The 60,948-nt window shown below is 43.3% G+C and overlaps 3 protein-coding genes across 3 annotated transcripts in view; 1 reads left to right on the plus strand and 2 right to left on the minus strand.

Annotated features, from left to right (window-relative positions):
* LOC131566307 (mycocerosic acid synthase-like) overlaps positions 1–6,379 on the minus strand; it is a 15,050-nt gene extending 8,671 nt beyond the window's left edge. The window contains exons 1-5 of the mRNA XM_058817555.1: positions 6,265–6,379; positions 5,403–5,556; positions 4,286–4,446; positions 1,321–1,524; positions 1,036–1,217 (exon numbers count right to left, since the gene is read on the minus strand). Of these exons, the coding sequence (XP_058673538.1) occupies positions 1,036–1,217; positions 1,321–1,524; positions 4,286–4,446; positions 5,403–5,556; positions 6,265–6,379 (816 nt within the window). The remainder of the gene's footprint in view (positions 1–1,035; positions 1,218–1,320; positions 1,525–4,285; positions 4,447–5,402; positions 5,557–6,264) is intronic.
* Positions 6,380–19,996: 13,617 nt separating this feature from the next.
* LOC131562489 (patched domain-containing protein 3-like) lies at positions 19,997–26,808 on the plus strand. Its single transcript, XM_058812261.1, has 4 exons — positions 19,997–20,728; positions 20,955–21,076; positions 21,529–21,674; positions 23,657–26,808. The coding sequence occupies exons 1-4, from the start codon at positions 19,997–19,999 to the stop codon at positions 25,255–25,257; spliced, it is 2,601 nt and encodes an 866-aa protein (XP_058668244.1). The 3' UTR covers positions 25,258–26,808.
* A 21,780-nt stretch (positions 26,809–48,588) lies between these two features.
* Positions 48,589–60,423, minus strand: LOC131565874 (mycocerosic acid synthase-like). Its single transcript, XM_058816960.1, has 6 exons — positions 60,309–60,423; positions 59,447–59,600; positions 58,332–58,492; positions 55,284–55,487; positions 54,999–55,180; positions 48,589–54,718 (listed from the first exon to the last, which is right to left on the minus strand). The coding sequence occupies exons 1-6, from the start codon at positions 60,421–60,423 to the stop codon at positions 49,163–49,165; spliced, it is 6,372 nt and encodes a 2,123-aa protein (XP_058672943.1). The 3' UTR covers positions 48,589–49,162.
* Positions 60,424–60,948: the final 525 nt, after the last annotated feature.

The raw sequence follows: 60,948 nt of genomic DNA on the forward strand, positions 1-60,948 counted from the left end.
AGAGAAGAACTGTCTGAAATTCAACAAGGGCAAGTGCAGGGTCCTGTACCAGGGGAGGAATAACCCCCTGCACCAGGACAGGTTGGGGGTCAACCTGCTGGAAAGCAGCACTGTGGAGAAGGATCTGGGGGTTCTGAAGGACAACAAGTTGTCCATGAGCCAGCAGTGGGGGTCCAAGGAGGCTGATGGGATCCTGGGCTGTATTAGAAAAAGCATTGCCAACAGTTGAGGGAGGTGATCCTGCCCCTCTGCTCAGCCCTGGTGAGCCCAAAACAGGAATACTGTGTCCGGTTCTGGGTTCCTCAGTACAAGAAAGACATGGAGCTAATGGAGTGGGTCCAGAGGAGAGCTATGAAGATGATGAAGGAGCTGGAGCACCTCTCTTATGAGGAAAGACTGAGGGAGCTGGGCCTGTTCAGCCTTGAGAAGAGGAGACTGGGAAGGGGCCTCATCAGTGTCTGTAAGTATCTTAAGAGGTGTCAAGAAGGTGGAACCAGGCCCTTGGTGGTGCCAAGTAACAGGACAAGAGGCAATGGGCTGAAACTGAAGCACAGGAAGTTCCACCTGAAAATGAGGAAGGAATTTTTCACTGTTCAAGTGACCAAGCAAAAGAACAGGTTGCTCAGAGAGGGATTGGATTCTCCCTCATTGGAGACAGAATGTGTCAAGAATCATCAGGACACAATACTGTACAACTTGATCTAAGACGACCCAGCTTGAGCAAGGAGTTTGGACCAGAAAATTCACTGTGGCCCCTTCCAACCTGAGTGATTCTGTGCTAATCACATGCTTTTTCTGTAGAGAAGAGAACAAAACAACACAACAAAGACAAGAACAACCAGAATATTATGCTAACTTTTAAATGTGAGTTCCTTTCCCTACGTTAGGGAAAGTTAATAAATTCAAAATAAATGCTTCATTATTCTTAAACTTAGATTGGAAAAACTTCTCTGGAATAGACATTATTAGAGCTGAAGACACAAAATTCAGACAAGCAACCAGTCTTAATTCAGGCTGCTTCACAAAAAATCTTACCTTTTTCAGCGGTTTGAGGAAAACAACACCACAGCCTTCTCCCCTTCCATAGCCATCTGCTTTTTTGGAGAAGGGTTTGCTTATGCCCTCTGGAGAGATCATTTTGGCTTTAGTGAGAGATACAAAGGTGCGGGGGTGAATGATGCAGTTCACCCCACCACAGATTGCTGCCTCACAATCTCCTGGAGTCAAACAGAAACATATTCATGTTGAGATGGCCCTGGTGATAGACAGAAATGGTAGGAATTCTGATTTTGTTGTCCAGCACCTCTTCAGTCCCATTACCTGATTTAATGGCTCGCAAGGCATAGTGCAGAGCAAAAAGAAAAGACGAACACGCAGTGTCGACAGTCAGAGATGGTCCAGTCAGATTAAATGTGAAAGAGACCCTGTTGGCAGCAATGCTCATTGCTGTTCCAGTACCATCATAATGATTTATTTCATCCACAGCTCTGCTGGCCATGATTTCATAGTCTCGATTCATGAGACCTGGAAAACATCAGATACATGTCAAGTTAACCCAAGACAACAATAGGCATGTACAGCTCAAAACCTGGTGGTGTGATTTCGTTTTCAGTGTTAAGATGAAACCATATGGCATCAGGGCTCCTGTCATGAAGCTTTGCTCCAACACAAGTCAAAGGGAGAAGTCACCGCAATTTCCCCTAGATTCAGCATACACAAACCTAGCTAACACTGGAAATTCCTACCTCTCCAAGAAATGACAGGAAATTCCTACCTGCCCAGGAAATGCCCTTTCTGATAGCTCAGCTCACTCTATCATGCAGCTAAGATCTCTGGAGTCTGCTTAGACATCTGTATCCTGCTTTGAGACTGAGATACACTTTTGAGACTCAGATTGTTTTAGTTTAGCTATGACAAGATTTATCAACAAGTTACAAAGATGGTAGTTCAGACATAAATGTACAAGACATTAGCTTCATTTCCTCACATGTACCAAGTTAAAGGTCACAGCACAAACTACATCCAATACTTTGTATTTATCTTTTTTTTCACACTTGCAACCAATAAGAAATAGTAAAGAAGAGCAGGGCCTGTGAGACCAGTTGTGTCCTCTTTCTGAGAATGCAACGTTTGAAATATGGTGGATCCCCAAGTCCATGAGCACATGTGGAAAGCGCAGTAGCTCTATTCAGAGAGGAAGGAATAGTGCCCTCAATGGAAGAAGAACATCTCTCTGACTAAAGTAATCTAAAACATTTCCCCTATAGGTGCATCAAGCAAACTCCCTCAGAAAACTCCTTTTTAAAGAGACACAGATTACACCAGCAATAATGTGCCGATACTCTACTATTATCCTTTAAATATCTTTCAACAGCATCTGGTATCATCTTGTCTGTAACTTTTTGGGAGTAACAAAGGCAGTCAGACAAGTGCACCCTGGTACCATTCTAATGTTCACAGGAGGATTTCTGCTGCTTTAAAAGGATAGTAATCCCCAGAACACCTCAACCAAAATTATACTGGAAAACAGCATATTGGGGGGAAAGTGTAGGCCTGTGTAGAAGCCCAGAAGATAAGGAGCTAATGTGTACGTGTCAAACACCGATTGCCAGATAGCCAGGGAGCCATCCAAGGATTGTCAGTAATAACCAAGAATTGTTTAAAAAACCACAATGAGATGGGACCATGTGGAGGTAGGGCAGCATTTCTCTGGGATAAACATCCTTGTTCTGCTCCACAGAGGCACAATCACAGAATCAACTAGGTTGGAAAAGACCACTGAAATCAAGTCCACTGCATGGTGAAACACCACCATGCCGAAAAGACTATGGTACTAAAAGACACATCCAGTCTTTTCTCAAACACTTCCAGGGACACTGACTCCACCACCTCCAGGGACACTGACTCCACCACCTCCCTGGGCAGCTGATTCCTGTATCAAATCACCCCTTTCTGTGAAGAATTTCTCCATAATGTCCACTCTACACCTTCCCTGGCACAGCCTGAGGCCATATCCTCTCATCCTGTCTCCAGCTGCCTGTGAAAGAGGTTGATCCCCATATCACTACACCCTCCTTTCAAGCATTTGTAGACAGCAATAAAATCACCCCTGAGCCTCCTCTTCTCAGGCTATACACCACCAGCTCCCTCAGCTGTTCCTCACAGGACTTGTGCTCCACACACTTCCCCAGCTCTGATGCCTTTCTCTGGACTTACTCCAGCACCTCAATCTCCTTCCTGAATTGAGGGGCCCAGAAGTGGACACAGAACTCAACCATGTAGCCTCACCAGTGCCATACACAGTTGGAAGAATCACTGCCCTGCTCCTGTGGTGACACTATTGCTGACACAGGCCAGGATGCCACTGGCCTTCTTTGCCACCTGGGCACACACTGGCTCATGTTCAGCTGCTGACCACCAGCACCACCAGGTCCTTTTCTGCTGGGCGCTTTCCTACCACTCTACCCCCATCAACAAACAATGGGCAGCACCAGGACAGAAGCAGGAATGAAATATTGACCCAAGGTAAGTCTGGGGAGGATGAAGACTACCCAAGAACCAAGACCTACAAAAAGGTCTGAAAGAAGGAATTGGACATGATAATTTGTATAGAAAGAGAGCAACCCGTCCTCAGGGCAGGGAAACATATCTATAAAAAGGTACCCCCAACAAATCTGGGGGGTCCTCCAAGACCCTGGACATCTCATTTGCCAGACCACCAGTGGAACAAGGACCGGCAATCTCTTTTTCTTTTTCTCTCTTTCATTCTCTCTTCTCTTTCTCTCTCCCTTTCTTTAACTCATCTCCTCCTTTCCCCCTTTTCTTCCACCCTACACCATTATCCCCAACGCACTGCCATGCGCTGATGTAGCAAGTCAGGGACTAACATTCCAATTTCCATGCCAAGTATGTAACGTAGTAAGAAAACATCTCCTGCAGAGAAAGAAATTACTCATCTTGGGTGTTCCCTTCCCCTTAAGGGTGGAACATCACAGCCTGGCTTGGGAGTATCTTTTCTAAGAAGGCTGCAGATGCAGTTTCCTGCTTCCCTTCAGTGCCTGAACATAGGAAGAAGAGCACCAAAAAGAGATACAGGAATTGTACCATGAACTTCTAGAGTAGCCTGGTAATTCTTACCAAAAGTAACCACTAGTGCCATAGCACAGTAGCTTTAGATCTCCAGTCTAGATCCAGTGCTAGATAACATATTGAAAGGTTATGAAGGATTGCTCCAATCCTTGTGAGCTTCAAACACACTTTCTTTGACATGAAATTTTCATCTTACCAATAAAAACACCTGTTTTGGTGCCACTGATAGATTCCACAGGGACTCCTGCATCCTCCAGGGCTTTGTATGTGCACTCCATCAGTAATTTCTGTTGTGGATCCATGCGTTCTGCTTCCATATTATTAATCCCAAACAGGTGGTTGTCAAATGAATTAAATCTGAAATACACCGACCAGAATAAAATATGACAGATGTATAGAACATCCATTTACTTCTAGACCCACAGTAAACATCTTTTGCAACTTCATGAAAAGCTGAGCAGTAACTGGTGTTTTGGCCACAGTTCCCATTTATGAAATTCAGAAGAAAATGTTTATAAGCCAAAGATGCTTCATTTTATCAAAGCTTCTGCATTTCAGAGTTAAGAGCCCACTCCTACCCATTTCTATTCTCGTGGTTATTGCACTGCTACCAACTGGACTCCTCAAACTATGAAATGTGCAGAATGAGACTCCCTCTGCAGTAATGTGGTCAGAGCTTCAACAAGTTATAAACAAAATGAGAATCTCTCCTCACTGCAAAGAATCCCCCACAAAACCTGGTTTTCTAGGTTTGTTTTCTTGGGGTTTTTTTCAGATTATTTTCAGCAAATACAGACCAATGCTCTAAATTTAAAACCAAAAAGTAGAGGATCAGCTCAGGTCTGTTTTCAACAGATACCCACGCTTCTCTAAAAATACATTCATAAATACTTTGTGTGTATTTATATTTAAAAGCATCTTCAAAACAGGCCCATGCTTACAAAAGACCAAGTCCAACTTTAATCTTGGATCCCAAGATCAGATTTATACGGTCTTCTATAATTTCTTGATTTCAGAGCAGGATTCAATATCTAACATGGGACTAAGCATTAAAGTAATTCTGGATCCTATGGTTCAACCCTGCCAAGTATAAATTTCAGGAGACAATAAGATTTCTTCTGTGCATGTCAGCTTCTCCTTTGAATGAAGCTCTACACCCTGAGGATTTTAGGTGAATGTGGGATTCAAATAAAAGACACTTATTTTAACCTTACTGTAATTTGCTATTCTTCCCCCTATCACAGCCCCTAAGCAGCTGTGCCCATAGTCTAAGTACTACAAAAGTCAGTGGTGCAGCAGGATAACAGACTCACTCATCCAGAAGAGCAGCTCGTGTTGTACATATTTTTCCTGGCTTGTTACCATCTGCATCATACCACTCTTTGGTATTAAACCTCTCGGGGGGGATTTCTACAGTGCAGTTTTTGCCTTCCACCAGGACCTTCCAGAAATTGTCAATTCCATCTCCTGTTGTACAAAGTTTTTAAAACAGATTAAATGATGTGCTGCCCCTCCCCATGCAGACTCAGAAATGCACAATCAGCAACAAGGACCTCCCACCTGTAAATCTAGGCTGCTCAAGCAGGCTTGCCACAGAAAGAAGTGATCATTCTTTAGTGAGAGGAAAATGAAAAAGTATGACTGATCCCCTCACTGCTTGTCTAAAAGCAAAGGAACCCCACAAAATCCTTGACCACCTTCTCTCTGCCATCTCAGTGCGTCTACTCCACCTACTGTAATAAAGCAAGAAGCTTTCTTTTAGGAAAACCCCATCTGTTCATATTACAGGCATGGCTAAGATAAGAATGTCCAGCCCTTCATCTGCCCTGTTTCTATGGATGCAGAGTTCTGTAACACTACACAATCACCCAGCCAGTGAACACACAGAAAGTTCAAATCATCCCAGACCTATCCAGCTCATTTGTATGAGTTTCATGTGCACCTCAATGCCCTGCCCACAGCCAGCACTTCAGCTTCTTTTGTCTGTCTGTCTGTCAGCAGACAAATTTAAACTAATCCGTTTCCACCACAGCACCACCTTTCAAAAAGATCCCACAAGCAACAAAGCAACAATCCAACTAAGGGGCAAACCAACAACTGTTGGTTTCCTCCATTTCAACATTAATAAAACTCTCTGATTTCAAACAGCCTGCTTTGCTTTTACCCCAAAGTTACCTCCAGGAAAGTTGCATGCTATTCCAACAATAGCAACTTCATCTGCAGTCTCGATCTCCATCTCCGGGGCTGCACAAGACAGAAGCACTGTCAGTCCAGTCCAGCAATTATGCATTTACCATTGAATAAATATTAGGTTAAAGCATGAACTTCTGACAAACACACAAACTTGTTTAAAACTTACTTAATCTGGAATGATCTACTGCTGGTGGTGGCGACAAATAACACTGCCCGCAAGAGCTCTTACTACGTTATTCCTCTTGTCTCTACTTCCAGAGGGAATTCCCCACTTAATTCCCCAAACTCTCTCATGCACACACACTTCCTCTTTACTGTTTAACCTCTACTAACAAATGGTGAATCTTTTCAACAAATTAGATGGCAAAGACAAGCATTCTCTTTGGGGTCAAATTAAATACCCCAGGATAGAATTGACAGATGATTTCTTTTTCCTTGATTCTGAGAAAGGAACTTGTCAGAAGAGAATCAATTCAATTGACCTAATTAGAACTCACTAGGAAGCCCTGCTCTAATCCCTACCGTCCTCTTGGACTTCCTTCTACCCACAAAGAGGAGAAGACTCCTCTGGATGGTTTTGTGGGGGATTCTTGGCAGTGGGGAGAGCTTTCCATGCCAGGGATAGCACAGCACGTCTCAAAGAGCTTTTCTCAGTCACTGACTGACAGTAGTGAAGCAGAGATTAGGCTGTTTCACAGCCCCACACATTACTCAGAGTTAATATTTCTTGGGGGTTTGCTTTGAAAGGTGAAATTAGGAATAACTGCTCAGATTCCTACTTTGAAAAATTTACTTCTAGGTTCCATTAGCTACAACAGAAGAAGTTAAAAAGCCGCCGAGCAAAAATAAGTAGATGAGAATCTGATTTTCTCTGAGTAAATTCTTTTTTACTAATAATGTAAATTCAAAATTGACACAAGCATTTTTTCCTTTGCATTGTTTCCAAATTGTCTATGAATTTTATGATTCTATGATTTCATATTTTAAGGTGACTGCTAAACTAAAGCTGAAAATCCCAATTAAATACTTCTATCACAAAGGTACTTTTAAGCATTTTTCCTAAGTTAGCATTTAAATAGTAAATAATGGAAAATTAAGGACCCTTCAAGCACAACATAGAACATATCTTTGGCATCTCTAGAGCTATCCTGTGATCTATGTAACTCTTACCTTGTATCATCCCAGTGGGGTGAAGATATAAGCTGAGTCTGTGGAAGTCATTTATGTAGGTTTCTTATTGAAATACACAGCCTATGTCATGGGGAAAATGCAAATGTGATTAATCAGTGACCTGACTAAAGTTCAAAACCACTTCCTTGTAGTTGTAAATTTCTTGAAGTCAGCAAGGACAAGAGTATTTTCCATCATCTTTCAGTTAGCAAATAATAAACTGAAGTTATGTTTTAACAAACCATAGATTCATAGGATTGTTTGCATTGTAAGGGACCTTAAAGATGCCCTACATTCAGGCCCCCTGCCAAGGGCAGTGCATATTACACTGGAATAGGTTGATCAACACCCCATACAGCTTGACCTTTTTTACTTCCAGGGACGGAGTATCAACAAATTCTCTGGGCAACCTGTAAAGAATTTCTTCCTAATACTATTCTCTTTCAGTTTAAAGCCATTCCTCCTTATCCTATCACCACATGACCTTCTAAAAAGTCCCTCTCCATCTTTCTTATAGGGGCCTATAGGTACTGGCAGGCTGCTATATGATCTTCCTAGGGCTTTCTTTCTACAGGCTGAATAACCCCAGCTCTCTGAGTCTGTCTACATAGGTGAGGTGCTCCAACCCTCTGATCATCATGAAATAGCCCAGTAATTTTTTACGATCTTAGGAATATGATTTAAATACTGTGTCTTTAAAGTAACAATTCAATTTGATTTGCTCTTAATATCAATAAATATGAACAAGTGTTTAAACCTCCATCTATTTGTTTGAAGCATTGTGAAAAGAAACTTACCCAGTTCTGCCTCAGAAGGCTTTAGAATTTTTAGGATTTGGCTAAACTTTTCTGAGTTACTAATTAGTGAACTAAAGAATCTTAACAAAACACAAGCAAATGTTATATGAGAAATTATTGAATCCCCCTTCCTAAACCAGGAGGGAAATCCATGGACTGCAAATAGAACATAAATAAAGTACAGAAAAGACTTCCACCAGCCCTCAAGGCAATGTGCTGTTGAATTTCCTGTCATATGTCCTAAGAGAATATTTTAACTTTTCCTCACCACTTCTATTTTTGGTAATTCATGTGGTGACTGTAACACATTCTGCAATACACATGCTTTCCAGTTGTGGGTGCAGAATGTGATGAGGGTAATTTGCTCACTAAAATTCAAAGGAAAAAAATCTACTTAGGATAATACAGCTAAGTTTGAAAGGGAATTTATTTACTTTTTAATGACACTGATAATAAAGCCACAGTTTCTATTTGGTGTCAAGATTAAATTACAACAGTGTAATCTGTCTCCTGGAAAACAGAGCATAGTCTTTATGTAAAAATATGTTTGCATGAGAACCTTTTCAATGAAAATGTTTTGTATGTTAATTTTGTATCATAAAAGCTAATTTTCATAACGTATAGAATTATCCAGCTGAGTAAGAATACTGCCTATAAAACTCTTCTAACTATATGTGAGTGCCATCAAGAAGAAAACACACATCCTCAATAAATCCATTCCTATTTATTCCAGGGTATAAAATTAATCAATTGTACTACAAGAGCTGAGACCCCTCTTGAAACTTGGCTGATCGACTCACACTAATACATGTATCTGTTGAGGATACCTCTCTATGGAATATAAAAATTAGGCCTGCTGTAAAATTCCATAACTATTTCAAAACCTGTTGAACCAATACCTAAGAGATACAGTATTGTGATATCCCTCACACTCACTACCTATAAAAAAATCCACTGATTCCTAGGAATCATTAGTCAGTGCCCTTTTCATGGGTTAAGGGCACTGACTAATGAGAAATGCCTTAAAGGTTACAATTGAATTTACATTTTGAACTATTGGATACTATTTCTGTATGATTACTCATGTTATTTCTTCAGCTCTTTCTATCTTTTCTCTTATCTTCTTCTTATCCTTATTAATCAATGGCGGAGACACCCCATAAACTGAAGAAGGTAGCAGGAAAAGAACCATTTATTACACTGAGTCATGGAGTAGACGTCAGAGACTGAAAACGTTCATGCCTCAAACATTAATATAAAGTCTTCCTCATTATAGCAAAACTATACAAAGAAGCCATTGAAGCCCACCCCTCCCTAAAAACTGCCTGACTGGAACTGTGGACTGAAAAACAGTGCTGAGATTAGACAAAGGGAAACCCATTCATCACTCATCTGAGACCCAGGGAGAAGTAAACAAGGAAAAAAAGTCAAACCCTGCAGCAGCACTGAGATTCTTCCCTGGCTGGGTTTGGGGTGGGGGAGATTACAGCCCACAGAAGCCAGTTTTACACAGATTCCCCCCTGAATCATGGGGAAAGGAAGTTTGGGGGTAATCTCTGGTCAGAGGCAACAAACCATTCTGTGGAACCCCCAACCCCACAGGCCACATCCAAAGGATCTTCAAGTGAGAGGCAGCTGAGGGGGTGCCTTAATCCCTCAGACACCCCAAAGTTGTCCCCAGGGTGATGCACCAAATCCAGAGACTGCTGTAAGTGACAATGGCAAACCCTCCCCCCCTCTCCCACCCCATCCCTCAGGGAGACAGCTGGGTTTTCCTACCTAGCCTGAGGGTATATTAACCCATTGGATTCTATGCTTTTTGGGGGCACCTTCATCACCAAGACGACCAGCTGGAGAGGATCAATGGAACATTGTTGTGATCACGGATAGTGATATCTTCTTTATTCTGTCTCTGTCACTCTCTTTCTTACCCCCCTCTTTTCTATTTCTTTCTTTCTCTTTCTCTCTCACATTACTATCAAATAAAACCCTTTACTACTGATTTTAGCATATGGTCTCATGTTATGTATAGGTCAAACCTTACAAAGGGAAGGCCTTGTAAAATCACAGCTCAGGCGTGTTACTTTGGCTAAGCAGAAAAGGACTGTGGGAAAGTGACACAGCTGAATACAAGTAGAAACACAAGTTATGTACCCATTGCATGTTCACATCGTGGTGTATGGTTGTTAGTTGAATTATGTTTGATATGATTAAAAACCATGTAGCTGATGACCGGCTAACTGCTTAAAAAGCCCTTGGAATAAAGGGCTCTCCTTTGCACCTGCCTGGGGACCCTGCATCACTACAGACCCTCACCTCACAGTCTTGTTAGCATCTTAATTTGGGCAGAGGCATTGCTAATAATTTTAATAAGTGAATCTCAACACCCTCTAAGACCAAGGGGAAGCCTTACTTTCTCCAGCCTTCTCTCACCTCCCAGTTCTGGGACTCCTGAGGCCATTCCCAGCAGTAAAGTCTGAGGAAAAGAAGGCTTTCAGAAATTCTGCCTTCTCTGTGTCTTCCATTACCAGAACATCCTTCTAATTCAGCAGCGAGCCAACATTCTCCCCAATCTCCCTTTTAATGCTGCTGTACTTGTAGTAGCCCTTCTCTTCTAAAGCCCTATCCCATGGCTTTCCTTTAAGTAGGTCTTTCAAGAGGCCACAGTTAGCTCTTCAATAGTTTAGGAATCTAGTCCTTCCTAAGGCTTTGCTTCCTCCATGCAGGATCCTGAGTTCCAGCATCTCATGGTTACTACAGCCAAGGCTGCCCCCAAACTTCACATCTTCAACCACAACAAACTTCACATCAACAAACCTTGTGGTTTGTTAGTACTAGGTCCAGCAACATGTCCCAGATCTGCCCCTTCCCTGCCTCATGCCCACTCCCAAATGACCCAGAAGAGGAGAGTGAGAAACACAAAGACTTAATACTCTGCAAGCATTGCTCAGCAATGACCAACCCCAGATGGTCACAAGTCTACTACAGCCTGACAGTGACCAGCACAGCACAGAGATCTGCCACAGAGCATTAGGACTTCTGAACAGAAGCAAGAGGGGTAAGTAAAAGGCTGCATACAGCTTTGGGAGAAATAGCCAAGGGGAAAGTCTTGCTGCCCCCCGTTGGTATGTGCAGCTCAGCAGTCACCCTGAGGGGAGTGGGCAAGGGGTCTCAGGCAAGAGATGCAGCAGTTCTGCAAGTCTGACTTTTGGCACTGCTTGTAAACATCTTCTTCTTATGGCTCAGACCTCATCTGATACCAGTATTTTTCTATATAGTACACTGCATAAAAGAAATGAGCCTGTGGCTTCCCACAGTGTCAGAAGTTCAATGGCTATTTTCCCTCCCAGGCTGGGGGGGGGCGGGGGGGGGAGCTGCTTCTGGAGAAAGGTGCAGTTATGGGTGTGACAGAAACTGGACTGAGGACAAGGACTGCCTCTGCTGTGTTCCAAAACCACTACAAAACCACATTATGATGCCTTGGTGATCTGGGTGTGCCCCATGTAAATACAGTTTCTATTTTGAAGGTAAAATACAAACATTCATAATATTTAGTGTTATAAGGTTAAAGTGGAGAATATATTAAACTTATAACTGACTATTACCTTAATTACACAGGCTTTATAAGGAAGACATAAATAAAACAGCTCCTGATAACATATGGACTTATGTTTCCTTATTATATTGAAATATTGAGCACAATAAACCACTACTGATTGATGATGAAAGCTGTATAAACAGTTCAGAGTCAAATTAAATGGTACTTCTTTACAACTTAGTTCATAAAAAAATTAACCTACAAAGGATCCCCATCTAATCTTTGCCAACTGCATACTTATCTGCATAATCTAAAAAAACAGCAACAAAAAAAAACAAAAGAAAATCAAAAATACCCCTTAGAACCTCCAAAATCACTGAGAAGATTCCATTCACAGACAGATATCATATTGCTCCAGGTGAAAGCATGAAGAACACAAGACAGACTTGACCCACTGTGTCCCTAAGGGAGAATTACCTCACTTGCCCCTCAGCAGGGCACTCCCCACCAGGGTTATGCTCCCTTGCATGACAAGAACTATCTCTGAGGGTAATCACAGAACTGAGAAAGGCAGGTAATTACACCTGTTCAGGGAGACTTTAGGATGGGAATGGCAATATACTGCTGTAAACACGTTCTCCACAGAGCTGGCATGCCTACCTGCCTGTTGAGGTTCTGTTCCATGCCAACTCTCCTCCTAAGTCAGGCAGAAAGAGTTTGTTGCTTTTCAGCAGCCTTGGAAACTATTTTCCTTGCCTCCATATCCCTGTTCTCACACTTTCAGAGAAAGTCTGCTGACCTGTAGTGTGGCCAGGCTGGAGCACTGCTACGAAGAAAGCCCCACTCTTGCAGCCCCATAAACAGTGGTCCAAAATGAGTCTTGGAGCAGCAGTGGGCTGTGACCAGTGGCCTCCATCTGAGTGGGGCCTCTCAGAGCCTGCCAACTCTGAGCTTTGCTGTACTTGGAGGATGACTGAATGATTTAATGAATCCTGGACCAAAAGCCCCACTCCTCAAGGCTCAACCCTTCACACACTGAGGAGGTGCAAAAGCATCCAAAGGGGGGATTTTTCACAGGTACCTTGCACTGACCTTTATGTCTGTGGGCATACACACGTACACACATGCTATAGCAAATCTGGGAGAAATGCTGCTCTCTTAGATATTTAAGTACCTGAGGTATCTAAGTTAGGTCTGCAAGTAAGTTTAAGTTATAAGCTACATTTGATGCTGTTTAGCGTTATTCCCTGCTAAATTTTTAAGGTTAAGTTATAAGTTAAGAACTGTTAAGTTTGATTGCTGTTAAGCTTTTAGGTTGTATTTCTTTTTATCCTTGCCCTTTCTATCCTTTGTCACACACACATAAGCACATAGATATACACATATTTCTCACTTCACTTCTGTTTTGATTGATGGTATTTTGTTGGGTTTTTTTTCCTCAGCATGACTTAATTGTCTTGTAAGTAGTAGGGTGAGCCTTGAACAATGAACTTCATTGTGCTGTTTCTTATTAATAAATCTGGCTTTTACTGATACTCTTGCCAGTGGTTTTTCAAGTGATCTCAAACTCTCATTTGGAAAAAGCAGTGAAGAGAGCTGGATGTTGGACCAATGCAGGTGTTCACTGCACTCCCACTCCAAGTGGACACAAAGAGTGTTTGAAGAATGTCCTGGGAAAAGAAGGAAGGAAAATCACTCTTAGTTAGAGGATAATTCTTACCCAAGATAGGTAAATAGAAAGGAAGGCCACTGGTGTTACATTTGTGTTTTACAATTAGTAATCTGAGAGCATTGCTAACAGAACAGGAGTGATTTCCCTGAACCATATTCCGGGTGACTAGCAAGGACAAATAAAGGGTGAAGAAAAGTGAAGTTACCAGGGAAAGACCAAGGTAGGATCAGGATGAACTCTGGTTCATTTTTGAGAAGTAATATTGACTGTGGCTATCAAAACTCAGGGATCAGAAAGATCTTTCTCTAAGGACGTGAAGTCTCCATCTGACATGTCAGTATTCTAGGCAAAGCAGAAATTCCCTGGAAGGTTCTGCTATACTGTATGTAAAGCAAGTTACCAAGATAGCAACACCACTGCAAACATTCTGGCGCACAAAATGAAAAGGACACATTAATAAAAATATACAGGCACAGAGAGAGCCAGGCATGGAGACTTCCATGTTTGCACCAGCAACCAAAGAAGATATTACCCTGACATGCACACCCAAAATAAATCAACATATGCCAGAAGAGACTGGAATAACTTGACGTGGAGATAACTTCTTAATATCCTGTTGGCACAGAAATACTGTGGAGCAGAAGATCAATGTTTAGTTGTGTGTTTGCCAGAAAATTTCCTGACAAGGAAGTATAAAATTTGCTTCCAGTAAATGATATGGGAAGAGATTTGAAAGGTCATCCCCTCCTCAGATAACAGGATACTCACATTAGCCCCTGAGATATCTTTATTGTGTCAGGGACCAAAGACGTTTCTAAAGCCTGCCATATTTGGTGCACTGTTGTGCATGTCAACAAGATAACATAGAAGAAGAACTGTTTATTGTTATCTGGTAGGACCCTAACCTTCAGAAATTAAACTATATATCAGACACCTGGTGCAATTCATCCTGTGAAAGGGGAATAATACACAATAAAGCCATTGTTGGCATGTTATGACCTCATCTCATGTGCTGGCCCCACATGAGATGATGTTGAAAATGGCTACTTCTGAGGAAGAGATAAAAAGTGTGATCCTAGGGTGGAAGGGAGAGGATGACATGATGCATGCCATTGTCATCTAGGGGATGCCCTGAAAGTGCACAGCCTTCCTAGCCCTCCCTCTCAGAAGCCATGCTCCATCTCCTTCTGCTGCTCAGTGGCTTTTCCAGAATCCAGGGGTTGGTATGTATTAATTGCTAACATGACTAATAAAATTAATTTCATTTGCAATTCTGAATGTGTCGTGAGTTTTTTGTGCATGGGTATCCTCCCGAACCTGTAACAGCATCTCTGAGCTCTAATAAATCAAAGTTCAGTTCATGATCAGTATTCTCTGATTTACATATTCAAGATAATACAATAATGTTTAAAATAAAAGCTACTAAAAAATTTCAAGTAGACATTGCCTGATCAAAGCAGGAGTAAAAGAGAGGCACTGTAGTTTTACTCTGTGGTTTTTCTCCATAAATATTGTGCTTACAGTTCCTGAAGATCTCTGACACTTGACTGATCATTTTATGAGCATATATGCATACATGTATGCAAATAAAAGCAGACTACAAAGATAACATACTCCCTAGTAAAAACAACTGGTCAAAGAGGCAAACAATTTGCAGTTGTCATGGAAGTAAGTTGGGAAATCATTCATGTGCATTAAAGAAAGTAAAATGTTATGGACCCTTTATAAGCATGTACAAGTTCAAAAGTTGATTAGGTGCTTTGGTAGTGTCTAGTGTCATGTTACATCATATCATCACCTTCCATGGTATTATGCAGTCTTCTTGGGAAACCTCATGATTATGAAATCACTGTGGAAATAGGAAATTTTCTTTGAGTCATCTGGGAAATAAATATTCCTCAAAATTCAAGTAATAAAATATGGCAGCATACCTTGCCTTTCTAGTATCCTGCACTGATAAGCTGAAATTCTGTTCATCCTGATAATGTTCAATTGAAACAGACAGTTTCTATCCACAGTATCACCCAGAGAGTTAAAACACTTAGGCACCTTCACTCTTCCCAAAAACAAAAATGAAAAATCAAATGAATGCAATCTCATCATGCAGCAGAGGAGCCACTCATCCTGCCTGCACCCAGCACATGGCAATTTCACAGTGCCACTGTGTGCTCCCAAAGCAAAGGAAAAGCAGATCCTCAACACCAATAAACATCAGTTAGTTCTGGGTCCTGGTGCCAGAAGAACTTCTGGGGTTTCTTTGCAATCTTATATTCTAGAGCCACCCTAGAGGAAACCAGGAATTCACCCCCCATTCTGCTCCCTCCATCACCCAGCCACCCCCATCATTCCTTTGTGGGTATTTTCCTGTAGGCCAAGGAAAGTGTGATCCTTTCTGGCACGCTGTCTGGTGAGGGCACAGAGGGCACACATCTGCCACTGGCAGCCCCCAGTTTGACAATGAAACTGCTCCCTTTGGACACAGGGCTTTGAGGCACTGCATTTCCCACATCATCTGTGGTCAGGCAAGCTCAGAGCCACAGGCTGTCACTGCCTAGCACAGGTACCAAAGGCCTATAGTTTCAGCCACACGTGCAAACACAGGAGCAGCTAAGCAGCCCTCAGAGTACTCCTGCCTCATCGAAATGCATGGAAAGGATAGGATAGGATGGATAGGATAGGATAGGATAGGATAGGATAGGATAGGATAGGATAGGATAGGATAGGATAGGATAGGATGGATAGGATAGGATAGGATAGGATAGGATAGGATAGGATAGGATAGGATAGGATAGGATAGGATAGGAGACAAATTCTCTGTCTTTGGCAGGTGCTATGGTGGGCACTGTAAAATTCAGTTAGTGAAATTTCCTTCAAAAATGTCACAGTCACGCCTGATGCTGCATTATGATGGAAGAAATGGGATAAAAGTCTTCTTGATGACAGCAATTTTTTTTTTATTCCAGTGTTCAGTGTATCTCACACAATTAGCAAAATACTTTCCAGTGGCAGCCTGGATGCATTAGGAAATGTCCCTCTGTTCTGGCATTTCAGAAGTAAGGCAGAAACAAGCCACCTGAGAATTTGGTAATGCAAGTGTCCTTGTCCTGGGAAAAGACAGGGACTAAGTGTCACAAATTGTATCATGAAAAATTCCAGCAAGATACTGTTATAGGCAAAAACTGTTTACTCCTTCATGGAATTTCCATGAATTAATACATTTGCCAATATAAAATCTATTAAATACAAACTCTGGTATCAAGGGAAACTGAAAAAACTCCAAGCAACCCTGAGGAAAAAACCCTGCTTCCCTTTAGACACCTCTTCCTCCCGCTACCCTTTTTGGTCCTCACCCCAGGCCATGCTCAGCCCCTTTGCTGAGGCAGTAGCCAGTGCAGGAGACTGAGGCCAGCACACACCAGGACACAGCTCCTCAGAGCTGCATGTCTCAGCTCCTGGTCCCTTTGCTCCAGCCCCTGCCCAGGTATCCTCTCCCTCCTTCTGTTCCAGTGAGGACCTCTCCCCTTCTCCTCCCACCCTGGACTTGTTTCTCCTTTTGCTTGGTGTTTACCACCCTCACTGGCTTATGTGGTCTTGAAGTGGAAAATGTACCTGTGTTAGGTACAGTCTAAGATCACCTAGAGATGAGGCCACTGGGATATTAGAAATTAATTGATTGTATTGCTGAGTCCCCACAAACCTTGCAAAGATGTGAGTACAATCTGCTTAAATGTGAGGCACCAGTTATCCATCTCAGCTGTCTTCTAGGCATGTCAGATATAGATAGATAGATAGATAGATAGATAGATAGATAGATAGATAGATAGATATGATATATGATATAGAGATATAGAGATATAGAGATAGATATAGAGATATAGAGATATAGACATAAATCAGCTTTCCTTTCCACCATTTCTTTAGCATTGGGAAACACAAAGAAATTTTGCTGTGAGTATCTACCTATGGGGCAATACATCTAAAGCAATTCACTGGGATTTCCATTTGAATATTTCAGCAAAAGCAACACAACAATCAGGAGAGCTTGTGCCTTCATCCAAAAAATAACAGAAAACCAGCTGGCAGAAGTCATGTAGACCAGCTCCTAGCTCTGCCCCAAGAAGCATTTCAGATTTTATCCTATTAGAAATTAACACCAGAGCATGAATAGGCAGGGAACAAGGACAAGAATCCAGGTTCTGGGAGAAGACTGGCATATACTTCTTTCTTCAAGTTCATTCTGAATTGAGAGTTGGTGGAGTAATCTTCCCTCACCATAGGTGAGATTCCCAAGTCTTAGAGCTAACCTAAGGGCACCACCTGAGCCCAGTGTACTGGGTACCCTGACTGGATAGCTCCTGCCACTAGGCCAGTTCCTGCCTCTTGCCCATTACCAGAGTTTGTCCCAAACTCCTGAGGAGCCAGAAAGAAACTGGCTAAGACAAGTGGTTAATTTTTATTTTCTGCCTTGTTGAGCTTAAAAATGTCACTAACACTTCATGGCTGTTTCTCACAGGTGGACACCATCTCTTCATGTCTCTTGCAATGTCAGTGAATCCCCCACAACATGGTCTAAGGTCAGATTTTCCTAGAAATCTTCTTGGTGTCTGACTATGCACAGGTGTGTCTTTGTGATTTATTCCCACCCAGACATCTATTCTTCCTAGTTATCTCTGTGTAAGAAAGGCTATATTTTTCAGATAGGAAACTCTTTAATTAACACTAAGACCTAAATGTCTACACGACAGCAAGTAGCTACCCCTTTTTCTGTTGACAAATTCCTTCTACATAAACAGCTCTTACTCTATCATAGTGTCAATCTATTCAAGGAAATTGCGAACTGAACATGGGAGAAGCTATCACTGGAGTCATGCTAATTAACACTTAGATTTCAACAAGTTAGGAGCTACAGGAAATAGCTTCAAAGTGTCTGCCTCCCAGAGAGAAATTCAGAGCTGACATACCTGTCACAGAACACCTGTGCATGGAAAAAGGAATCACCAGGATCCAACCTGCCCTAAGTGCTGAGTGCAGCAGGAGATATATAACCTTGCTCAGAGCCTGGCTGGCTCCTTTATACTCACAGGTGTCAAGCCTGTCTTCCCTAGATGGGAGAGAAGAAATACCTACAACTTTTCTGCAAGTACTGGTAGGAGAGGAGAGAAGAGAGTTGCTTCTTTCAAAGGCAAGGAGAAGTGCCTGTTAGGTATTAGCTAATTATCTGGACACCTGATATTACACACTGCCATATCTGAGCTTAATGTTCTTCTCATCCAGAAGCCACTCAAACCACTGTCACCAGTGTCAAGAGGTTTTGGACTTGGAAAGATCCTTTCTATGATTGCTACTGCATAAAGCTGTGGCATATCACACTAGTGACATTCTTGTGACTTGCCAACTGGAATCGCTAACCCTTGTTTCAAAGTCTGTTATTTCTTCTGCTGTCACTCCTCTGCTTTTTAAACCTGTATACTGAAAGAGCAAACACTGCAAGATGCATATCACCACTGTCTGTGTTTTGCTCCCAGATAGGAGAATAATCTTTAGTGGTGAAATAACAGCTGCAGCAGATTTGGATAAAAGAAACAGAAGTCTAGCTTTTCTGATCACTGGTACCAAGTGGGAGATGCTTTTGCAGGCTCCTCTGGTATCATGGGCTGGCTGAGGATATTCTGCAGGCACACACTGGCTCAAGGGCCATGCTGGGCATACAGCACAGGCTCACTGCCATGTGATCCTTTTAACTCCCCAATAGGCAATGGTCTCCTGCTTAGGATCACTACACCTCACCTCTCACCTTTTAATTCTGCTCTCTTCTTCTTACAACATGGAAGCTAGTTCTGTACTTAATATTGTAACACTGGCTTTATTGATTCTGTTAGATGTTGTGGAAGTCCCTTCCCTAGGCTTGTTCTCTGTTCATATACACAAGGATCACATTAAATCCTGTTTACTACAGGGAGTTCAAGGCACTAGATACCAAGAGGCAGACCCAAATTTACTTGAATCCCTGCTACCCACTACATGCGAGCTTTCAGGAGACAAGTGTGCATGACACAGTCTTTATTCCAGATGCTCTTTCCTCCTGCTGTACCTGACTCCGCCCCATCTCCTGTACCCTCCTCCCTGTAACAGGCCCAGCACTCATCTGACTCCCCAGTGAGTTTGTTCAGCTCACTATACACAGAAAAAGTCTTTTTTTGCGGGCCACGGTTAAACGAGGGGCCAGGGAACGGGAGCACACGGCACAGGTGCAGGCCGCGGGGGAGCGCAGAAGAAGGAGCCGGGTCTGCCCTCCTGCTTGTCCCGGGGAGCTCGACAGTCACGGCGAGGGCGGGCCCCAGCCGCGCCCACCTCCGAAAGATCCGCGTTGCTTCCACGGCCCCAACGGGCAGAGGGCAGCTCCGAGCTCCTCTCCCTCTTTCTCTCCTCTCCCTCTCTCCTCTCCTCCGCCGCCCGCACAGACCGCACGGTCGGGCCCCGGCGTGGGACGCGCCCGCGGCGAGGAGCTGCGGCCGGCAGCCCGTGCCCGCCTGGCCCATGGCGGGGCCGCGGGACCCCGCGGAGCGCTGCTCCTACCGCAACACCAACTGCGTGGAGCGGCCGCTGCGCCGGCTCTTCGAAGGGCTGGCGAGCGGCGTGGCCGCCTGCCCCTGGGCCTTCGTGCTGGTGCCGCTGCTGCTGTCGGGCGGGCTGGGCGCCGGCTTCGTCTTCCTACCGCAGCGGCAGGAGAACGACATCGAGGGGCAGTTCACGCCCACGTGGGGGCCCGCCAAGGCCGAGCGCGACTTCGTGCGGCGGCACTTCCCCACCAACGACTCGCAGCGCTTCTCCGCCGCGCGGCTGCCCACCGAGGGCGCCTACGCCGCCCTCATCGCCGTGGCGACGAACGGGGCCTCGGTCCTGGACGCGGCGCCGTGGGCAGAGGTGCTGCGGCTGAACGCGACCGTGCACGACGCCGAGTACGAGCGGCTCTGCGCCCGCACCGACGGCGGCTGTGCCAGCCCCAACGAGCTGCTGTCGCGGTGGGGCGATGCGGGACCGCAGGACCCGAGGAGCCTCCGCTTCCCCGTCAACGACAGCATCTTCCTGGGGACCGCGCTGGGCGGCGTGGAGACGGACGGCGGGCGGGTGCTCAGGGCGCGGGCCCTGAAGCTGCAGTATTACCTGCGGGAGGACGGCCCCGAGGCGCAGGACAGCCGGCAGTGGCTGGAGGGCTTCCTGCAGAACATCTCGTCCAAAGTGGCGGAGTTGCGCCTCGGCTCCATTCAGGTAACGCAGGCGCCGGGTACGGCCGTGCGGAGCCGCCGAGCCCGAAACGTCCGAGCAGCCCCGGCGCGGGATGGAAAGGAAAGGGACGGTGGCGGAAGAAGGCGGAGGGGTTGCGAGGGCCACGGCAATGCTCCTCTGCTAACGTGATGTTTGGCCTTACCTGTGCGTTTGTACAAAGAACAAGAAGAGGGAAAGTGCTTTATCGTTTCTTGTTGTTTTAACGCAGGTGACTTATTTTACCTCGCTGTCCAGACAACAAGAGTTTGAAGGAAATACCAAGAGTGTGATCCCCCTCTTCTCCATAACATATTTCCTGACAATAACCTTTGCAATCGTCTCTTGCCTAAGGTAAAATGTCTCTAAGCTATGGCTCAATGTGCCATGATCTCTGCTCTTGTTTACCTTCCTCCAGTTGGTTTCTGCTCTTGCCGAGTGAAGGCGTTCTTGAAACTGCAGGCTTCCAGTGCCATTTAATCATATAAGATGATTTAGCAATATTTAACAATATAACAATGACATTTAATAATAGGTAAAAGGTATTTCTTTGCTTTTTCTTGTCTATCTGTGCATATTTCCTAACTGCTTAGATGGGGTTCATAGTAAATACTAGATAAATACCTGAATAAGTCTTCAGTGTAGACAGGACTAACTTGAATGCTTCCCTCCTAGAGAAATTAATCTTGTCCACTGCTGACACCTAGGATCTCTCAAAGCATCATTCATCAGGTGTTCTCTTCAGACAGGGTATTGTCTGGGAAATATATGAAACATAACTAAGGTATTCCTTGAAATATTTTCAGACTGAGCTGTATAAGAAATAATACCTGGCTTGCAAGCTGTGGAGTGCTTTCTTCTGGCTTAGCTGTATTGAGCAGCTTTGGATTGCTGCTGTTCTGTGGAGTGCCGTTTGTGGTCACTGTAGCAAATGCACCATTCCTCATTCTGGGTAAGTAGAAAAAGTGAGTGTATTCAGATACAAAGACCAGAGTGAAGGTAAAACAACCTAATGGTGTCAGTCTTTTATGATGTGAATGTCAGATGATACAACATTTTCTCCTGAAGTGAGTGTAGGAGATAGCCAGAGGTGCAGCCCCCTCAGAGCACCTATGGAGGTGGGCAAGCCCCTCAGCTCAGCTCAGCTCCGTGTGCCACAGTGGGACTGGAGATGGGTTCTGGTGCTGCAAGGGCAGCTTTCCCCAGAAGACAAGGCCTGATCCGGATCCCCTGCTACAGCAGGAAGACTGTAAGTGGGAGAGTTGTAAGGTTAGGACTTCTGGCATTGTTCTAGTGTCCCTGGAAGTGTGGCCAGGATGATTGATCCTCTGCAGTATAACATCTATGTACAAAGCAGTCTCAGTCAGCCGCACAACTGAAATGATGCACCATTTATGCAAGCAGCTCCCCCCAAAAACCCAAGGAAGATGGTATCATTGCATCCTTGTTCCACAGACTGCTTAACAGCCAGTGCTGAATTTTCCAAGTACTGATAGTGTTGCTGCAATTAGATATTGTTTCCAACTATATAATGTCGCTGCAAACAAATTACTGCTTTTAAAATCCTTACTGGTCTCCTGTATCATACATTCATCTGATGTTTTCTTGGGCTTGGTCTCATGCTGAGGAAAACACATGGAGCTCCCAGGTTGACGGAGGCTGTGCATCATCCAAAGATGTCCAATGCAAATGCTCCTTCGGGCAGGCATTGTTTCTTTGTTTCTTGCATAATTCTAATGCATTTTTCCATCTACTTTTGCTTGCTCATCAATTGCAGTGGCTCTGATTACCAAAAAGCCCCTTTTGTATACCTGGGAAAGGGCTTAAGTCAGTCTCTTCAGATCTTCAGATATAAGACACAGACTTTTGTCTTCCTTGCGTTAAAGCAAACAAATTCTCAGTACAGCAGAGGATTTGCTTTGAGGGCTGCTTGCTTTCCGAAGCAGCCTGGCTCCACTACCACCAGTAGTACCTTTTGATGTGCTGCTTAATTCATCTTTGCATGTTTACTGGCAATTGCCTGTTCAGGTAGCAGGTAATGATTTCATCTCATCTTCTGTGCTCGGCTAAATCTCACTCCGCTATTCACCCAGCCTTGCTTTCCCTTCTGTGTGATTAATTTTCAGTGAATAGAAGAGCCCTTGACAACATGGCAAAATACTGAAAGGTGTGAGATAATAATCTTGAGAGTTAGCAGAGGTGAGAGAAGCCCATTGGCTCTTCATTTTTGAACTTCAGCTCATTTGCATCTTAGCAAACACCCAAAACCAGGATCCAGTCTTCCTGGCAGGTTTTCCCAAGGACCTGTCAGGTAATATTTTTGAGCACATCAGTATAGAGGTGAACCAAAATGAGTAATAAATAGTGAATAAGTGCTGGAAAAGAAACTGGAGAGAAGTGGAGGGCAAAGAGCGTAAAAAAAGTAAGCCACTGGAAAACTGGAATCACTCTTCTCCCACGTGGTAGCAACTGCTCTTCCTGCCTTCTGAAGGCAGAGCAAGACATTATTGCTGTAAGTTGCTGCAGTGCTGAAGAAGAGATTCCAGAGGTAATAGGGGATGCTTCCAGTGGTAAGAATAGTTGAACATCAGAATATGCGATGCTTTGAAATCTCTGTCCCTGCATCATAGACATCAGCTACAAGACACTTGTCAGAGATGCAGTAGGTGTGCTCAGTCCTTCAGCAGAGTTGCTGAGGGATCAACAGCCCATCAGGTCTCCAGGAGGTGCTGAAAGGTAGTACATTCAGCCACACACAAAGGATCTGTTTTCCAGATTCTCTTGTAACTTGCATCAGTGCTCAAGCAGTGTTAGTCACCCAACTTCCTTTTCCAGATTTTATGCAGAATGAAATGTGATTAATGTTGTAGTTTGGTTGGGTGTTGGTGGAAGCTGCCACTTGCAGTGCAGCGTTAACAGTCTCTCCTCTTGCAGGGGTTGGTGTTGATGACATGTTCATCATGATTGCTTCCTGGGAACAAAGTTTAAGGAAAAAAGAGAAATCCAATGTTAAATCTCTGCTGGCTGAGACTTATTCAGAGGCAGCACTTTCTGTGACCATCACCACTCTGACAGATGTTTTGGCCTTCTTCATTGGCACCTGGACTGCTTTTCCATCCGTGAGGTCTTTCTGCCTCTATACAGGGACAGCTTTTATCTTCTGCTATGTATATACCTTGACCTTCTTTGGGGCAGTTCTGGTATTAAATCACAAAAGGGAGCAAGGGAACCGGCACTGGCTGACTTGTATGCATGTGGATGTAGGTAAAGATCAGGCTGAGAACTCCTGCTTGTACAATGCTTGCTGTATCGGCAGCTCTTCTAGGCAGCCATCTGAGCCAGAAGGTGACCATCCAATGAACGTCTTCTTTAAGAAGTATTATGGCCCTTTTGTTACAAATAAATGGAACAAGGTGCTCATGGTGTTGCTCTACGGAGCATATTTGGCTGGCAGCATTTATGGGTGTACTCAGATCAGGGAAGGCATCGATCTCCGAAATCTGGCAAATGATGCCTCCTACATTATTCCATACTATGATGATGATGACAAATACTTCTCCACATATGGACCCAGGGTCATGGTTGCCATTACTGAGAGCGTAGATTATTGGAACGAGTCGGTGCGTCTTGGTATTGAGAGCTGTGCACAGAATTTAGAGAACATTTCCTATGTAGATAAGAACCTCACAGAGTCGTGGCTGAGAGTATACACAGAACTTGACAAACGGGGTTTGATAAATATAAACAGTAAAACTGACTTCTTAAATAACTTAAATATACTGTTCAGTGCTCGTCCCAGTTTTGAGTGGGACATAAACAAGACTCAGGATGAAATAGAGGCTTCACGTTTCTTCATCCAGACAGTGAACGTGACATCAGCCGTGGATGAGAAGAACCTCCTCAATGAGTTAAGAGAGGCAGCCAAGCAGTGCAGCATTCCACTGAAGGTGTATCACCCAGCCTTCATCTACTACGACCAGTACCTGGTAATAGTGCAGAACACTGTTCAGAACGTTGTGGTTGCTGCCGGGGCCATGCTCATTGTGTCCCTCCTGCTCATTCCCAACCCGTTGTGCTGCTTGTGGGTGACCTTTGCTATAGCCTCTGTTATAGTTGGCGTTGCTGGTTTCATGACGTTCTGGAACGTCAACCTCGATTCCATATCCATGATCAACCTGGTCATTTGCATTGGGTTTTCAGTAGATTTTTCTGCTCATATTTCCTATGCCTTTGTTACGAGTGGAGAGTCATCGGCCAATAAAAGGGCAATTGAAGCTCTGTCCCTGCTGGGTTACCCAGTTCTACAAGGTGCAGTTTCTACAATACTGGGCGTAGTTGTCCTGGCTGCAGCGAGCACCTACATCTTTAGGACATTCTTCAAGATCATGTTCCTTGTTATTTTGTTTGGGGCTCTTCATGGTCTTGTTTTTATTCCAGTTTTTTTAACATTTTTTGGAAACTTTGGCAGTTCACCTCACAGTACCATGTCTATAAGTTTAGAGCATAGGTTTAGAAATGACAAGGACTGTCCATGAATTATGTAAATATAAGATTTTATATGTTTACTATGTGGAGGCTCAAATGCAGTGACTGTCAGGAAATATAAGACATAAAAAGTAGAGGAATAAATACATGAGATCAACAAAGGCTTCAGAAAAGCCAGGTAAGAAAAATAGCAACAAACCGCACAGAATGGATTTGCATTTTTTTTCCCTTTGTATACATTCAACTACCACCTTAATATTGCTAATTATCTGTCACTATAGGACATGAAATAAAACGATGCAGACACGCAGCTCTCCAAGGTAAAAAAGCGCTTTAATTTCTGACTCCAACATTTATAGATTTCCAAAAGTGACAGTGGATTGGAGAGTAACACTGCCACCTTTCCAATGACACTGGACAAACCAATAGTCCATCAAATTTCTCCTCCTCCATAAAAGAATGTAAAACAATAAGTTATTTACGTAAAGTGCATGAGTGAGTTCATTACAAGAATGTAAACATCAGAAGGCTTAGAAAAACTTGAAACAGGGCAACAGTTACCATTTTTGTGTGACTTTTTAACTGAATGTATTAAAATTATTACAAACACTGACCACTTCATCGGGTGAATGGAATCTGTTACATGTTTGCAGGACACAGTCATAGCAGGAAAGAGTAACTCTCATTGGACTGGATTTCCTCCTTGTTTGCCTTGATGCTGTAACTCATCCCAGCACTGAGCTGGAAGACAGTTTTTTGCCCAAGAGGCTCAAATCTTGCTGTTTTACAGCAAAATTATAAGAGGTCAGAACTGTCTCAGACTGCAGTAACTCATAAGCCTTCAGGAGACAAAATGTGCTTAGGTTCCTAATGCAGCACAAAAAACCCTTGGGGAAGACTCACCCCAAGCTGACTCCCATTTACTATTCAAAACCTTTTCTTGGTGTCCTGTTTTCTAGCTAAGACTGAACATCTGGTACCCTTAAGAAGTTTGTGTATAGCGTCTGTTGGTTGCAGTTTGCAAAGTTTATTGAACTTTTGTGGATCTCCTGAGTAACCACTTGGGAGATGTTCCATGGTATGACAGGGCAGGGATTCACTAGAGACAATCACAGCCTGATTTGGGACAAAGTGAAAAAGAAACCCATGTTTATGCAGATCAGTCCAAAAACTGTAAACCCATAAATTCAATTATGTTCATCAGTGACAACCCATCCTGTGATGCATCAATTGAGCAGAGGAGCTTTCACTGAGTAGTAGCTAAGAATATATGAGGTGATCTTCTAACCTATGGGGACAAGGCAGTAGGTGAAAATCAATCATAATTTGTTGCCAATATCACGATAGACCCATTGGAAATAAAATAAGTGATGGTAACCAGTGTTTGTAATTCTGGAAAAATTGGTGTAGAGCTTATTAAATCATTCAGTCAAAATCTGCTGCTGTGGTGGGTTTCTTCTGAGAGTCTGAGCAAGTGTGGCAAAGCCAGGGACTGCCTCTGTTCCCTGTGGATATCTGGCCAGTTTCATGAGACCCAGTAAACAGGGCAGGATCCTTCTCATTCCTAGAGTCATAGAATAGTTTGAGTTGGAAGGGATATTTGTGTTGATTTGGCACGGCCTGGTCTTTTGGTAGCAGGGTAGGGCCACAGAAGTGGCTTCTGTGAGAACCTGCTAGAAGCTTCCACCATGTCTGACAGAGCCAATCTCTGATGGCTCTGAAGATGGACATGCTGCTAGCCCAATTAGAGAGGTTGGTATTGCCTCTGTGATGACATATTTAAGAAAATCAAAGCAGCGCATGTGTAGCTTTCTTCCGGGGTGGCAAGGCACCGCCACCAGGGCCATCCTGGCAGCATGAGGTGATGTGCCGCAGCTGCCGCCATCTTGGCACGGCCCACAGAAAGCTTTGCCTGCCTGGCCACTCCTAGAGAGCCGTGCCAAAGACTGAAGGGCAGGGGCGGCAGCCACAGCTTCTCCTTCCCTGCCCCACGTGAAGAGAGGCATTAAATAGCACCAGCGTCGCAGCAGCCGTCATTGCCCCCTCAGTGGTGGCAGGGCCGCGTGGCTGGTGGCAAAAGTATGGCGAGCAACTCCTGGCAAGGAACCTAGACAAGATCGACCTCTCGGCACTGTGGGATCCTGCAGGAATCTTTTAAGTGGAGGAAACTTTTGGAAGTGGTACCTACGGGCAACAGCTTTTCTTCTAGTCAGAGAAGAGGAGGAGGTGAGGACACCTGAGGGGAAACAACATGGCGGCACCAAGATCAGTGGAAAAAGGGGAGGAGATGCTCCAAATGCTGGAGCCGAGATTCCTCTGCAAGCCATGGTGAGGACCATGGTGAAGCAGGCTGTCCCCCTGCAGACCATGAGGTGTCGCAGTTCTTTTGAGGGTCCCCAGGGGGCCCCCTAAGCTGTATGTTCGCTGGTAGCAGCAGACAGGCAAGGAGTCTCCACACAGCTTCTGAGGGTGCTAATTAGATGAGGGTTTATTGGGGGTCCCACCCCCGGGAGCAGCATGGTTTCTGAAGGAGAAGGGGGAAAAGGGGGAGGAGTGGGAGGGCCTAGGGAGCAAAGGGCCAAGAGAACATCTAATCTCCCCCATGCAGCTTAACAGGGAGATTCAAAGTGGGCGCAGAATAAGACTTGGGCCAATGGGATTACAGATACATGATACTTCAGGGGAGGATCACAGGCTTGGAACACACCGTACATTTTCGAGGGGTGAGACAGAGGAAATCATTTAACTAAAATGTAAACACCACAATGAGGTCCGCGGGGGATGCAGAGATCCGCTTGCAGCCCATGGCAGAAGTAGTAATACTGGAGTGGGTGGATACTGGAGAAAGGTGTGATCAAGTGGGAGACTCAAATGGAGAGAGAGTGCCCCTGCTTCCAGAGATCAAGAAAGAGGACCCTTGCTTCCAAACTAGAGCAGCCTATCCTTAGAGGGCTCCATTCCGTGGACAAGTGACCCACGCCACAGCAGTTTTGGAAAAACCAGTGGGAAAGACTTACCTTGCAGCAGTTTTGGCAGGACTGCTGCTCCAGAGATTGGAGCCACACTGGAGGAGTTAACAGAGAACTGTCTCCTGTGAGAGAGACCCAATGGCATAGTCAAAGAAAGACTCTTTCCCTGAGCAGATCTTGGGTGATGAACTGACAAAAACCCCCCCACTCAATCTCCCTGCACTGTCAGTGGGAAGTAGGGAGGGGCTGGGGGAAAAAGAGGGGTTTTAAAGGCTTATTTTACTTCTCATTGTTCTCTTCTGACTCTGTTAATAATAAATTCACTTTATACCTTTAAATTTTAGCCTGTTTGGCCCTTTTAGAGTGTTTTCTCCCAGTCCTCATCTCAACTTGTTAGCAAGCAAGACATGGTTATGGGTGTGACAGAGACTGGACTGAGGACAAGGACTGCCTCTGCTGTGTTCCAAAACCACTAAGAAACCACATTATGATGCCTTGGTGATCTGGGTGTGCCCCATGTAAAAACAGTTTCTCTTTTAAAGGTAAAATACAAACATTCATAATATTTAGTGTTATACAGTTAAAGTGGAAAATATATTAAGCTTATAACTGCCTATTACCTTAATTACACAGGCTTTATAAGGAAGACACATAAATAAAACAGCTCCTGAAAAGATATTGACTTATGTTTCCTTATTATATGGAAATATTGAGCACAATAAACTACTACTGATTGATGATGAAAGCTGTATAAACAGTTCAGAGTCAAAGTAAATGGTACTTCTTTACAACCTAGTTCATAAAAAATTAATCTACCTAATCTTTGCCAACTGCATACTCATCCGCTGTTGAGAGTTTTTGCAATTGCAGGGCTCTTGCTAGACAATGGCCATATTCAGGTGATGCACAATCCAGCCTGCTTGTACTAATGGACAATGGAAACGTTCACAAACAATGAATAATGGACATATTCAGAAATAGGGTCAGTATATCCTTGAAAGAGATACAAGAAGAAGAGTCATCAGGACTCAGCAAGTTTGCCAGCAAGCTTGGGAAAGTAAGAAAAAAGTGAGTCATGGGTGGGCCAGATGACCACAGCAAGACACATGAAAAATTAGGTGATCCAATCAGCATTCTAATTTAGACACATGAAGAGCTAGGATTAACCAATCATGTATTAGCTAGAGACACGTGGAGAGTAGAGATTTATTATAAATATAGTCTTTTTTGGGATAATAAATTTGGCTTCACTGGATCATATTGGTTATGGTGTGATGTCCTGAACCTCCGCACCCCGCATTTCTGGTGGAGAGTGCGGGCAGGCCCAATGTCATAGCACTAAAGGGACTCAAGGTTGGCAATTTGGCTGCTGTGAAGAGGATCGGAGCCAACCCTCGAGGAGCAGAGAAGCTGGTGGAAAGTATCCTCACTGCCCTGGTGAGAGGAAAAGGTTCCTGGAGCTCCAGTCATAGACGAGTTGAATCTCGCCCTGATCAAGGTGAGCGGCCGGGGAGGAAATGGGGTCCGAACATGAAAGGGAAGGTGTTCAGAAACTCCTCCAACGTATCCTCTCCAAGAGAGAACAAAAGTATGATGCTTCCAATTTGAAGGGACTATTACACTGGGCGTGTGACCATAATCTCATAGCAGGAGCACAGGTTGCTTTTGAGATTTTGACCTGGGAAGTTGTGGGGCGGATGTTGTGGGACTGTGTTGCCTCTGGCGGGAGTGAGGCAAAAGAGGCGTCTAAATATGCTACTTTGTGGAAAACTATCATAGAGGTGTTACAAGCCTTAAAGGCAGAGAAGCAAGCTGCTGCTGCGGCTTGTGCAGCCCTTGCCTCTGAGTCAGAACAGCCTCAGGCATTTCCGGCAACTTCGGTTCAGCAACTGTTTTCTACCACCTTAGATATTCCTTCATGTAACCCGCAACCCCTCAGCTCAGAATTGAGCATTACACCCACTGCTCCTCCAGCTCAGAGCAAGAATGAGGAAGCTGCTGCCTCTTTGGGTGGGGTTAGTCTGCAGAACAAAGGACAGTTGTACTCAGAGTGAAGAAATTGTTGATAACAGTAACTTAGAAACTAAACATACTGTAAGTGAAAAGGATAAGGAAGGAGATGTTATTATAAATAATACTTCAATTGAAGAGAATTTAAAATCTTTAGTGGACAATTTGCAAAAATTGGTAATTTAACAAAAGGATTCAGTTGTCCCCAAAAGAGACTATTCTTTTGAGAAAATGGATTTGCCAATGATAGTAGGTTCAGACAGAACCTACCCAGGGAAGCGGTTACCACCCTCTCAGTTTGTCTCTGAGCCAGCATTCGAGCCGGTTAAACGAAATCCTCCCTCTCATGCTGTAAAGAATGTGGAATTAGAGTTGGAATGTGACCCTGAAATAGAAGCAACTCAGAAACGAAAGTGGAAGGGAGTTATTACAGAAGCTATTGTAGAAGGGACTTTTCTCTCAAATGATGTAGAGGCTTTTCCTGTAGTAACTAATGCTGCAGGTAGAGTTTGGGAACCTTTCGACTGGAAGATTTTAGAAAGGTTAAGAGCTGCAATTTCACTATTTGGTTTAAAATCCCAACTTGCACAGTCACTCCTGCAGTATATTTTTACATCTAACACATTAATTCCAGCTGATGTGTATACCCTAATAAGACTTATAATGCCACCCCATCAACAGGTGATGTTTCATATAAGCTGAGAGGAAAAGTGTGCTCAGGAAGCAGCAAGACCTAGAGTGCAGGGTGATCCTCTGTATGGTTTAACAGCACAACAGTTACTTGGTCAAGGGCCCTGGGCTACTGCCACTGCCCAGACTAGGAGTCTTACAAGTCTTGATCAAGTCTTACAGATGAGCCAACAACTAGCATATAATGCTATCCTTGCACTTCCAGATGGGTTACACACTAAGTCTTTTACACAGATTCACCAAAGAATGAATAAGGACTTTGATAAATTTGTAGACAGATTGCATGAAGCTATCTATGATCATCCTGATTTGGATTCAGACACAAAGGTAAAATTGTTTAATATTTAATTGCTTTTGACAATGCTAATGATAAAACTTGGCAGATTTTGGGAACATTAAAGAAGGGAGTTGATGTTACAGAAATGCTGGAACTTATGGCTAGAACTACAGAAGGACAAAAAGCAGCCTATGTAGCTGCTGCAGTCCAGGATGCAGTCAAACCATTGCTTTCTAAACTGCAGAAGAAAGCCAAAGGAAAGAACATTAAGTGCTTTGGATGTGGTAAAATCAGGCATGTTAGGAGTCAGTGTCACTCTGCAGCTATGAAAAAATTTTGTTCTATCTGCAAAAAAGATAACCACAATACTAAAGCCTGTTGGTTCCAGGGAAACAGGTCTCAGAACACCTTCTCTCCAGTGTCATGAAACAAGTACGGAGGGCTCCCTGGATAGCTCAGCCTCCCACGGAGGAGGAGGAGGAGGAGGATTTTACTCACTCAGATCATCAACTCTGGAAGCGCCGGAGTGGATGTGCAAACCACAGTAGATGTTACCATCATGGACTCTGCTGTGCATCTGATAGATACTAATGTAAAAGGACCCTTGGGGGATGGGCTTAGTGCTTTTCTGTTAGGGAGATCATCTGCCAGTAAAAAGGGATTGGATGTAATTCCTGGGGTTATTGATGCAGATTATCAAGGGGTTGTTAAAATTATGGTTAGAACATTTTTCCCTCTTGTATCTATTCCCAAAGGTTCGCTAATTGCTTAGCTTGTTCTTTCTAAATTTTGTGTCCCCTGTACAGGCTACAAGGAACAGGGAACAGGAAGTTTTGGTTCCACAGGTAAACCAGAAGTATATTGGGCCATGGACATCACAAGAGGTAAACCAGACAAACAGGTAACTCTGACACATCCTAATGGTGATTCTATTACAAAGAAACTAATAATTGACACTGGAGCAGATGTAACCATCATTTCAAACACAATATGGCCAAAAAATTGGGCATTGGTAGATACTACCTTAGGCATTGCAGGTATTGGAGGGACTGAGGCAACTCAGATGAGCAGGGAAGTAATTACTTTTACTTTCCCAGGTGGAGTGAATGTATCTACAAGGCCTTATGTCATGCAAACTCCTGGTACTTTACTAGGTTTTCTTGGTAGGGATCTGTTAAGCCAGTTAAAAGCTACCATTGTTACACAGCCTTTTTAACAGCAGGCCTTGGATCACATTCCCACAAAGGTTGCTACATTGCATGCACATCATCTGATCGAGGTTCCAGTTCAACTGATGATCATCAATCAGAGCAAGGAGGATGACAATTGTGCCAAGCATCCTTTTGCCTTGATTTGTCAATGGGTTAAAACTCTAGTTAATCCTTTAGTTATTTTGAAATGGGTATGTTTACCTGTAAAACAATCTAGAAATATTACCACTCGACTAGAACTTTTTGCTCATTTGATTATGAAGGGCAGAGGGAGAATATTGAAAATCTGGGGACATGAACCATATGCAATTGTAGTACCATTAGGTAACTGGTATCTTGAATGGAGAATGAGGCATTCTGTTTCTTTACAGATAGCTTCTTTAAAGATAGCTTTGGCTGGATATGACAGTAAAGTTCACAATACTTATCCATGGCAACGGGTGTTATCTTTATTGGAGCATCAGCATCTGGAGGACAGACCTTGGAGACCTGACTGTCCAGTGTCTGAGCAGACAGTATTTACAGGTGCAGGTAAAAGGTCAAAAATGGCTGCCTGCACTTGGCAGCAAGACAAAGTGTGGAAAAAGCATGTCATTTTTGGTCAGGTAAAAGATACATTGCAGACATTAGAATTGAAAGCTGTGATTTGAGCTTTTCAAAATTGGCATAATGAGGCCATTAACATTGTTTCTGATTCCCTTTATGTAGTTGGCTGTATCCAACACCTTGAAAGAGCAGTACTTAAGGAGGTGAGTAATGAGTATTTGTATTCCCTTTTAAGCCAATTGCTTTAAAAACCTAAATCAATGATGGCAGGAATACTTTATTACTCATGTTCGTAGTCATCAAGCTCTCCCTGGTCTGTCTGAAGGTAACGCTCAAGCTGATCAATTAGTAGCCTCTCTGGCCAATGCCAAACTCTGTTAAATTTCAGCAAGCTAAAACTTCTCATGCATTTCTTCATCAGTCTGCAAAAATGTTAGTTACACAATTTGGTATTACCCTTACTGATGCTTTTGGTATTGTGTGATCCTGTCCTGATTGTCAACGAGATGGCATTGGTTTAGGCACTGGTGTTAACCCTAGGGGTACTCAACCCTTGCAATTATGGCAAATGGATGTAACTCGTGTAGCAGAATTTGGTCAGAAAAAGTTTGTACATGTTTGCATTGATACCTATTCTTGTGTTATATGGGCTTCACAGGTGAGACAGCACATCATGTTGAGAATCGTTTCTACAATTGCTTTGCCATATTAAGTATCCCCTTAGCAATTAAGACTGACAATGGTCCTGCTTACTGTTCCTTAAGATTCAAGCATTTCTGTAATTTATGGGGTATTTGACATGACACTGGTATTCCTCACAATCCTACTGATCAGGGAATTATTGAGCGTGTCCGTCAGATGTTCAAGGGTATGCTGGAAAAACAAAAAGGGGGAACTACAGGGTTATTCCCTGAGGAAAAAAGAGCTAAAGCCATTTTTGTGCTTAATTACCTTAGAACAGGAGATAGGGGTGATCCACCTATTCTTGTGCATCATGGCCTAACACATAATCCAAGTGAGGAATTGCCTGACAGCATTCAGGTCATGTTCAAAAGTCCAGAAACAGGGGTGTGGGAAGGACCAGCTACAGTCAAATTAAGAGGAAGAGGTTATATGTGCTTACTTACAGATAAAGGCATTCATTGGGTTCCAGCCAAGTGGGTGAAGCCCTATCTGAAACCATCGTCATCAACCCATGTTGTGTCCAGAGGCGGAGAATCAGCAAAAGCACCGATTCCAGACAGCCCTGAATCTGATTCTTCAACACCTGACAGCTGAACAATGGTCAGAATATCCACCAAGTTTGCTGGAGTATGCTGAGGGAGTACTAGCAATTCTAGAGGCTTAATACACACAGGGTAGATATAGACAGACTTGTTTTACCTTCACTTTCATCACAAGTTGTAAATCAGATAGAAAATGCTTGTTATCTGCATGGTTGTGCATGTAAGCTGTGGCTTAAGGTTCATTGTACAAAGTGTAACTTAAAAACTTGGTGACAAGTTCGTCAAGAACATAATTTAGCAGTGGTTCGAGGTAAAAAGCAAAAATTTAGGCCTGTTAACCTAACATGCAATAACTGCATTTACACACTTAACACTATTACCCTGAAAGCAGCATTAGCTAAATTTTTAGGGCGTAACTCAGAAGGATATCAAAAGTTTTCTCCAGGATGCATCTTTGATAGAAGTATATGAGCAAAGATTGTTACTGTCGGTGCAGTTTAACCTTGCTTTAATTGCTATAGTAAACCAAATTGTACTAGAGAGCATGATAATAGCTACTGAATGTGGAGTAGGAATAGCAATACCACAAATACATCACTTTAGAGATTTTGAGTGGGAGCAGGCTAAAGCAATTTGAGCAAAGCGCAGGCGTGATCGACGAAGGCAGCAGTCTGGCAAATATTAACAATGTTGCTTAGTGCAGTGATTAAGGATACGCAGGGAGTATACGATATAGAGCAGCGAGCTAACACGTCAGTTACACAGGCTAACAGAACGAGGCAAGAATCTTTCTGCTTATCGCTAGCTACACCTTCAGATCCATTTTGCACCTGTTTAATTGGAATGCCCTTAGACTCTATGGAAGAATTCGTAAATTGGACCAGAGCTCAAATTTATGGCAACTTAAGTAAGGCCTGGTCAAATTGGTGTACTAATCAAAATGGGATGATCACAGAAGATTGGTGTGAAAAACAAAAAATCCCTAGAAATCCTTTAGGAGCTCAGGCATTTACAATCGCTCAAGGTTTAAATACTACAAGTCAGGAACCACAGAAATTGGACATTTTAGGATCAGTGCCAGGAAATTATTGTTGGTTCTTTGAGTATTACAAGGGTAAAGAGCTGATTAGGGAGAAGTCAGGAAAACCTGGAGATAATAGCTCTTGGATATCTTCTGTTTCTTCATGGTATTACAATGCTACAGCATACTGTACCAATTGGACATGGTCTGTATCCCTAAAACAAAAATCAGCAAGCATATTACCTCCTGGAGTTTTTCTTATTCGTGGAGATAGAGCTTGGCCTGCAATTCCTCAGAAAGCATTAGGAGGACTGTGCTATTTTGGGAAATTGACACCGTTTGCCCCTAGCATTCAAAAGATTCTTGACATCAGGCAGAAATTCCAACGTCCAAAACGCAGTGTGTATCTATTAGGCTCAGACTGTAAGGGTAATGTAGAATTGTGGAATAGGCCTTCGGTTATACTGGCATCACTTTTTACAGCAGGAGTAGCTTTATCACAGGCCCTTACACAATTAAAATGATTGGCTTGTTGGACAGGAAAACAAATTAACATTACATCTGCAATACTGAATGAGCTTACCCCGATGTAGGTAGCATACACCACGCTGTATTACAGGATAGGGCTGCTATAGATTTTTTGTTGCTAGCACAAGGACATGGGTGTGAAGATTTTGAAGGGATGTGTTGCATGAATCTTTCTGACCACTCTGAATCTATTCACAAGAAACTGTCATTGCTTAAGGAGAATATGAAAAAGCTCACAGTTGCTGAGAATTCTTTTGATGAGTGGCCGAAATCCTGGGGAATAACAGGCTGGCTCAAGCACTTAGTATGCTTTGGCATTATGACTCTTTGTATTCATTTTTCAATTCTGCTTATAGTGCCTTTCTTACTATGCTGTGTGCAGAAAATAATTGACCATACTTTTAAATCAGTCTGGCTTGTGCAAAAAAAATGGGGAACTGTTGAGAGTTTTTTGCAATTGCAGGGCTCTTGCTAGACAATGGCCATATTCAGGTGATGCACAATCCAGCCTGCTTGTACTAATGGACAATGGAAACGTTCACAAACAATGAATAATGGACATATTCAGAAATAGGGTCAGTATATCCTTGAAAGAGATACAAGAAGAAGAGTCATCAGGACTCAGCAAGTTTGCCAGCAAGCTTGGGAAAGTAAGAAAAAAGTGAGTCATGGGCGGGCCAGGTGACCACAGCAAGACGCGTGAAAAATTAGGTGATCCAATCAGCATTCTAATTTAGGAGCATGAACACCTAGGATTAACCAATCTTGTATTAGCTAGAGACACGTGGAGAGTAGAGATTTATTATAAATATAGTCTTTTTTGGGATAAAAAATCTGCCTTCACTGGATCATATTGGTTATAGTGTGATGTCCCTGAACCTCCACAGCCCATCATCCACATAATCTAAAAAAACAACAAAAAAGCCAAAGGAAAATCAAAAATACCCCTTAGAACCTCCAAAATCACTGAGAAGATTCCATTCACAGACAGATATCATGTTGCTCCAGGTGAAAGCATGAAGAACACAAGACAGACTTGACCCACTGTGTCCCTAAGGGAGAATTACCTCACTTGCCCCTCAGCAGGGCACTCCCCACCAGGGTTATGCTCCCTTGCATGACAAGAACTATCTCTGAGGGTAATCACAAAAGTGAGAAAGGCAGGTAATTACACCTGTTCAGGGAGACTTTGGGATGGGAATGGCAATATACTGCTGTAAACACATTCTCCACAGAGCTGGCATGCCTACCTGCCTGTTGAGGTTCTGTTCCATGCCAACTCTCCTCCTAAGTCAGGCAGAAAGAGTTTGTTGCTTTTCAGTTTACTGGGTTTGTTTTAAACCCATCCCATTCACAATAATGCATGAGACAGCAAAGGGATTTTAAATAGTTCCTGGCAATTTGCCTCTCCCTAAAATCTTGCTTTTATCATTCTGTAACCTTAGAATGACCCAGAAGAATCTGGACAGACAAATTTTTGTTTTACTAGTAGAATATCCTTTAGAAGACATTATTCTTCTAAACAGATTTTATGGAAGTCCTGGCATGTGAACTGTGAGGGGGGAGTCTGCTGCAGAGTCAAATAAATCTGCACACATAAATTGAAGCCTCCTTACCTAAAACTGCCCACACACTCTAGATGGTCTAAGGATCCACTTACATGAGAGATGATTGTCTAAGTGTCTTTAACAGTTAATGGAGGTCTGCTCAACAAAGGCAATGGAGCACTGTGTTGGTGCGTTTCCCTCTCTTTCTCAGGCTGCACTGCCAGCTGAAAAATGCTCATTAGGCCTCAGCCTTGATGAACAGCACCTGGGCTCAGCTCTTCTTGAGCTTATCAGAAACACTGTCTGTTCCTAGGACCTACTGCTGTCTAACTAGCTCCAGGGTTTTTCATGAGAAGCCTTGGAAACTATTTTCCTTGCCTCCATAGCATCCTATCCCTGTTCTCATACTTTCAGAGAAAGTCTGCTGACCTGTAGTGTGGCCAGGCTGGAGCACTGCTACGAAGAAAGCCCCACTCTTGCAGCCCCATAAACAGTGGTCCAAAATGAGTCTTGGAGCAGCAGTGGGCTGTGACCAGTGGCCTCCATCTGAGTGGGGCCTCTCAGAGCCTGCCAACTCTGAGCTTTGCTGTACTTGGAGGATGACTGAATGATTTAATGAATCCTGGACCAAAAGCCCCACTCCTCAAGGCTCAACCCTTCACACACTGAGGAGGTGCAAAAGCATCCAAAGGGGGGATTTTTCACAGGTACCTTGCACTGACCTTTATGTCTGTGGGCATACACACGTACACACATGCTATAGCAAATCTGGGAGAAATGCTGCTCTCTTAGATATTTAAGTACCTTAGATATCTAAGTAAGTTAGGCCTGCAAGTAAGTTTAAGTTATAAACTGAGTTAAATGCTTTTAAGTGTTGTTCCTTTACTAAATTGTTACAGTTAAGTTATAAGTTACATTTAAGATATAAGCTAAATTTAAGTACTGTTACATTTGAGTGCTGCTAATCTTTTATGTTGTATTCTTTTCTATCCTTTGTCACATGCAACTAAATACACACATTCAAACACACATAGATAGCTCTCAGGTCATTTCTGTTTTGATTTACTATATTTTGTTCCTTTTTTTTTCCCTCAGCGTGTCTTAACTGTTCCATAAGTAGTAGAGTAAACCTTGTCAACAAACTTTGTTGTGCTGTTGCCTAATGTTAAACCTGGTTTTTCAGTGATACCCTTGCCAGTGATTTCTTCAGTGATCTTACTCATTCATACCTGAAGAGAGCTGGCTGTTGGACCAATGCCACTGCAGTAGTGCAGGGATCTCCTGTGGTCAGTGGAAACAAGGCACCCTGGAGATGGGGCACGATGGGCAGAGGGCTTTCTGCTGCCCTTGGCCCGTCCCAGCTGCACAGCTCAGGGGTGTCAGCCTCGGGAAGTGCTCACAGGCAGGAGGCACCACTGCTGAGAAATGGCTCTGGGACTGGGAACTCCCCACTGAAAAGAATGGAGAAGCTTGCTGTAAGCAAAACCCACTTCCTTGTCCCCACCCTTTCACAGAAATGCCCCAAATGCAAACATGCAGCTCACAGCTCATTGCACTGACACAGGGAAGTGATACTCCCACTGCTTTCAGCTTTGCTGAATGTTATGTGAACACTGTAAAAACTGCAGGGGGAAATAAAATTTTCAAGAGACAAATGTAAGTGATACTACAATAAGTGGCAGTAGTTGAAATTTTCACATTTCTTCTCTGTTCCATAAAAGCAATTTTATTAGTTTTATTTTAATGCATGGAGCTTATGGTGTTTTTTCTGGAGTAGAGTTAATTTCTTCACAGTAGCTGGGATGGGGCTGTGTTTTGGATTTGTGCTGGAAACTGTTGAAAAGTGAGGGACATTTTAGCTATGGCTGAGCAGTGCTTACACAGTGTCAAGGCCTTTTCTGCTCCTCACCCCACCAGGAGGGAGGCTGGGGGTGCACAAGGAGTTGGGAGGGGACACAACCAGGACAGCCAACTGTATCCAGCCCATAGGAAATCCCAGATCATATGCTCAGTATACAAAGCTGGGGGAAGACAAAGGAAGGAAGGAAAAGGTGATGACGTTTGTCTTCCCAAGTCACTGTTACACATGTGATAGAGCCCTGCTGTCCTGGAGATGGCTGAACACCTGCCTGCAATGGGAAGCAGTGAATTCATTCCTTATTCTGCTATGCTTCTGCATGCAGCTTTTTCCTTTAACTGTTAAAATGTCTTTATCTCAAGCCATAAGTTTTCTGACTTTTATTCTTCCAATTCACTCCCTCATCCCCTAGAGAGTGAGTGGCTGTGCAAGTCTTAGTTGCCAGCTGGGATTAAACCATGACAGATGTTCTGCACCTGACCTTTCTCTTTATTTGACAAATGTAGTAATGATATTTAAGTTCAGAAAAATGCCAGGTTTACTCAGTGTTTGTGTTTTTGCCCCTATGTCCTCTGAGTAGCCCAGACCTGGCAATGAAAGACCTTTTGACAGTCCCAGGTTCAAAACTTCTCAGCAGCAGAAATATACAGACACGCAATGGAATTCTTGGGATCATAATGGGTACTGCAGAAAAGGCACTGGGACACTCAGAGAAATGATTCAGGTAAAGAGCAAATGATGCACAGAGGGGCTACCAGTCTGTTGTACATCCCAGATCAAACAGGTTTGTGATATCCAGTGTGAGTGTGCCAAGTGTCTACATATCACTTAATCTCTCTGAGGACATGTTTCTACAAACACCTGGAGTTTTATCGTATTTCTGTGCTACTGCTTGCCTAAAAATAAGGCAGCATCAAGTTTTTTGTGTATTGCTCAGTGGCCTCCTCTGAAGAAGCAGCAATCCCAGGCAGTGTTGAATCCACTTCTGTTGGTTTAAGTTCAATACTATTTTACCCTGGTTTCTAGTAATCAAGCTGTGAAGCACAACTGGGACATCTAAAAGATAAGAACAAACATTTCTTCTTTTGCATGCTTGTTCTGGTTTCAGCTGAGATGGTTAATTTTCTTCTTACTAACTAGTACAGTGCTGTGTTTTGGATGTAGTGTGAGAACAAAGTTGATAACAAACTGATGGTTTCTTTGTTGCTTCTAGTTCTTACTCTAAATCAAGTTTTCAATTTTCTATGTTCTGCCAGTGAGCAGGTGCACAAGAAGCTGGGAGAGGGCATGGCCAGAAGAGCTAATCTGAAATAATCAAAGGATTGTTCCATACCCTAGAACATCATGCTCCATTTATAAATTGGGGGGGGTTGGCCTGGAGCTGCCAATTGCTGCTTGGGGCTGGCTGGGATGGCTCCGTGGGTAGTGAGGAATTGTAATAAGTGTGGCTTGTTTTTCTTGGGTTTTATTCCTTTCTCTCTCTCCCCATTACTATTACTATTACAATTATATTAATAATACTATTACAATTATATTATTAATATATTATTAGATTATTATTACTACTGTTATTATTTATTTCAATCACTAAACTGTTCTTATCTCTACCAACAAGTTTTACTTTTTTCTGCTTCTTATGCTTATGCCACCAGGAGAGGGAAGGGGAGGGATTTAACCAGTGGCTACCTGGTAGTTTGTTGCCTACTGGAGTTAAACCATGGCAGTGCTAAAACCAAATGTTTCTGAAAAGCACCAGCAAACCTGACATTTCTATGGGCAGGTAACTTCCAAGTCCAGAGAGAACAATTGATTCCTCGCTTTCAGCTAGTCAGGTGTGTTTTATATTTTGAGAAAAGAGAAATAATTCCAGGCTTCCTCTACTGGGAAGAGCAGTCTTTATTTCCATAAGCCACTTGAGGCTCTCCATAAACCTCTCCCCCATCAGCCCCCTATTTTCCCAAACTCACCAGCTGCTTCTTGCTTCCATAAAGATGCTGAACACAAGGAGTTCCACTTCCTCATAACTCTGTTGTGCATGCATTGAAGGATCACAGATACTGAACAATCTCTTTACTGATGTGATGTAAACATCCTTTGAAGAAAATTTAATTAACCACAGTTGGTTTTTAACGAAGTCAGACTTCAGAGTAAGCACTTTTGAAGACTGCTCAACTGATCAGTGATCAACTTGGTAAATAAAGTAAATGGAGTCTTGCTTGAAACTGAGCTGGGTTTGCAGCAAGAGTATGGATTGTCTGTACTGATTTACCACACTAGCATTTGTAGCATATAATCTATGAAATGCAGCCATAATATTAATTCATAAACGTCAACAAGAATTGCCAAAGCTGTTCCTATAATGTTAAATCTAGTGCTCAGTAACTCTAGCGTTTCCACGTATTTTAGTTCCACCTTTAAGACCCCCAATATACTTGAATCTGCATCTTCTGTCCCCATGTCACAAATTTCAAATATCTTTCTGCTAACCAAGAAGAATACATGACTTCTACAGTATCTTCCTCCCACCAGAGAATCCTGGGAATCACTGTGTATTTATTTCTGGTCTAAACACCAGTTATGAGGAGCTCATCATTACCTCAGCAATTCCCTTCTGAAAAACATAACCTGGTGTTTAAAGACCCAGACTATGTTATTCACTATTGTGTGCTGCAAAAAGGTACCTTTTTGCTAATCACAGAGCATCTCTAGTGCTTTTAAACCTTAGGGGCTGTCCCTGGGAGTATAAACTCACACTATTAGCTGTAAAAATCTTGTCGCTTCAGTGGGTCTAACCAGTTTAATAAAGGGCTTATATTTGCTGTAATGCACCTTCAGGCAGCAAACTTTAAACAGACTTTTGTCCAAATAACATTTAAGGCAATTCGAGTCCTTATTCATTGCAATAATTTGGAACAAGAATTTTCCAAATTCTTTCCAAAAGCATATTCCACATACACATGAGTCCTATCTTGAAAACTCTTTTCTCAAACAGGTTTCCCTGAAAGCAATGCTAGCACAGCAACTGTGGTGCTGCTTAGACAGTGGTTTCTTGATTTGGAAGAATATTGTGGCATCAGCAAGTAACTTATATGTGGATTTAAGCAGTTTCCAAAGAAGCAGATACATTCTGCTGAGTTTGCTCAGTGCCATCCTGGCCACAAACTGGATTCCACAATAGCCACATCTGGCCACAGCAGCCACCGTAGGAGGTGAAGGTACAGGCAATGTTGCTCTGTGCCCATCTGCCCTTGTTACAAAGGGGTTTATCAAATAACAGCTGAAAGGTGAAGAACTGTTAATCCAGAAATTACAGTAAAAATAGATGAGGAAACATGCAAAATCCAGTCATCACCACTGTTTCCCATGGCACTTTCAGGATGTAAAGCCAAGAAAGTTTACAAGACAAAATGAGAGTTAAATTCCTGGAAGCCTAAGGAATGACTGTGTGCTCACTGGGGCAGTCTGCCACAGCTCATGAAAACAGTTATTTACTTCATGGAGTATTACAGTCTCCATGCTAAAAATCTGATTTGAAGTTTTAGATTGCAGTAACATACCTACTCAGCAAGAAGACAGCTCACACCATGCACATTTTCTTTTGTGTACACAATGTTTTGATATTAAATCTTTCCAATAGTTTTTCCATCATATTAGCTTTTTCAGTTCCCAGAAATTATCAGTTCCACCACCTAGTGGCTTTATTACTTAAAAAGCAGAATAACCAGCTTTTTTCTCTTCAGTTCACCTATGGAACTAAAGGTACATTATGTCAATATGAAACATTGCATTCTCTAAATTTCTTAATGGTTTTGCAATAAATGGTGTCATGACAAGAAATTGCATTTCTACACAGAAGCCTGTTCTTCCTGTTCTGAGTATTGAAAAGAAACACATCAAGTGAACAAAATCTTCCTTTACTCTCACATGAGAGATGTAAGTGAGTCTTTCTGAGCCAGTGGCTCGAGCATTTCCATCAGCTCTCATCCCTGTCACAAGCATGGACAAGGCCACTCATCTGCTGTGGGCTGATACATCTAGACTGGAGTAACACCATAACGAATTTTGTCTGACATTTTCCATACTCAGCCCCCTATTCAGTTCCACAGACTTCTGCCAAACATAGGCCAGAAGGCCACAGATTTTCCATCCACGCATATGCAGGTTGAATTTCTGTGAATATTGAACAAAATCAGTTTGGCTGTCCCCAAGAGAGCCCTGTGTGAGCCAGCTGTCCTGGGTTCCTCCTGCTGCCAGTGGTAAAGCAGGTATTTTAGAGAGGGGAGTCATTAGGCCTCATCCAAATCTATTGAATGGTTTTATCTCGGAAAATATTTCTTTTTTCTTTGTCTGTGTGTGCATGGAGTGTCTGTGACTAACTTTACATCGAAGATGTCACTCTGCTAAATCCATCCATGAAAATAACAAGTGGCAATCACATTCTCTGAACAGAGAGATAATTCTCTCTCCCAGGTTTTTTCCTAGAGAAGCACAGAGAGAAGAAGAGAAAACAATTCTTATCTCTACTTGCTGCTCCTGTTGTTTTTGCACATGTAGAATGTGTTGGGAAGATTGTTTACCTGAAGTGAGTTCCTAATTAGATTCTGGTGATGGTTGTTTATATTAATTAGCCTACTGGTCAAAGCTGTGTCCTGGCTGTCTCAAGACAGTCATGGGCTTTTCTTTAGTATTCTTTAGTAGTATAGGATTTATGCTTTGTAGTATAGTATTCTTTAATATAGTGTACTATAATGTAATACAATATAGTTTTAGTAAAACTGTATTGTTCAGCATTCTGAATCAATGGAGTCAGATGCCAATCACTCCCTGGGATGGAGGTGCCTGTTTTTTCTATAATGGGTCAGCTTCTTTCTTGCAGGGTCACATGCTGTTGTCCAAGTAGTCAAAATTAACACTGCAGCTGAAACAGCCTGTCTGCTCTGTGCAGTGTCAGCTATTCTCAAAGTACTGTTCTCACCCTTGACTAATCTAGGATGATTTGGTCTGACCTGAAGAGTCTAACTGAAGAGGGTCTTTGTGTGAAGCAGTAGGTAAGGCTGTCATCTCCTAATGAATTCCAGGTAACATATAAAGTCACAGGTAATGACAGCATGCATGGAAATCATATTCTGTGTTTTACTGATGCATGGGATTTACTTCTAAGTTTGCAATAGAAAATGCTTCCTTAAAAGTAAAAAAAATATGTCTTATAGTTCGACGTCAAACTGAATATGATGGCCTGATTTTTAACAAAAAATACTTTTTAAAATACTCAGGAATTTGTGGAATTTTCTTACTAATACATAAACATAATTAAATTTGTCTCTCTGGGCACTTCTTTCAGAAGTGGGGAGTTGGTCTTCCCTCAGAGCATGAAGGGTGGTCTAAAGGGATGTAAAGGGGAAAGAAGGAGATCAGTCACAGGCTTCTGAATTGATTTGGGTTTTTTCCCACTAGGGTCTATTTAATACATTACCCAAGATTTGAACTGATGGAGATGATCAAATCCACCTGCCAATGGACTTCACAGAATCACAGCAGCTTGGGAGAGATCTCCAGAAGCCATCTGGACTAACTGCCTGCTCAAGCCAGAACACACAGAACATGTTGCCAGGACCATGTCTAAAAGACTTTTGAATACCTTCAAGGATGGAGACTCCATAACCTCCCCCTGGCAATCTGTGCCAGCACTTGGTCATCCTCACAATAAAAAAGTGTTTTCTGGTGTTCAGAGGGAACCTCTCATGTTTCAGTCTGTGCCTGTTACCTCTGGTTTTGTCACTGGGCACCAATGGAGCCTGGCTCTACCCCTTTGCACCCTCCCCTCATGAATTTATGTACACTAATAGGATTCCCCTAAGCTTCCTTCTCTCCTGAACTATCCTAGCTGCCTCGGCTTTCCTTACATGTGAGGTGTTCCAGTCCCTTCATCATCCGAAGAGCCTCACATGTCTGAGTAATTTTGCTGTAGCTTTCCAAGGATCTTGCAAAATTTATGTCTTGTTTTGTTATTAATGTCACCATTTCTTATAATTGACTCTGAGGTCACAGGTGCAAACACTGAGTAGCAGAGTGAAGATTAAATTCCACCAGCACCATAGGAGCAGCCTGTTGAGTTAGACATGTCTTAATCTGTTGACTACATTAAGTAAAACATTTACATGGGTCCATTTATGATACAGCATTTTTACTGTAAAAATCAATGTTTGATGCACTTGTAAGGTATGACTGAAAAAAGCCATTGTCAGTAACGTTCCCACTATCAACTGAATGCCTACATCTCTGGAGTGTTATCTGAAGGAGAAAATACATATTGGCTTAATGAGAGCCTTGGGTTTGGCTGCCTGGGCCTGGGGCCAAGGCAGAGCAGCTGGGACCATGGGGAAGAGGCTCCCAGAGGCACAGGGGGAGGCCATGGCCACACCAGCCCCACTCTTGGGCCCTGGCAGAGCTTTGGCCACTGCCATGTCAGTCCTGCCACAGGCTGGTTGTGGCCCCTGTCCAGGTGCAGAACACGCCTCCGGGCCAACATGAACGTTATCAGGTGTTTTATGATCCAGGCAAAACCGGAAACAGACGCTGGTTTACTTGCAGGATAATGCATTTATTAGTTCAGCCTGCAAGTTCCTGTTATGCAACAGGAGAATGTTTTGATGAAGTGCCTAAGCAAAAAGTCCATCCACGAGCTCATTTTCCAAAGAACCATTAGGGCTCTGTGCCATTAATTCTGTATTTATGTTCTGTTCTGTTTTGTTTAGAACATATCTGACTAATTGCATTTATGGTTGTACTCAGAGAAGGGGAGCCAGGTGTTTTAGCAGTTTGTCCAAATGTTATATCACTTCAGGCTCTGCCTGGAAAAAGTAATAGCTTTTCAAGTATTGTCCTACAGTCACATTAATCTGATTACTGAATATGCACCCTGTTAATGGGATCTTTCCTCTAATGACAGGATTGAGAGTTTGGAGACTGAGGGCTCAGAATCATTAAAAATACCCCTATCTAGTTAGCTATCTCAGAAAATAACATTGAACATTGTCACTAAAAGCCTTTTGTTAAACACGGATACAGATTTTTTTTTTTTCACAAGTAATTTATCTAAATGCAATTCAGGTTTTGAGAAGAACATCAGTTTTTTCAGGAGGAAGTGGCAGTACAGGTCTCTGCAATCATGTTTGATAGCTGATGAAGACTTTTAAATCTATTTCAAATAAACTGGTTGAATGCCAGATCCCAGAGGTGATAATCAGTGGCACAGGGTGAAGCTGAAGGCCTGTCACTAGTGGGGTCCCCTAGGGTTCAATACCAGGCCCAGTATTGTTTAACTGATTCATTAATGGCTTGGATGAAGGGGCAAAGGCCTCTTCTGTTCCAGCAAGTTGACAAAGCTGGCAGGAGTGGCCCATACCCCAGAGGGCTGGGCAACCCTTCAGAGGGGCCCTGACAGGTTGGAGAGATGGACAGAGAAGAACAGCCTGAAACTCAACAAGGGCAAGTGCAGGGTCCTGTACCAGGGGAGGAATAACCCCCTGCACCAGGACAGGTTGGGGGTCAACCTGCTGGAAAGCAGCACTGTGGAGAAGGATCTGGGGGTCCTGGAGGACAACAAGTTGTCCATGAGCCAGCAGTGGGAGTCCAAGGAGGCTGATGGGATCCTGGGCTGTATTAGGAAAAGCATTGCCAACTGCAAAGGGCTGTTTACCTCTTCCATTTATGATGTTTGGTAGGACAGAACAGGACTCAGGACTTTCTCACTGCTCTTACAGTACTGCAGGTTGTTTCTCTATTTGCAGTCCATTCTGTTGCTTGTAGGTATCTTTGCCTTCTTCTTCAGCTAGTTACTGCCTTCAGGACATCAATCATATCTCTGAGCTATTTTGTCATCTGTGTGGATTTCCTGGGCTATTTTTCTGGTCATATGGTCCATGTATTTATTATTTATAAATGAAAGAGTAGTCAGCGCTCTGCCATTGCTGCCTTACGCTGTGTTACAAACTGCTAATTCTAATTGCCCTGGCTGCAGCTGAAAATGCTTTGCCCGAGCATTTTTTGAGCTTAGGTTTCTCATTGTATTTCTGGAGGCTGGCAATGATCTTGTTTTTGTTCAACTATTCTGACCTTTGGAATATTTATGTAGATTCACAGAAGCAGTCAAAAGCAAAACACATAGAAGACATAAGAGGGATTTCACAGTACTAACAGAGCAGTGATGGCTTTGGTGAGAGAAAACCAAAGAACTGCAGCCAGCCAAAGTTGGTGGTTCAAATTTTTAGAATGAGACCTGTCTGTATAAAGGCTGAAATCAATAGATTCAGTCACAACTGTGCAATGTGGACATCTGTGAGAGATTGTCATGCAGCTAAAATCTGCATGACAATATATAATATACCTTTATCTACTCCTGCTGTGCGAATCAGCCCAGTTGGATTACTGCTTTGACCTTGACATCGGTGCTACAAGGTTCTTGTGTTTTTGCACAGGGAACAGCACAGAAAACAAGTACAACAAATGTGCTGCAGACAACAAATACTCTGCTTTGTAATTTGCCTGGCTGTTGGTCAGGTTATGCCACACCAGAACCACTCTGGATTTGAAATCCTCCGTGTGCTTTTCTGCATATGTGTATATATGTATATACATGTATACAGTTAACTACTCCTCACTTCATTACCATGTTTCCCAAAATGCTTAGGCAAGGTCACAAGCACCTCTGCCCATACAGAGCCATAAGCTCAGAATGACTCAGGTAGTAAGGGACATGAATGAAAAAGTGGTTAGGAACAACCATCACAGATTTTCCAGAGATATGGGGGCTGACAAGCCTGATTACCTTAAAGAATGAAATCAATGAGAAGAGAGAGATTTTATGCACCTTGACTCCATAAGGACTTTCAGCAGTGTCCCGATGCATCCTTGTAGCCAAACTGATGCTAGATAGATTGAAAAAGACAACTATAAGCTGGGTGGAGTATTCACTGGCCTGCCAGGCCTGAAGGGTGGTATCAGCTGTGCCAAGTCCATCTGGCAGTGAGTCAGTAACAGCACCCTGATCCAGCTCTGGGCCCTCCACCATGAGAAAGATAGAGATAAGCCTGAACACTTTTGGCATAAACCACCAAGACCTTTGAGGCCGGCGCACGAGAGCTAAGAGAGACTAAGGGAACTTTTCAGCCTGGAGATCAGATTATTTCAGGGGGACTTAATAGACCATGGATACTCCAGACACTGGAAAATACAACTAGATCTGCAAAGGACAACTCATCAGAATTAGGGAGAAAAGGGAGAAACAACACAATACCCTATTCCCATATTAAAAAACTATAAACAAAGTTTTCTTCAGTGTCTTCGTGGAAAAGACTGCTTTTTTCACTGGAAAAAAGCAGGGCAGGTATTAGGGTTACAAAAAATTTGAAGTAGGAGAGCAAATAAGGGAAAAAAATAGGATGAAAATACACATTGGGACTTTTAAAAAAAAATTTATTATTCCTGCTTATTTGGGCTTTCATAAAAATTTCTTAATTCATAATAAAAAACATTTGCTTTTCTGTATGCTTCACAATTGGTAACACTTGGCAAATTGTTAATATTTTTCAAGACAAGCAAAACTAGGTTTTTGAAATTGACATCAGACTTTCAAATAGACATCTGTATTTAAAAATATTTGGTAATATTAAAAAATATATATTAACAATAGAATATGAGAAAAATGCTGATAAGCTTATGCAGCTTTATGTATATATTTACTGTTTAGAGGCGCAAATACACAGTTCTCATCAAAATTTGAATACAATTTAAAGAATGTAATATGCAATAATACGTGTACAAAATTGCCTATTTATTTCCAGTTAAAACTATTGAAAATTAAGGTAAAATACATTGAAAGTAAAAAGTCAAACAACTGACTGAAATTAATACAGCCAGCAGAATAATGGCAGAAGAACCTGGGGAGAGTTTTTCTGAGTCAGTCCAGATGAGTACATTCAGCATCACCAGACGTTCTGCAATTATACATTCTGATATGCTGCAAAGAGCCTGAGTATTGTCCAAGTTACACAATTCCTGACTGGGGAGATTCCTATAGCCAGCTCCCATTTTCTGCACTTTCAATCACAGCATTCTTCTTTCCAGCTGTTCCATCTGCATCGCTTGTTTCTTCAAACACCGCCACTAAACTTGACAGAGTTGTGTGAGGATCAAGCAGTTTCACAACGGGTATGTCCACCTTTCTCTCCCGAAAGACACGGTTCTGAATTGTCATGGCTAACATCGAGTCCATGCCCAAAGACGAAAGTGGCGTATTCATGGTTAGTTCATCTGCATTCACTCCTGTGAGGTCACTCATCAGTGAGGTGATGTAGTCCTCAGATTTGAGAAAGGCAGTCTCGGGGACTTCAGCTTCCTCAGATGTTTCCATCTTGTTCATGTAATCTTCTGACATAAGTGTTACAAAGCGACTTTTGAGGGAAATAATCTGACGAAAAACATGATGATACAAAGTGTGAAAGTTCAATTTGGCAACAGATTGCTGCGGGTTGTTTATAAGTAAGGTCTTCCTGAGATAGTCATGAATTTCATGCACTTGCAGAATGTCTACGCCCTTGGATTCCAGAATGCTCTGAATGAGGTCTTGGTTGAGCAGAATGCCGAGGTTCAAAGCACCCCAGTTAATGGCCTGGCCTGAGAGCCCACAGTTCCTCCTGTAGAGGCAGAAGAGATCCAGGAAAGAGTTTGCAGCTGCATAGTTTGTCTGGGTGGCATTGCCCAGAAAGGAAGCAACAGAGGAGTAGCACACAAAGTAGTCAAGCTCCTGGTCTCTGGTAGCCCAGTGAAGATTTAGGGTCCCTGCTACTTTTGGGCTCAGCACTTTGTGGAAGTCAGCCAGCTTCAGCACTTCAAGGTGGCCGTCGTGTATAGCAACAGCACTTTGGAACACCCCTTTGATGGGACTCCCCACAAAGGTGGTGGCAATGGACTGGAAAGCTTTCTCAACATCGCTGCTCAAAGTCACATCACACTGCACAGACACCACTTTGCTCCCTTTGTACTGCTGCTGCAAAGCCCTTAACTCTTCTTGCTTCTCACTGCTGGGAATTCTCCTGGACAGAATTGCAATACACCCTCCCCCATTCTCAGCTATGAATTTCACTGTTTCAAAGCCAAGTCCAGTGAGCCCCCCAACTACTACATAAACAGCATTCTGCTTGAACAGCTGCTTCTGGGGCTCGTACAATGGGATATCTGAAAGCACACTGATGTCCTTCTGCCTTCTCAGGACAGCAAGGGGGACAGAAGTGCAGGTGAAATAGGACATCACAGAATTTAGCCCTTCAAAATTCTCAGTCTGCTGAAAAACAGAACCTGAAAGATTTCTAAACCGTTTCATATCCATGGAACTGATCCAGGCATGTACGGTCTTCTGCACTTCCTTTAGAGGTGCTTTCCGGAAAAGGCGGGCAACAGCAAGGATATGAAAGCTGACGTTTTCATGATCAATTTCACTGACATTCTGGATGCATTCTGACTGTTGCCTGCCACACACGATCACCACATCTTTAAGAAAGGACATGTGGGCCAGGTCCTCCTGAGACAGTCTGTTGACTGGAGGAAGAATAACAAGGGCACTGCACAGGTTGATATATTGCAACACGTTAGGAGTGGGCTTTGCAAGGACTGTTCTCCAACCCATCTCTTCTGCTGCTGCAGAAAGAACATGGCACAGAACTGAGGATGGCTCTGTAGTAATAATACCCAATGTTCTGCCATGTTTTCCTTTGGGTAACCTCTGAGTGAAGATTTCCCATGCAATGATGAAGTATGACACACAAGGGACATTCTGGAGGAATGGGAATTTCCTTGCATGGAAACAAACTGTTCCTGGAATCTGAACTCTGGATGATGCAGCAGTGGGATAACATGAAACCACGTGATCTCCCACTTTCACTTTTTTCACATCACTGCCTGTTGCAGTGACTGTGCCACTGAAATCAAGAGCTAGAAGCCTGTGTTTGTCCCCTGCCTGGGAGTTCCAATACAGTGTATTACCAAAGTTACAGCTAGAAACACTAATGGGAAAATAATCTTCTGAGTGCAAACAAATTTTATCCACTTGAATTTCAACACTCTGTTTGTCAAGCTGAGTTGCAGTGCCACTGGATAATTCCCCAGACAAGTCTTTTGCTGTGTATGGATCAGAAGTGTACAAAGTGAATGATTGTGATTTCTGGAGTGATCTTACGGGTTGGATGTAATCTGCATCTACAAAAGGTGTGCGTCTGATTTCGGACACATAAATTCTTCCCTGGCTGATGCAGACTTCTGGATAGTCCCCACCTTTGTACTTGATAAGAACATCTGCTAACACTGAGATGTCCAGGGAAGTGGAGGAGCTGAGGTCAATCAACTGAAATGTGATTTCTGGAAATTCAACAATACAGGCTCTGGTCATGCCACACAATGCAAACCCACAGTTAATGTGGTCCACATATCTCTCTGTTGTTCTGTAGGTGATCACTCTGACAGAGCAGCGAGACCTCTTTTCTCTTAGGGCCACCACTACCTGGCGATAGGCTTCGCAGCACTTTGCCAACTGATCTACTGCTTTCCTCGAGGAATCTTCATTTAACTTTTGGATTCCCCACAGGAACAGAATTTCATCATAATCCTTAACCTCTGCTCTCATTTTGTTCTGTGCATCGCCTTCCACGAGGCAGTCCCAGCCTTCATACATAACATATGTCGAAGCAGGATGCAAGTGTTTTTTGAGCTGTTCAGCTATCCCAAATTTGTCTGCAAACACAAGGACTCTGGGCTTAAACCCCAGATGTCCAATTGTCTGTGAAAGGGAGACTTCTTTCCATTTGTTTTGAAACAGAAACTCATTGTCTCTGGAAGATGATTCCCTCATGAAAGTGACGGCAACGCGCTTGAGCTCGGCCAAAACAGAGCCGTGTTTGTCCACAAAGCACCCACAGACCTCAAGGCAGTTCCCAGTGGATTTGCTCATTCTCATGTATATCATCATTTCCTCCTGCAGCGGGCGGAGCACCACCAGGCTGCCTATCCCTGAAGGAAAGCCTGCTCTGGAGTGGAGCGTCCTTGAGGTCAGGACAGCGGTCATCTGCAGAAAGCAGTCGAGCAGCACTGGGTGGATACAGTAGCTGTACATGTCTCTGGCGGTCTCCTCATTCACCTTTATGCTTGTTATAGCTTCCTTTAGCTCCTGGCAATAATGCACATCACTGAGCTGCCTGAATATGGAGCCATACTGAAAGCCAACCTGAGACAGTGCTTCATAAAGCTCCTCTCTGCTAATCACTGACTTGCATCTTTGATAGATGGCTTGCAAGGAGATGCTGCTTTCTTCCACCACACCTTCAAGGCCCTTGGCCACTTGGCCAGCAGCATAAACTGCATTGGAGGAAGAGAGAACCTCAAAGGTTGTCATGGCTTTTTGTGGACTCAGCTTGATACTCAGCACTTGGGAATTCTGTGTAAGAACACATGGTGCAGAAAAACTGATACTCAGCTGGCAAGTGCTCAGAGGCACTTTGGGTTCTGAGCTGCTCATCACAGAGGCCAGACCAAGCTCCACATAGAAAGCACCAGGGACTAAGGCCACCCCATTGTTCTTGTGCTCATATAAGTACGGTGTCGTTTCCTGGGACACCAGGCAGCCAAACTCCAAGTTGTCACTGTTTATGCCGTAAATCAAAGAATGACCGGCGCTGACACCGCTTCGGCTTGCATGTTGAGGGATATCCAGGCTCATGAGTTTTTGGCGATCAAATTGGTATCGTGGAATGGCCACAGGAACACTTTGATACCCATTATAAAAGTGCTGCCAGTTGGGATTAAATCCCAGTTCAAACAGATTTCCTACCAGGGTGAAGAGCGTCTGATATTCTGCATCTGTTTGCAAAGAGGACAAGACCTTTGTGCCTTTCCCTAGTGTTTCTTTTATGCTTCGCTGCAGTGCTCGGTGAGGACTTATTTCCACAAACACCACGTTTTCCCTGCCTCTGGCTGCAGTTTGGATGGCTCGTGTGAAAGCAACAGGCTCACGAGTATGCTGCGCCCAGAATTTGCCCTGAGAAAAGTCATTTTCAGATGCAGCCATGCCAGTCAGTGTTGAAATCACTTCCATTTCCCCCTTCTGCTTTTCCAAAGGCTCTATCTGCTCCTCCAGCTCCCCGAGTATCATGTCCATGCTGGGGCTGTGGTACGCAGCTGGAACATTTAAAACATGAAGAAAGATGTTTCTCTGTCTGAAAGCTTCAGCTAACTCTCTCTGGACAGCTTCCACAGCCTCTACGCTCCCAGACAAGGTGCAGGAAATGGGGCTGTTGAAAGCAGCAATGCACACTTTTCCTGAGTAGGCATGCAGGCGTTCAGCAATCTCTTCAATGGGGATGTTTCCAACCACCAGCATTCTGCCGCTGGGAGTCTTTGCCTGCAGCCTGCTCCGGTGATAAATCACTTTGACAGCATCTGCCAGGGACAGGTACCCAGCAATGTGTGCAGCAGCAACTTCCCCCACCGAGTGGCCAACAACAGCAACAGGCTTGATACCCCAGTGCTTCAGGAGGGAAGCTACAGCAACCTGCAGGGCAAACAGCAAGGGCTGACAAAGCTCTGGATTCAACAAGTCCTTTGGGCTATGATTTCTTGCCGGCAGGAGGCTGATGGCAGCGTGCTGCTGAAAAAGGTCTTCTATTTCCTTACACTTGTCTCTGAACACCGGCTCTGAGCTTAGCAGTGCCTCACTGAACTCCTTCAGCGTGACACCATTGCCGCAGAACACAAACACCAGCTGTGGTTCCGCTTTGGATATGGCAGGTTCCGTGCTCGCTGCCAACCTCAGCTCTTGCTGCAAGTGTTGGAGGGAATTTGTGACAAATGCTTTTCGGTACCTGTAGCTGGCGTGGCTTCTTCTGCAGGCAGAGGTATAGGCCAGGCTTGGGAGAGTTACGGAGTTCCTTGCACTCAGCTGCTCAGCTGTGTCGGCCATTGTCATCTGAAGGGACTTAGGGGATGCTGCTGACAGCAGAACTAATTCCAGGGGCTTCTTAAAGGCAGGAAGAGGCTCTGGCTGCTTCACCTGCCTGACTACAACATGAGCATTGGTTCCTCCAAATCCAAAGCAGTTGACACCAGCTACTCTTCCATACTCACTGTATTCTTCCCAGGGCTCTACAGCTGTGGCAACAGCGAGGTTTAATTTCTCCGTATCGATGCTGCTCATCTCCTTTGAGTAATGCAAGGATGGAACAATCTTCCCATGATGCATCATCAGGAGCACTTTGATTAACCCGGCTGCTCCAGCAGCTGATTCAGTGTGTCCAATATTTCCTTTCACTGAACCGATTTTCAGAATGGAAACTCGGGAAGACCTCTTTTTGCTAATGACATTACCAAGGCTTTCAGCTTCTGTAGGATCTCCAGCAGCAGTTCCTGTGCCATGGGCTTCAATGTACTGCACAACTGAGGGATCAACACGACTTCCATAAATGCTGCGCAGTAACTTCTCTTGCTCTATTTGAGACGGTCTCGTGATTGGAGTTATGGACCTGCCGTTCTGATTGACTGCACTGATGTTTATCACACCCCAGATTTTGCTGTAGTCTTCCTTTGCCTGTTCCATGAAAGTTAAATTGTCTTTAATAAACTCATGCTTTTTCTGTAGAGAACAAAACAACAAAACAAAGCCAAGAACAACCAGAATATGATGCTAACTTCTAAATGTGAGTTCCTTTCCCTTTGTTAGGGAAAGTTGATAAATTCAAAATAAATGGTTCATTAATCTTAAACTTAGATTGGTAAAACTTCTCTGGAATAGTCATTATTAGAGCTGAAGACACAAAATTCAGGCAAACAACCAGTCTTACTTCAGGCTGCTTCACAAGCAATCTTACCTTTTTCAATGGTTTGAGGAAAACAACACCACAGCCTTCTCCCCTTCCATAGCCATCTGCTTTTTTGGAGAAGGGTTTGCTTATGCCCTCTGGAGAGATCATTCTGGCTTTACTGAGAGACACAAAGGTGCGGGGGTCGATGATGCAGTTCACCCCACCACAGATTGCTGCCTCACAATCTCCTGGAGTCAAACAGAAAAATATTCATGTTGAGATGGCCCTGGTGATAGACAGAAATGGTAGGAATTCTGATTTTGTTGTCCAGCACCTCTTCAGTCCCATTACCTGATTTAATGGCTCGCAAGGCATAGTGCAGAGCAAAAAGAAAAGACGAACACGCAGTGTCGACAGTCAGAGATGGTCCAGTCAGATTAAATGTGAAAGAGACCCTGTTGGCAGCAATGCTCATTGCTGTTCCAGTACCATCATAATGATTTATTTCATTCACAGCTCTGCTGGCCATGATTTCATAGTCTCGATTCATGAGACCTGGAAAACATCAGATACATGTCAAGTTAACCCAAGACAACAATAGGCATGTACAGCTCAAAACCTGGTGGTGTGATTTCGTTTTCAGTGTTTAGATGAAACCCTATGGCATCAGTTCTCCTGTCATGAAGCTTTGCTCCAACACAAGTCAAAGGGAAAAGTCACCACAATTTCCCCTAGATTCAGCATACACAAACCTAGCTAACAGTGGAAATTCCTACCTCCCCAAGAAATGACAGGAAATTCCTACCTGCCCAGGAAATGCCCTTTCTGATAGCTCAGCTCACTCTATCATGCAGCTGAGATTTCTGGAGTCTCCTTAGACATCTGTGTGACTTTTGAGACTCAGATTGTTTTAGTTTAGCTATGACAAGATTTATCAACAAGTTACAAAGACGGTAGTTCAGACATAAATGTACAAGACATTAGCTTCATTTCCTCACATGTACCAAGTTAAAGGTCACAGCACAAACTACATCCAATACTTTGTATTTATCTTTTTTTTCACACTTGCAACCAATAAGAAATAGTAAAGAAGAGCAGGGCCTGTGAGACCAGTTGTGTCCTCTTTCTGGGAATGCAACGTTTGAAATATGGTGGATCCCCAAGTCCATGAGAACATGTGGAAAGCGCAGTAGCTCTATTCAGAGAGGAAGGAATAGTGCCCTCAATGGAAGAAGAACATCTCTCTGACTAAAGTAATCTAAAACATTTCCCCTATAGGTGCATCAATCAAACTCCCTCAGAAAACTCCTTTTTAAAGATACACAGATTACACCAGCAATAATGTGCTGATACTCTACTATTATCCTTTAAATATCTTTCAACAGCATCTGGTATCATCTTGTCTGCAACTTTTTGGGGAGTAACAAAGGCAGACAACTGCACCTTGGTACCATTCTAATGTTCACAGGAGGATTTCTGCTGCTTTAAAAGGATAGTAATCCCCAGAACACCTCAACCAAAATTATACTGGAAAACAGCATATTGGGGGGAAAGTGTAGGCCTGTGTAGAAGCCCAGAAGATAAGGAGCTAATGTGTACGTGTCAAACACCGATTGCCAGATAGCCAGGGAGCCATCCAAGGATTGTCAGTAATAACCAAGAATTGTTAAAAAAACCACAATGAGATGCGACCATGTGGAGGTAGGGCAGCACTTCTCTGGGATAAACATCCTTGTTCTGCTCCACAGAGAACATAATCACAAAATCACAGAATCATCTAGGTTGGAAAAGACCACTGACGTCACTGAGTCCACCCTGTGCCCAAATAACACTTAGTTGACTAGACAATGGCATGAAGTGCCACATCCAATCTTTCCTCAAACACTTCCAGGGATGGTTAACTCCATCAGCTCTCTGAGCAAGTGATTCACATATCAAATCATCCCTTTCTGTGAAGAATTTCTCCATAATGTTCAGCCTGTAAATCCCCTGGCACAGCCTGAATCCACGTCCCTTCATCATGTCTCCAGCTGCCTTTGAAAGAGGTTGATCCCCATATCACTACACCCTCCTTTCAGGCAGTTGTAAAGGGCAGTAAAATCACCCCTGAGCCTCCTCTTCTCAGGCTATACACCACCAGCTCCCTCAGCTGTTCCTCACAGGACTTGTGCTCCACACACTTCCCCAGCTCTGATGCCTTTCTCTGGACTTACTCCAGCACCTCAATCTCCTTCCTGAATTGAGGGGCCCAGAAGTGGACACAGAACTCAACCATGTGGCCTCACCAGTGCCATACACAGTAGGAAGAATCACTGCCCTGCTCCTGTGGTGACACTATTGCTGACACAGGCCAGGATGCCACTGACCTTCTTTGCCACCTGGGCACACACTGGCTCATGTTCAGCTGCTGACCACCAGCACCACCAGGTCCTTTTCTGCTGGGCGCTTTCCTACCACTCTATCCCCATCAACAAACAATGGGCAGCACCAGGACAGAAGCAGGAATGAAATATTGACCCAAGGTCAAGCTGGGGAGGGAGGGCATTGAGACCACCCAAGAACCCCAAAGACTCTGATGCATTTCCAAAAAGGTCTGAAAGAAGGAACTGGACATGATAATTTGTATAGAAAGAGAGCAACCCGTCTTCAGGGCAGGGAAATGTATCTATAAAAAGGTACCCCCAACAAATCTGCGGGATCCTCAAAGACCCTGCACATGTCAATTTCCAGACCAACACTGGAAGAAGGACTGGTGATCTCTTTCTTTCTCTTTTTCTCTTCTTCTCTCTTTTTCTCTCTGTTTCTCTCTTTTTCTCTCTTTTTCTCTCTTTTTATTTTTCCCGCTTTCATTCTCTCTTTTTCTCTCTTTCCATCCCTCTTTCTCTCTCCTCTTCTTTAATTCTTCTCTTCCTTTGTTTTTTTCCTTCTACCCCACCTCTTTATCCACATCCCACTGCCATGTGCTTATTTAGCAGGTCAGGGACTAACATTCCAATTTCCATGCCAAGTGTGTAATGTACTATTAAATCTTTGTGCTTTTTTGCAGACCCAAGCAATTACACAGCTTGGGTGTTCCCTTTCCCTTAAGGGTGGAACATCACAGCCTGGCTTGGGAGTATCTTTTCTAAGAAGGCTTGGGCTGCAGATGCAGTTTCCTGCTTCCCTTCAGTGCCTGAACATAGGAAGAAGAGCACCAAAAAGAGATACAGGAATTGTACCACGAACTTCTAGAGTAGCCTGGTAATTCTTACCAAAAGTAACCACTAGTGCCATAGCACAGTAGCTTTAGATCTCCAGTCTAGATCCAGTGCTAGATAACATATTGAAAGGTTATGAAGGATTGCTCCAATCCTTGTGAGCTTCAAACACACTTTCTTTGACGTGAAATTTTCATCTTACCAATAAAAACACCTGTTTTGGTGCCACTGATAGATTCCACAGGGACTCCTGCATCCTCCAGGGCTTTGTATGTGCACTCCATCAGTAATTTCTGTTGTGGATCCATGCGTTCTGCTTCCATATTATTAATCCCAAACAGGTGGTTGTCAAATGAATTAAATCTGAAATACACCGACCAGAATAAAATATGACAGATGTATAGAACATCCATTTACTTCTAGACCCACAGTAAACATCTTTTGCAACTTCATGAAAAGCTGAGCAGTAACTGGTGTTTTGGCCACAGTTCCCATTTATGAAATTCAGAAGAAAATGTTTATAAGCCAAAGATGCTTCATTTTATCAAAGCTTCTGCATTTCAGAGTTAAGAGCCCACTCCTACCCATTTCTATTCTCGTGGTTATTGCACTGCTACCAACTGGACTCCTCAAACTATGAAATGTGCAGAATGAGACTCCCTCTGCAGTAATGTGGTCAGAGCTTCAACAAGTTACAAACAAAATGAGAATCTCTCCTCACTGCAAAGAATCCCCCACAAAACCTGGTTTTCTAGGTTTGTTTTCTTGGGTTTTTTCAGATTATTTTCAGCAAATACAGACCAATGCTCTAAATTTAAAACCAAAAAGTAGAGGATCAGCTCAGGTCTGTTTTCAACAGATACCCACGCTTCTCTAAAAATACATTCATAAATACTTTGTGTGTATTTATATTTAAAAGCATCTTCAAAATAGGCCCATGCTTACAAAAGACCAAGTCCAACTTTAATCTTGGATCCCAAGATCAGATTTATACGGTCTTCTATAATTTCTTGATTTCAGAGCAGGATTCAATATCTAACATGGGACTAAGCATTAAAGTAATTCTGGATCCTATGGTTCAACCCTGCCAAGTATAAATTTCAGGAGACAATAAGATTTCTTCTGTGCATGTCAGCTTCTCCTTTGAATGAAGCTCTACACCCTGAGGATTTTAGGTGAATGTGGGATTCAAATAAAAGACACTTATTTTAACCTTACTGTAATTTGCTATTCTTCCCCCTATCACAGCCCCTAAGCAGCTGTGCCCATAGTCTAAGTACTACAAAAGTCAGTGGTGCAGCAGGATAACAGACTCACTCATCCAGAAGAGCAGCTCGTGTTGTACATATTTTTCCTGGCTTGTTACCATCTGCATCATACCACTCTTTGGTATTAAACCTCTCGGGGGGGATTTCTACAGTGCAGTTTTTGCCTTCCACCAGGACCTTCCAGAAATTGTCAATTCCATCTCCTGTTGTACAAAGTTTTTAAAACAGATTAAATGATGTGCTGCCCCTCCCCATGCAGACTCAGAAATGCACAATCAGCAACAAGGACCTCCCACCTGTAAATCTAGGCTGCTCAAGCAGGCTTGCCACAGAAAGAAGTGATCATTCTTTAGTGAGAGGAAAATGAAAAAGTATGACTGATCCCCTCACTGCTTGTCTAAAAGCAAAGGAACCCCACAAAATCCTTGACCACCTTCTCTCTGCCATCTCAGTGCGTCTACTCCACCTACTGTAATAAAGCAAGAAGCTTTCTTTTAGGAAAACCCCATCTGTTCATATTACAGGCATGGCTAAGATAAGAATGTCCAGCCCTTCATCTGCCCTGTTTCTATGGATGCAGAGTTCTGTAACACTACACAATCACCCAGCCAGTGAACACACAGAAAGTTCAAATCATCCCAGACCTATCCAGCTCATTTGTATGAGTTTCATGTGCACCTCAATGCCCTGCCCACAGCCAGCACTTCAGCTTCTTTTGTCTGTCTGTCTGTCAGCAGACAAATTTAAACTAATCCGTTTCCACCACAGCACCACCTTTCAAAAAGATCCCACAAGCAACAAAGCAACAATCCAACTAAGGGGCAAACCAACAACTGTTGGTTTCCTCCATTTCAACATTAATAAAACTCTCTGATTTCAAACAGCCTGCTTTGCTTTTACCCCAAAGTTACCTCCAGGAAAGTTGCATGCTATTCCAACAATAGCAACTTCATCTGCAGTCTCGATCTCCATCTCCGGGGCTGCACAAGACAGAAGCACTGTCAGTCCAGTCCAGCAATTATGCATTTACCATTGAATAAATATTAGGTTAAAGCATGAACTTCTGACAAACACACAAACTTGTTTAAAACTTACTTAATCTGGAATGATCTACTGCTGGTGGTGGCGACAAATAACACTGCCCGCAAGAGCTCTTACTACGTTATTCCTCTTGTCTCTACTTCCAGAGGGAATTCCCCACTTAATTCCCCAAACTCTCTCATGCACACACACTTCCTCTTTACTGTTTAACCTCTGCTAACAAATGGTGAATCTTTTCAACAAATTAGATGGCAAAGACAAGCATTCTCTTTGGGGTCAAATTAAATACCCCAGGATAGAATTGACAGATGATTTCTTTTTCCTTGATTCTGAGAAAGGAACTTGTCAGAAGAGAATCAATTCAATTTACCTAATTAGAACTCACTAGGAAGCCCTGCTCTAATCCCTACCATCCTCTTGGACTTCCTTCTACCCACAAAGAGGAGAAGACTCCTCTGGATGGTTTTGTGGGGGACTCTTGGCAGTGGGGAGAGCTTTCCATGCCAGGGA

This window comes from Ammospiza caudacuta, chromosome 1, assembly GCF_027887145.1.
Source record: "Ammospiza caudacuta isolate bAmmCau1 chromosome 1, bAmmCau1.pri, whole genome shotgun sequence".
NCBI classification, from domain to species: Eukaryota; Metazoa; Chordata; class Aves; order Passeriformes; family Passerellidae; genus Ammospiza; species Ammospiza caudacuta.

Bases quoted from the DNA above. Each gene is read 5' to 3' on its own strand.
- LOC131562489 (XM_058812261.1), top strand. From the start codon at position 19,997: ATGGCGGGGCCGCGGGACCCCGCGGAGCGCTGCTCCTACCGCAACACC. The intron at 21,077-21,528 runs GTAAAATGTCTC...AAATATTTTCAG, and splicing joins GCAATCGTCTCTTGCCTAAG to ACTGAGCTGTATAAGAAATA. The intron at 21,675-23,656 runs GTAAGTAGAAAA...CTCCTCTTGCAG, and splicing joins TGCACCATTCCTCATTCTGG to GGGTTGGTGTTGATGACATG.
- LOC131565874 (XM_058816960.1), bottom strand. From the start codon at position 60,423: ATGCATAATTGCTGGACTGGACTGACAGTGCTTCTGTCTTGTGCAGCC. The intron at 59,601-60,308 runs GTAACTTTGGGG...TTTGTACAACAG, and splicing joins AGCATGCAACTTTCCTGGAG to GAGATGGAATTGACAATTTC. The intron at 55,181-55,283 runs GTAATGGGACTG...GTTTGACTCCAG, and splicing joins CTTGCGAGCCATTAAATCAG to GAGATTGTGAGGCAGCAATC.